This window comes from Bubalus bubalis, chromosome 8, assembly GCF_019923935.1.
Source record: "Bubalus bubalis isolate 160015118507 breed Murrah chromosome 8, NDDB_SH_1, whole genome shotgun sequence".
Lineage (NCBI taxonomy): Eukaryota > Metazoa > Chordata > Mammalia > Artiodactyla > Bovidae > Bubalus > Bubalus bubalis.
Window position 1 is genome coordinate 13,957,629 of NC_059164.1, and position 70,990 is coordinate 14,028,618.

Below are 70,990 nucleotides of genomic sequence, written 5' to 3' on the forward strand. Positions count from 1 at the left end.
GGCTAACAAACAGATGAAAAGATGCTCAACATCAGAGCATCTTTCTCTGATAATGAGAGAAATGCAAAGAGAAATGCAAATCATTTCATTATCAGAGAAATGCAAATCAAAACCACAATGAGGTACCATCTCATGCCAGTCAGAAAGGCTGCTATCCAAAAGCCTACAAAAAATAAATGCTGGAGAGGGTGTGGAGAAAACAGAACCCTCTTACACTGTTAGTGGGAATGCAAACTAGTACAGCCACTATGGAGAAGAGTGTGGAGATTCCTTAAAAAACTGGAACTAGAACTGCCATATGACCCAGCAATCCCACTGCTGGGCATACACACCAAGGAAACCAGAATTGAAAGAGACACGTGTACCCTAATGTTCATCACAGCACTGTTTACAATAGCCAGGACATGGAAGCAACCTAGATGTCCATTGGCAGATGAATGGATAAGAAAGCTGTGGTACATATACACAATGGAATATTACTCAGCTATTAAAAAGAATGCATTTGAGTCAGTTCTAATGAGGTGGATGAAACTGGAGCCTATTATAGAGTGAAGTAAGTCAGACAGAAAAACACCAATACAGTATATTAACGCATATATATGGAATTTAGAAAGATGGTAATGACAACCCTATATGCAAGACAGCAAAAGAGACACAGATATAAAGAACAGAGTTTGGGACTCTGTGGGAGAAGGCAAGGGTGGGATGATTTGAGAGAACAGCATTGAAACATGTATATTATCATATGTGAAACAGATGACCAGTCCAAGTTCAATGCATGAAACAGGGCACTCAAACCCAGTGCACTGGGACAACCCAGAGGGATGGGACGGGGAAGCAGGTGAGAAGGGCTTTCAGGACGCGGGGAAACATGTACACTCATGGCTGATTCAGACACGGGGAAACATGTACACCCATGGCTGATTCATGTCAACGTGCGGCAAAAACCACCACAATATTGTCAAGTGATTAGCCTCCAATTAAAATAAATAAATTAAAAAAAAAAAGAATGACTGGGGGTGGAGGGGAATGAAAGTGAGGAGAGGAAGTATCTTTACAAAAGGAAAGGCAAATTTTTCAAGGAAAATTTGTGTAAAAGAGTATGGAGAAATGGGGACATTATTTGGAGATGTGGCATTTAGAGGTCAAATGGAGTTTTCACCACTAAAACCACTAAAAACAAATAAAATAAAACAATTCTTTGTTTGAGGCTAGAAGGCGATGGCACCCCACTCCAGTACTCTTGCCTGGAAAATCCCATGGATGGAGGAGCCTGGTAGGCTGTAGTCCGTGGGGTCGCTAAGAGTTGGACACAACTGAGCGACTTCACTCTCACTTTTCACTTTCACGCATTGGGGCAGGAAATGGCAACCCATTTCTTACCTGGAGAATCCCAGGGACGGGGGAGCCTGGTGGGCTGCCGTCTGTGGAGTTGCACAGAGTCGGATACGACTGAAGCGACTTAGCGGCAGCAGCAGAGCTATAGCGTATCTGTATGCTAATAGGACTGACCTAGAAAGCATAGAAATTTTCTTGAAATAGGTGGTTAGATTTAAGTCAAGTTTGAAGTCTCTAAAGTAGGACTGAGGGGGGTTTTAGCTGCATGATTCTGGATTGATTTAAAGGGCGAATTGAGGAACTACCACCAGTATTACTATTGTTTCTTGGTCATGACCTTAGCTGGGCCCTGCTCAAAAGGGGGAATGTAGGAGAGCAAAGATAAAGGAACAGAAAGCTCAGTAAACTTCAGAGAAGAGGTCAAGGAAGAGATCTGAAGTCAATCTGTGGGATATAAAAAACAAAAAATGGCTGACTGGAAGGGCTATTCTGGGAAATTTTGATTGTAGGTGTGTAGAAGGTGAAAGTGAAGTCGCTCAATCGTTTCCGACTCTCTGTGACCCCGTGGACTGTAGCCTACAAGGCTTCTCCGTCTGTGGGATTCTCCAGGCAAGAATACTGGAGTGATTTACCATTTCCTTCTTCAGGGGATCTTCCCAACCCAGGGATCGAACCTGGGTCTCCCGCATTGGAGGCAGACGCTTTAACCTCTGAGCCAGGAAGGTGTGTAGAAGTCAAGTGCAATCCTTTGGTTGGGTTTATAAGTTTATACATTATTGTGAATTAGTATGTGCTCTGTGTTAAAAAAAAAAATCAGACAATATAGAAATACATTGGACAAAAAAATGAAAGCCTGCACACACACACACTCTTGTCATATTCTACTCTTTAGGGGGAAACACTGTTAACAATTTGATGCATATCCTTAGAGCTGTGTACGGGTGTAGTTATACACATACATGGATGGATGTATGATTAATTTACAAAACTAGAACCATATACTATCCATGCTATTCTGCAACTTGCTTTTTACACCTAACAATATGCCTTTTGTATTTTTCCATCTCAATAAAAAAGGCTTCTACCTCTGTCTTTATGAAACAAATATGGACATGTAATATGGCACGTGATACATTATATAAAAGGGACAACAGGGTATGTATAGAATCTCCCTCCAATCTCGCAGCAGTTTCTCCCAGAGGCAACCACTATTACTAGATCTTTAAACGTTCTTCCACAGCTGGGTATTGTATATAAACATAGATATGTTGTATTTATATAAATGGTAAATTACCGTATATCTCATTGTATATCTTGCCTTTTAAATTTTAACTATATATCTCAGAGATCATTCCACTTACAGCTGCCTCATTCTTCTAAATGGAAACATTGTATTCTATCTTTACTTAATCAAATCTTATAACTGATAATTCTACCTTTTCGCAATGGAGTGAAATCAACCATAATGAGTAAAATCTAGAATTCATTCAACAAAAGAAAAGAGAAAAACCAAAATATAGAAAGACCAAAAGAAGGCATGTTACACTATAAAGAATTGTAGATTAAAACTATGTCTGGGGCCTTGTCTATTGTGGCATTAAAATAAATTCTTGAAAAGCAATTTGAAATTCTAGGTGCTAGTATTTTTAAAAAAGGAATCAATCTTTTTAGTATGTTCAAAGATATGAAAATGAAGAGCATCTATTTGTTTTGGATGCCTGAATCCTCTTAACAACCCTGATGGAGCATTTTTCTGAGACGAGTCAGTGAAGTTCTAGAAAGTCATTTTTGTTCATAAAAATGCCTGGTTAAGAAATCATTTTCCTCCATTTGATATTTTCAATGGCTATTACAGCTGATACTCTTCAGAGAGGCTGGCCTTACAGATATTCTGAATAAATTAATGTCACTGAAATGACACATAGACTAGGAAACTCCAGGGGAGGAAAGTGGTATTTTTCCTTGTATATAAAATACACTATTAATTGAATTGTCTAGAAAGACAATGTTCTGTGGTGGCTGGAGTCTCAAAGCAGGAGTCCTCATACTGTTCTGTGACCACTAGGTGTGTGAAGTTGCATTATTCAATTCTCTTTGCTTCAGTTTCCCATTCGGAAGACAAGAGAAATAACTGTGTCTGGTGCCTCTGCCTACCCACAAGCCATGCTGAGAGAAGCAAGAATGAGAGCTGGCACAGGACGGGAAGTTTTCCAGAAAGGTACTGTTTCTGTCATCACGTTTCTGTGATTCTGACCTGGTGATGTTTCAGAGTAGGTTTAGAGGCAGAGAAATGTGTGTGCCAGAATCGACTGGGGAGATTTTTCAAGCCACTCCCTGCATTGCTCCTTCCTTCCATCACCAGTTAAGAACGACTGTAACTGAAGAAAACTTCAGTGGCTGGTTCCAGCAGGTATGGGACATAAGTATTAGACGCACACACGGTCATTAAGGTCAAGGACTGCTGTTTCAGAAAGAGCTAAGTTGAATGTTGACCCCACCCCTTCACTAACTATAGGATTTTGAACAATCTATTCCACCTTTTGAAGCCTTCACATCCTCACCTGTAAAACGCCTGCCTTTAAGGTCGGAGTGTGGCTGCCAGGTAGCTAGTTACTGCTCAGTAAATAGTTCTGCCATTGGTAACTCCAAACTTCATTGTCCACTCTGAACCATGGATTTAAGGTTTTATTTGTCATTCTCTCATAAAGGTTTAATAGAGGTAGGATCCTTATGCATCTATACACTTAAATGTAGAATTTTAAGGCTGGAAATAACTTTAAAACTATAAAAGTGACCCTCACCAAACTCAATTTGTGGATGGGGAAACTGGAGGCTCAAAAAGGCAAGTGATTTATCCAAGATTACAGAGATGTTGAAAGACAGGAAAGCCTGGTAGGCTATACAGTCCATGGGGTCGCAGAATTGGACACGACTTAGCAACTGAACAGAGATATGTAATAGAAGAGTCAGAACGAGAGCCACATCTTCTGCCCTCCCATCCAGTACTCCTCACTTCCTGCCTCTCGAATCACACATTTAACTAATATAGAAAATATTTGCTTTAAAAAGTTAGTGATGAGAATGCTGTTTCCTTTCAATGGCAGGGTCACTGACATCATCACACAGGACAAGAAAAATCCTGTGAGATGGCCCTCATCCAGGCAATAAAGTTAATAGCAGAGGAAGGTGTGTGGAAAACGACATCTTATTATTGCAGAGGTGGCATCCAAGACGGAGAGAAGGGTGAGTGACACCCTGAACTCCAGGGGCCAGACAGAGACTTGTCCTGCGAGGGGAGAGATTGTGAATGAGGAGACGAGCTTCCAGTGTTCCTTGGGGCCCGAAATCTTCTTCCCCAGACCGGTCCTGAACTTCAAGCTTCTATGTCTCCCTTGAGGATTCACAAAATTTCCAAAATCTTCATGTTTTTTTCTCTTGGCTGCTTCTTCCTAACATTCTCGACTCCTGCTCTTTGACTAATACAGACACCAGTGTATCTGCAAACACGCGCTGATACAGTTTCCCTGCCCTGGGTGAACCACACCCACTGGGAGTTCAGAAAGCAGAGCAAGGGCAGTGACTAACACCGAGAAACCTTACATTCAAGTCAGCAGATGAAGGCAACAGATCAAGTCTGTGCCTCTGAAAACAGGCCTGAAGGATCTTCTGGGCTCCCTCAACAGGGCAGGGCACCGACACAGACTGAAGAGCTGTGCTGCGAGTCTGCCTCCCCAGGACCGAGCAGAGTGGAGGGGAAGGTCACAGAACTGGAAGCACACCCAGTCCAGTTTTGGACACCTGCCTGTCTGCCCACGAATGACCACTGCGGAATCTAAGGCGAGCAGACCGCCCCCAGAACTCCGCCTGAAGCCTCTGCCTTTGAGCGCGGCCGGCCCTGTAACCACGGCAGTCTCCATTCCAGCTCTGGTCACCATCAGGAAGGCATCTGTGACCTCCTGCCCGGCCTCCCATTCTGTGGTCGCCAGAGGAACCCAACAGCCATAAATTTCAAACTCGGCTACATGTTGCCCTACTTCTAACTCTTAACTGCCTGCAACTCGCCCTTTGAGAAAACAGCTTTACTCCTGAGTGCTCTCTGCTAAATGAGTGCCACCTTGTCTCTTTCCTCCACATCATCATTATAATTAATAAGCAACAATATCATCCCTGGTGGTTATGTTCTTATTAGGTGTTAACTGGCCTTCGCATCATTATCTCATTAGGCCTTTCCACCTAAATTACTTTATCAGCTTCCCTCCAAAGGGGGTCTGGTGCTGTCTGGCTGAAAGGAATCCACTGTACAAACATGAGAAAGCGGAACGATAATCACAGGCATTTAAACCTAATCCAGATATTAATCTTCTTGAAAAATTAATGCTATTTCTACTACTGGGAATACTTTACATTGCTCTAAACCCTCTCATCCAATGTGTTTCAAGCAATATCCAGAAGCTTTTTAACTTAATCTCACTCAATGAGGAAAAAAAAAATGTTGTAGAAGAATATATTCTAAAATACTTACAACAGTTAACACCTTTCCACCCCCCGCACCCCCCGCCATCATGGCCCACATTTCTATTTGGATAAACTCTCTCCAGTTTTGTTTTTTTTTTTTTTCATAAAGAGGCTGAATTTCAAAATTTCATATGAAAGACAGTGTATAGCTTGGCTCACTGAGTCTTCACTTCAGTTGTTCTAGTGCAATCTTTTCTTCAAACTCCCCTAATAGTGTTTAGCTTTTCTTTCCTTTAATAGCACTCATTTTGTAATTCAACATTTTGTAAAAGGTAGATGAAGACAGTTCTACTCATAGATGAATGGAGAACCCAGACTAATACATTTCTCTAGAAATGCATTCTTTCCTGAAGACTAATAACACTTCCTGCTTCCTCTATTGTCTGCATGATTTCACATTAATCCTGAACTCTTTTCTTCTTTTCCTCCTTTATTTCTAGGTTAGGCATTTTCTCCAAAGGTTGGGGTTCATTCCTGCCCTTTCCACCAATTAATCACGCTCTGTTTCCATCACAATTGCCTCCTCTCTTCTTTGCCTTCCTGTGTCCCTCAATCTTCTCCCATGTAATTCATCATTCATCCTCACTTCCCATAGTAATTTCCTATTTTTAAATGCCTTATTATCTCATATTCCTCATTACCTACTTATCCTTCAAACTCTATTGTTCATTTAATTTTCTCACAGCTTGTGCAGTTATTTGGTTGGCCGCATTCATTTCCATCCCTTCTTACTCACCCATCCACCAGTCATTTCTCTCCCCTCTCCTTCCTGCATTCCAAGTTCCAAGCTCTTTTTTTCTGATGGTGTGGATCATTATTTGAAATGGTGGCAATGAATCTTAATGTCCCCAGACTCTCTTTCTATTTATTAATTATTAATATCAAACTATTCCATGGGGGAAATCTAGGTTTATAATTCTCAAGACTTCCCACAGAGTCAAATTCACTAAGTCCCTTATTTTTTTTTCTTGATTGGGGCTAATACAAATCTCAAATAAAATACTGCACAGTTAGTTGGTATTTATCTGACATGTGCTGATCATTCTTTTTCCCCTTTGCAATTGAAACCCAGTATCGTGGCCCAAAGACCCGCTAATGTCTTTTGCATCTATGTCATATAAACCTTTCCCCTTAGAGATTGAAAGTAAACCCCTTAATTCAGATCCTGCTGTCATCAAACTGTCTGTTAATGCCCAGCCTCTCCTCCAAGAAAAACATGATTTTATTTTTTAAACTTTCTGTTTGCATTTTGTTTTGTTTTTGAAACTTCACAGGCTTCTTAGCCGCCTTCCCTTTCTTCCTCCTGAAATCTCAGGATAATTAATTTCAGCAACCTCTGGAGACCTTTGTTCTTCCCTTTATTTTCTCTACTTTAGAATCCTGCCTCACCTTATCCTTTTCCAACAGATACCTTCCTATTGCACGTGTATGACAGGGACCAATTCCTGTCTTTGCACAGTCCCACCTGTATGTTCTTTCTCTCTAACGCTTTATTTTACTCCATACATGCACTCTGTTCCCATCCGTGAGTATAGTCAACAGTTTGAGTGGCTGCTGAAGTTCTCCCAGCCTGTGTCCCTGGTCAGAGGGCTGCTCTCTTGTTCCCACAGGGCCCCTCGAATGCCAGCAAAAGAAAGGCCCTGGGATCATCAACTTTATTATTGAGAACACCAAGGCAATGCGAGTAAACATACCGACCAAGGAACAGGGCATTACACCATGATTAAAGAAAGAACTGGGCCAACTTCTCAAATCCTAACTACCTCTATATTGCACTTCTCTGGAGATCAGTGTTCATTTTTCAGTGGATGCTTATTGGATTTTTAATTCCATCACAGGTATATGATGGGATAAGTTTGTAGCCACTGAAACCTAGCGTGCATTTCCATGTAATTATGACTTTCATTCTAAGCTAGTCTGGGAAGTCCCTGGTGGTCCAGTGGTTAGGACTCTGATCTTTCACTGCCGAAGGCCCAGGTTCAATCCCTGATTGGGGAACTAAGATCCCACAAGTTGGACTGCACAGTCAACACAAAGAAAAGAAAACATTCTAAGCTAGCCAGAGGTACAGATCACTTGTGCATGGGAAATCCTGCTTATTGAATTACTATATTTTTTTGAAAAGAATTCATTTTCTATGGGTTAATCATTTTTCATATGACCCAAACTATCTATTCTTTTTTCGAAAACATGACCCCTTCCCCTTCACTGTTAAATTACAATTTACACACAATTTCTCGGTAAAGCGTCTGCCTGCAATGCGGGAGACCCGGGTTCGATTCCTGAGTTGGGAAGATCCCCTGGAGAAGGAAATGGAAATCCACTCCAGCACTCTTGCCTGGAAAATCCCATGGACAGAGGAGCCTGATAGGCTACAGTCCATGGGGTCGAAAAGAGTCAGACACGACTGAGCGACTTCACTTTCACTTTCTCTTGAGGGTACAATATAATCTAATTTTCTTTATTATTCAATTTGGATCCTGTTAAGTGAGACAGACATTCCCTGATAAGAAGGAGCATTTAAATTTTGGCAAATAAGTTCATTTGTATTCTGAAAGCTCTGCACCCCTCATATTTAATAAACTTTCCATTACAGAACATCACTTCCCTGGTGGCTCAGATGGTAAAGCATCTGTCTACAATGCAGGAGACCCAGGTTTGATCCCTGTGTCGGGAAGATCCCCTGGAGAAGGAAATGGCAACCCACTCCAATACTATTGCCTGGAAAATCCCATGGAGGGAGGAGCCTAGTAGGCTACAGTCCACGGGGGTTGCAAAGAGTCAGACACAACTGAGCAACTTCACCTCTTCTTCTTTCCATTACAGAGTAAAGAAATGCTGCAAAATAGTCAAACAAATTAGCAATGGGGCCACTAAGAGCACATTCAACCCTGATTCAGAGATGTTTCAGTTTATCTGTTCTCTGTCAATCATTAAATAAGAAAGATGAGATATACAGTTATGTACAAGGAGACAGAACTCCTAATTCTTTCATCCTAGTTGAAGCGAAAGAATTATAATTGCTTGAAAAAATAAGATTTTTGTTTCCTCGCAAGGACAGAGAAAACAAATGTAAATTGCCTTAGAGTCAATGGCTTGGAGCTACAAGTCTTCAGACCAGGCAAATGAGAGGTAGTCCATCATTTGTATTTTTTCTTCACAATAGCCAATATCCAGATAATTGGAAATATGAGATGTTTGACAAAATATTCCTTTTTCTGCTACAGCTCCTCCAGCATGTAAGAAAAAAAGAAAAAAATGTTCCCTTTTCATTAGAATGTTTAGAGTCATATAGGTTTACTGATACCACTTCCACTCAGTGAGAGTAACAACTGCGCTAAAATATTTGAATATGCTGCCAATTATTCCAGGGTCGATTTTCCATTGATGTGAGTTATCATGCCCTTTGTTTCTTTCCTAAGTCCTTTTAGTCATCTGATCTTTCGTATATTTACAAGAGGGAAAGTAAGAACAAGGAGAAGAGATGAAGGATTTATCAATCCAGTTAGTAATGCAGTAGAACTGCAAAAAACTGAAAGTGATAGAGAAAATTACGCTCTTGGCCACAGAGAGGTATAAGCATTAACCAGAGGTGTCAGTACATTCCTTGACTTCAAATGGGAATAAAAATTGAATCAAGAGTAATTAATTCAAGCATTTAAGCCAGACATTGAACCCCTTAAAACTATTTCCCAGGATAAAAATCTAAAAAAAAAAGAAAAGTTTATGTCAGCAATTCTGAATGTGAAATTCCACTGATTTCTTTTTCTGTAAAATATTTTCTATATTTGGAGTTATCTTTCAAACAGAGTTGCTAATGTTGTAAGAAACAAAGATGAAGAAAAGTTACTTACATAGGATTCACAATGAGGTAAGAATCTATAACAAAATCCTTTGGTCTGATTAGTGTTTTCCCTTTCCTTTTTAAAGAGGCCACCAGTCCTAGTGAATATATGAAACACAGTATACATGAAAAATGTCTGTCTATTTAGAAGGTTGTTTTGCTTTTTTTTTAATTTTAGGAGTTAGTTAAGAGTCTCCCCACATGAGCAAAGATGTGTTGCAGAGGATGGGGTAGACAGTGACAGGACTGCATAGAGGATTATCTCAGATTTATCCCAAGAAGTAAAAAATCATCTCTTCCTTTTATCTGGACATGGGTCTTTTGATGGTAACCCTGGGACTAGAGAATTACCTGGATGTGCATCCCAAAATTGCTTGGGCAGAATGGGGACTCTGCCTGTAGCTGTTACCCACCAGCACACTCCCCTGGAACATCATCCAAAGGAAAGCCAGCAGATGAAAGGAAGGAGGATTTTGTCTCCTCTCCTGTGAAAGCTTCTGGAGTGTGGGAAGATGTCAGGTTTACCCTGTATCTTCAGACATAGCTCATACCCAGCACCAAGCATTTGGTATATGCTCCATAGAAATGTGATGAAGGAAAGGATAGGGAGGAAGGCAGCGAGAGAAGAAAGGATGAAAAGGGGGAATAAAGCCTCTATGAGCTCTACAGGATATGCTTCTAGAGCCTTCTCAATTCCAAAGGGGAGAGACAGACTCACCGTGTCCTACAAGGTTGACAAATACTCCTCCAAAAAAGTAACAAATGACAATTGCAGAGCTATTTGACCTGACAACTTAGGAACAGTTGGATTAGAAACTAGCCAGTTGTCCTGTAGTCTGGGGCTTGATGCTAACGTGTTCAGAGCTGGAAGGGATCTTGAAGTCATTCAAGACAGCTCCAGGTATATGGTAATATGTAACTTGACCACGGTTACATAGCTTGTCAGTATTGAAATAAAGACTAAAACCTGGGTCTCAAAGTTTCCAGCCCAGCATGTCTCACACTGCAGGTTTCCTATGTAAGGCAGAAGCAATAGCTGGTTTTATCCCTTCATATTTCCTGACCCAAGTCACTTAATATCTCCCCTTCCAGAAGTCCTACTAACCTTAAGCCTTTCCCTTAATACCATGGGACTTTAGCTTGCTAGGGAAACAGTTTGTATTGGTTCACAGAGCATTTATAGAATGCAGACTTAGAACTCTTATAAAAGCTTCATCACTAGGCATGATTAAGGCAACAGAAAATCCTTTATTAATTGGAACCCTGGACTTGAGAATATTTTTGTGCCCATTTGTTTTCTGTAGCCACTGCTCTTCACACTTAAGAGAAGCTAGAATGTAAGTTCCATGAGGGTAGGAATCATGCTTATCTTGGTCCTAAGTCTCCACAGTGTCCAGTAGATACTTAACTATCTTTTAAATGATTGAACATGACCACAAGTTCTATATTTCATTATTCCAAGAATATTTCTTGATGTCCTCATCTGCAGATAATTGACAATATCACCCTTCAGTGAAATGCTTTTGAAAATCTCAACTCCACTTGATCTCCATCTAATTAATTCAACACAAGATCTGATCACCCAACCCACAAGAATCCAAGCTCTATTAGTCCTGATCTGCTCTGTTAATTAACAACCCTTACTCTGAGTGAATGAAGATGCACTAAGGGGTAATATTCTAGAACTGGAAGAGAAACTCTCAATGACTGTGTCTTCATTTCCAAGCCCTAGAGTTCAGAACAGAGATGAGTAGGCTAATAAATTGGTGTCTCCTTCAAACCACTACTTGTAGGATCTTTATTAGAGGGCAGACTGAGTTCTGTGCAAGGAAGAATTGAGCAGGACCACTGCCCTCCATGGGCAAACAATCCAGCTGGGGCACCTAATTTACATAGCTCAGTAGGAAAAACAGGAGCTCTGCAATAATCCATCCCTCTGTTCCTCTATTCTGATTACTCCTGAGGAACTTAACAAGTCATTTCTTCCAGCCCCAAACAGAGTGCTCCCTAAAAGAAGTGCTGGTCTATTTTCCTGATGATGTAAGCATACAGTGAACAGTTTAGTATCCTTATAGGTTAGTCTTCCAAGCAGCCATCCGGCTGGTCTGTCCTAATCTGATCCTAATGGCAGCCATCACTTGAAATGAAGAAGGCAATCTAGTTAGAAACTGCAGTTGATGTTCCTCCTCTCTCAGTGGGGATAGGTAGCTCATCCATAAGGCCTTCTTGATGGTGGTGTCCAGGGGCCAGAGTTCAAGAAGCTCAGAAGCAGCGATGGGAAGCAATATAAGAAAAGGCCACGCTCCTCCGAAGGAGTAGGTTTTCTGTCTCAGCAGCTGTAAAATTATAAATCAAAGATTAAAAAGTTAAGCCACTGCTCAAGTGAGGATCTTGGTAAATACAAGGCTTAAACAAAACCCGATGACGGATTCATTGGCATCAAAGTGAAGTCTGTGGTTTTTCAGACAATAGGGCAGAGACTACAGGAACACACAAAGTATGGCTAAGGATTCTCTGTGCCTTTGTTTATTTTGCTATACCAAAGAAAGAGGAAAAATTATAATGCTATTAAATACAAGTAAATCTGCATGTAGAAAGAATGTAGAATGAGTGTGCTAGGGAGGGACAACCCGGGGGAAAAGGAAAGAGAGCCCGCAGAATCCAAAACCAGCCACTGTTTCTTCACAGTGTTTCACAGGGCTGACCTGAACGGAGTTTGATTTTGTGGCCTGAGTGAGAGTTGAGTAACGACTAGTATTTGGGGATAAACTTGGATTTAAGATGCCTTGAAAAGTGAGAAGTACAGTGACCCAAGCTTCACCCAGTTCCTGGGCAACCAAAATGATTGATTGCCAGTGTAATTAACAAAATAAGAGTGAAAAGAACTGCACCCAGAGGCGGTCCAGGTGAAGCATCACTACTTTAGGGTGTCTCTGCCCAAAACATCACAGGAAATGGATTGTTGCACCATTCCCGCAAGGTACTAGGCACAACAGCCAAATCAATGACTGCCTTTGACTGTCATCCCCTCCCATATTGCTCTGTACACTTGCTCAGACTCCAGGAACCCAAGCACATGTGCTAGTACCCATCCACTGACATTTTTTAATCCCACAAATACTAAAGAGGAAGTCTTCCAGTGTCTAGATTTGAGCATTTCGTAGCAGAGTGTTAACTATTGTTGGCTTTAACATTCCTATGGGATGTTTGTAATTTAAAAACAAACTATATGTACATGAAGCTCTTACTTAGTGTAATATGGGAAGAAGAGAGAGGAGGGCATGAGTGAGCAAGGAAAGGGGCAGGGCTGGCCATGCTTCTTATCTAATCTCACCACCATTCCACACAAACCCCCAGCCTCCAAAAGTGGGTTTCTTCAACTTTGCCTCCAATGACACTGAACAGTTGCTAACTCCAGACAGAGGAAGCAGGTCTGTCCTCAGAACACATGGAGGAAAGGATCCTTTAGAGCTGACATCCAAACCTACAGAGAAGCCTCCTGCAGACACCAGCGATCGTGGCTGCATTCCAGATGTCTCTCCTGGCCCAAAGCCCTTGGTTTTACAAAGAGGCAAACTGAAAGGTAAGTGGCTCATCCAGTGTGACACAGAGACCAACTAAACGGTAGGGCCAACACTAAGCCTAGATCTCCCAAATCCTACCCTACCCACCATCCTACCCTCATAAATCCCCATGAGCACAACCCATTCTTTCTACTCCAAACACAGATGGGAGGATGAGGTTCTTCAAACTCTAGAGCAGTATCTGGGTAGTGTCTGAGTAATAATTTCCCCTTCCTGGAAAACAGTCTGGTTCAGTGGGTCCCGGGGAAGCACAGGAATGTTACCAGGTGCCCTGGGACATTCCGATCTGCGAGGTATAGGAACCACCTGTGCTTCTGTTGTCATTTCTCTACCTATCAGCACCATGCAGATAGCTGGAAAGCCCCCTGGAGGGGCAGTTGTGGGGACACCCTCTGGAGCCCAGAGATCAAAGGGCTCTTGACCACTGGGGCACAAGTCAGAGCCCTGAAGACAAACACCAGCCTTGAAATCTCCAAGAAAGAATGCTCAGAATGTACCAGAACATTCTCCTCTGAGGCCTTGTCGACCTTAATGGCTTTGTGGCCAGCAGTATCCCAACTATACCCTCAAAGTTCTTGTATAACCAATCTTCTAAAATGTGCCAAGTCCCTACTTTGTGGATCACTATGCAGAGGGGCTGAGATGCACAAAGAAAAGGAGGATCAACAAGTATATGTAAGAAGAGCATCAACAATACAGGCTGTATCATTGAAGACAGAAAAAAATAAGGCAGATCAGTCTCATACAAGCATGTTCCATGTAATTCAGTAATTTCCCAACACACTACCTGGTAGAAGCTTGTGTGCTCCACCGTGGAGATTCTGACTCAGTGAGTTTGAGGAAAAGCCCAGAATCTGCATTTTTAACCAACCCCCAGGTAGATCCACAGATGGGCATTTGAGGTTTTTATATCATTTTCGAGGGCTGACTGTGAAGAATCCAAAGGAATCTAGCTTGGTTGCCTTTTATAGTCATGGTTTAAAATGCCTCAACATTCCTAGCCTACTCAAATTGACCCCTGGATACATGTTTGTTTGGCTTTGCTCTTCTTAGCTCAGTGTTGGCTTATGCTATCTTCCTTCTTCTTTCCTCCTGTTTAGAGCTTCCTTCTTCCCAGTAGGAATTTGTTTTCTGGTAAGGGGTGCAGCTTGACTCTTTAGGGAAACACATGGGCAAAAGCCGTATGTTGTATGATTCTATTTATGTGAAACATCTAGAGTAGGCAGATCTATAGAGATAGAAACCAAATTAGTGGTTGCCAAGGGCTGGGGGAAGAGGTTGGGGCAGTCTGAGGGATGACAGCTAACAGAGATACAGGGTTTCCTTGGGGGGATGATATAAACATTCTGGAATTAGATAGTTGTGATGATTGCACAGCTTTCGAATATATCAAAACCCATTGGACTGTACACTTTAAGATGGTGATTTTCATGGTATGTGAACTATAACTCAACTATTGAAAGCCTCGTGTAGGGACTTCCTTGACAGTCCAGTGGTTAAGACGCTGTGTTTCCACTGCAGGGGGCGCAGTGCAGCCAAAAAAAAAAAAAAAAAGGCAAGAAGAGCTCAATGTAGAAGGACGGGCCCCGCGTATCACACACAGGTGGATCACCCGGATGCCTGGGACCTCACAACTACCAAGTAACATCTCCGGGGAAACAAAGGCAAAATTTTGCGAGGGTAGCTGATGACAATCACAGCACCACTGACTGCACACTTGCTATGCGGCAGATACCATAATATTAATACATAATACATGGCTACCTCAGATTGCCAAAGATGCGAATGCTATCATTTTTATCATACTGTTATTGTCAACATTTTACAGATGATACAATGGAGGGACAGTGGGATTAAATAACTTGACCAGGCCCATAGCTAACAAGGGACAAAACTGAGCACCAGGAAGGTATGGTTAAATAGGCACCAAAATACTCTGCCCAAAACCGTGTCCCTCATGGATCTGATATTCACTAAGACTTGGGGAAAATAGAATCATAATAATAGTGATAAGAATGTAGTGAAGAATTCTTGAATGCATTTCATGTTCCAATCCCTCTACTAAATTCTCTACATCGATTATCTCATATAATCTTCATAAAAAACTCTGTGAGGTAGATGCTAATGTCATCCCCAATTTACAGAGGTGGAAGTCAGGCAGAGAATGCTTAAATAATCTGCCCCAAACCACATAGCTAGTAAGTGATGGAACCAGGGTCTGAACACAGATACTTAGTGCCAAGTTATTTTGTCAGAGATCCAAATTTAGATTCCTACAGGGTCTGAGGATGAAAGAATGAATTGAACAATTTGGCTTGAAATGCCAAACAGTATCTACCCATCTTTTATTTATCTATCAATAAGAAATCACTGCAGATAGTGACTGCAGCCATGAAATTAAAAGACGCTTACTCCTTGGAAGGAAAGTTATGACTAACCTAGATAGCATATTCAAAAGCAGAGACGTTACTTTGCCAACAAAGGTCCATCTAGTCAAGGCTATGGTTTTTCCTGTGGTCGTGTATGGATGTGAGAGTTGGACTGTGAAGAAGGCTGAGCGCCAAAGAATTGATGCCTTTGAACTGTAGTGTTGAAGAAGACTCTTGAGAGTCCCTTGGACTGCAAGGAGATCCAACCAGTCCATTCTGAAGGAGATCAGCCCTGGGATTTCTTTGGAAGGAATGATGCTAAAGCTGAAACTCCAGTACTTTGGCCACCTCATGAAAAGAGTTGACTCATTGGAACAGACTCTGATGTTGGGAGGGATTGGGGGCAGGAGGAAAAGACGACGACGGAGGATGAGGTGGCTGGATGGCATCACCGACTCAATGGACGTGAGTTTGGGTGAACTCTGGGAGTTGGTGATGGACAGGGAGGCCTGGCGTGCTGCGATTCATGGGGTCTCGAAGAGTCGGACACAACTGAGTGACTGAACTGAACTGAACTGAAGTCTGTAGATACAGAGACATAATACAGTTTTCTCTTAATACTGTTAATCCTTAACACTCTTATTTCTTAAACAGATCAAAGAAAAAGAGTAGTAATAATGGCAAAGGACACTTTGCTTCAATGTTGGGGACACAAAAAGGAGTGACGGCAGCAGCCAAATTGGAGGAATAACATGCTTCATCTAAAGGGGAAGCCACCCTTCAACTCTTGGTTGCCAGGTGGGTAAATGGTGCAGTAGTGCCCTATTTTCCGAGAGAAATTTAAAAAAGAGTTTTACATGAAATCTTTTGGTTTTTTAAAAATGGCAAAGAATTCTGCAGACTGTAGCTGGCCTGTAGTAGTCCACTCTCAACCTCCAAATAAAGTAAATTACCTCTGCCAGCAGCTCTATGTGATTGGAATTTAGGATTGAGGGTAACACAGTGACAGGATGAGTCTGGAAGGCTGAAGAGGGGCCATGGCATGAGAATCCTTGATGCACACGGGGGGAAGGTAAATCCCATTCTACAGGCTAGGGAAAGCAGACGCTGTGTTGTTTTGTTTTAGAAGAGAAGGGGACTGGATCAGAAAGACATTTCTGAGAACCATGAAGGACAAAATATGTGGGGAAGATAGCTGAGACCAAACTGATGACAACTCCGACTATAGGCCAAAACCACAGTGGTGCCAATGGAAGCAAGAGAATGACAAAGCAACAGAGCAAAGACTTGCCTTAATAAATGATAGACCTCCTTATATCAAAAGAGCATATACATATGCTATCATATAGCTATAGCATCACTTCATAAAGAAAAGACCATCATCAAGATGAAGGAGAAAGCCAACTTGAGAAAGAGAGCTATGGGAGAAAGAAGAGGAGTTTCAGGATACAACTTGTTTGAGGCTGGGTTTGGCATGTAAAAAGGAAAGAAAATGTTCTTGGCTAGGGGGGACACAGTCTGAAAACTGCCTAGGAAAACAAAAGCGAACAAGAAAAAAAAGAGCACATACAGGAGGAGGTTAGGTCTTTAAAAATTAAGAAGATATAGGAAACCAGCAGGGGAAAACGAATCAGGCAATGAAGATCAGGGAAGGTCCCTAAAGTCCATATTTAATGCAGATGAGAGAAATCAGGCAAGGCATTTTTAAAAGATACTGTAGTAAAGGCACCAAGGAGATTGCTTTAAGAGAGACAGAACTCAAGAATAGAGACCACAGTATAAGTATTCATAGGGAATAGAAGCGGAGAAGGCAAAGGCACCCCACTCCAGTACTCTTGTCTGGAAAATCCCATGGACGGAGGAGCCTGGAAGGCTGCAGTCCATGGGGTCTCGAAGAGTTGGACACAACTGAGCGACTTCACTTTCCCTTTTCACTTTCATGCATTGGAGAAGGAAATGGCAACCCACTCCAGTGTTCTTGCCTGGAGAATCCCAGGGATGGCGGAGCCTGGTGGGCTGCTGTCAATGGGGTTGCACAGAGTTGGACACGACTGAAGTGACTTAGCAGCAGCAGGGAATAGAAGAGAAGAAAAGGAAGGCCAAAACAAGGGAAGCATTTTAGCTACTGGAGATCAATAGGGAAAGATGAATTTTAGAGATGTCAGAAAGGAAAATATGACAGGATTTTGGAATATTCTCAGAGAGAAAATAAGGGCTATTCTGTAAAAAAAAAAGAAAAAAAAAATCCAAAGTTCTCTTTCCACAATTGCTTAAGAAGCATCCCTGAGGATGGCCAAAGATAATACCAAAGCCACATTCCAAGGGCATGAGGGGGAGAATGCAGCTACCAGAAAGTTCCAAATGGGAAGGGAATGAAAAATTTCATCTTTACCAAACTTGCATTTCATTGATTATAGCATGGCCCAGACCAGAATAAAGTGTGCTACAGAACCCGCTTCTTCAGAGGTGACTTTGTGATAGTCCAGAACATTCTGAAAGAACTGCAGCTGCCACAGAGGCAGAGTCTTTAAAAGGAGGAGCCTTCACCAGAATCACGATCCAGAGATTAAAAAGGACCACTACCAAGAAAGATCTTACTTAAAAGCATAAAGGTGTACACTAAAGGGGTAGAAATACAAGGAGAGAGGAAGGAGCAGTAAAAAGGGACTATCACTGAAGTGTGGGTCATATAATACCTGGCAGCTTATGTACAGTATTTAAATCCCACATCAGATAGGCAAGGTTACTCCATTTTGCAGGAGAAAGTATAAAATGCACTATGGAGAATAGTTATTAAAAGCCACATAGATGATAAGTGTCAGAGCCAGGTCTTACTGGATTTTCAAGCCCATGCATTCTCCACTATACCACCCTGTTTGACTATGGGCCATCTTCCACCCAGATTACTGCAAAAGCCTTCCCAACAGGCACAGCTCACCCACTCCATCCCACATCCAATATGTAGCCCAGCAAGAGCAATCATTCAAAGACACAAATTTCACTGCGGCACTGCCTTGCTCAAGCCCCAATAAATTCCCTTTGATTTTCAGTGAAGTCCAAACTACTTAGCATTCCCTCCAAGGTCCCTTGGGATCTGGCCCTGCTCACCTCCCCAGCCTCATCCCAAGCTCCTCTCATTGCAGGTGACAAGTCAATGATTCTGAATATATTTAAGCCTTTGGAATGCACCATGGATCATTCTCACCTCCAGATCTTTGCACATTGTCCCTAACGCCTGGAGCACTCTTCTCCCTGACCTCCTAACCTCTCCTTTTAGGTAGTCTAGATAACAGTATACTATTTTCTCACAAAACTTAACACATTTGATTGGAATTCTCTCTTATCTGTTCTGAGATCCCTGTACTGTATCCTCCTCTTTGAGTCCTCTCCTGTCAATTAGCTGCAGGAGGAATGATCCTCTATCTATCCTTTTCACTCCTGAATCCACAATACCCAGCTTGTGCCATCAGGTGCTTATCAGGTACTACACACGTATGTTTTCAAGTGGATAATAATTTGATAAGGCAAGGGCCATCACTCATTGCTAAGTGAAGTGACATCAGTGGAAGCCAAACCCCAAAAGCCCTACTCTTGGCATTTGCAATTTATTGTCCACTGCTGAAGATTCTTAGACATTCTGAAAACTTCACTGATATTTTTTGGAACATATGATCTATATGCTTCCTGTGCTCAGGGCTATAAATAATTCCAACGACAAGGTTCACTTCTTGCCCTAAACAAGCTTACAGTCTAGTGGAGGAGCTTTCATTTTTGCCAACATGTTGCAACACACATTCTCTCTAAATCCTTTTAAGGGCCCACTGACTTGAGATTATCAGTTTTATCAAGAATTTGGTAATTGCCATTTGACTCCTAGAGGTTCACAGCGGGCTTGAGGACTGAGGCCAAATCTTACTCATCATTATGATCCCAGTGGTTATATAGGGCCTGATATATAACAAGAGGTTTAAAAATCACCAAATGAGTGAAAGAATAAATGGACAAACGAACAATCAAATAAGTCAAGTCTTGGAATAAAGCTTTGGAAACTGGGTCAGTCTTGGTTCTCCTCCATCACTGAACAGATAAATGGCTTGGTGATAAGTCCCCTTATCAAGACCCAGCCCGTCAGACACACACAGACACTGACCAGCCTGCAGAGTCAGTGGAGCATGGGGGCAGGGAAAGAGGAGCAGGATAGAATTTTGTAAATCGTTTTGTTCCCTCAGGTTTAGAGGGGAGATGCTGTGGGCAGACAGTGCCCATGCAGAGTATAGAGATGGCTTCACCTGGCCTGCTACAACTCCAAGCCTGCTCCCTGAGGCAGGCGACAGAGGTCAAAAATAAGTATGTAGATAGATCAACACAGTGTGCATCACACACTTTCACTACCTGGAAAGAAAACGCTTTGGTGGCATACTAAAGTATATTAATAATCACCAACATGAATAAATATCCAGTTGAAACAGACGTTTGCTCGTTTCTGTACCTTTCAAAATTAGAATCAAAAATCTGAACAGTAACAGCTATCTAAACAGTATCCTTTTCACACACACACACACTCCTGAAATTTTCCTCCCTGTTGCCATCTTGTTAGTTATTTGAATAAACGTTATTTCTGCCACTCGTTTTAGCACCAAATAGTACCTTGTAGTCGATGGGGGAGCCTGGTGGGCTGCCATCTATGGGGTTGCACAGAGTCGGACACGACTGAAGTGACTTAGCAGCAGCAGCAGCAGTACCTTGTAGTCAGTTAAAAACCTTTATCAAAGGTAAAGTATGGTACTATCTTGACACCAGACAGTCCTTTGCTTTTGTGTGGAATCACTGTGTTGCCTGAACACTGTAAGATTTTGCTTTTGTGCAGACAATCAGCAGGTCATTAGCAAACCCCATACAAATCGCCCTGGACTCAGGATGGAACCCTGGGGACCTGAAGCCATAAAAGAGAGAAGATATGGTGTTGCTGACAGTTGCCTCTGATGGCTGTTTAAAAAGTACGATTGCTACCACCCAACAGCTTAATACAGTAGAGCTCTGAGCTGTTCACAGGGCAAATTCTGATTAACAGTATTGATATTCATTATGAATTTTTAAGTTTTGGTGGAGCACTCCATTGTATCCTACTATTAAAGGACAAGACCAAACAAGCTCTTTTATGAAATGACCATGTTTATCGTTACTTTACTGCCTCTGGTTTTGCCTATTGGTGAACATGATACAACCTATAGTTTATTCAAATAGAGGGTGGGCAGGAGTCCTGCTGCATATTTAGAAGTCACATGAAGACATTTTTGCATAAGAAAGTGAGGGTGAGATAAACTGAAATTCAGTGTATAAGCCAGAATTTGCCACTTTTACACATGCACATATGCATGCTGAGACTCATACACACACACAGGATAAGGTCTATTTCACTACATCCACATCTGGCAATGATGCGGGCATAGTGAAAAGATTTCATATTCCCTCAAGAAAGCCCTTAGGCTACAAGAAAAATCATCCCACATCTAATAAAACCATCCAAGATATATCTCCCATATGGTAAAGCCTTATTTTGTTTTATTCCAACAAATTGGTCCTTGGATTCCTCTCACAGCTGTTGCTGCTGTTGTTGAAGCCGTGTTGAGCCCTGCAGTGACCATGATGTTGTGAACAACAGCCAGATCCCTGTGTCACTGGACTGTGCAAGCATTAAGTGATATCACCTGTGAGGAGTACTGAGCACTCAAGATATTTACAGGCCTGATACATAAAAAGGGCTCAACAAATGGATTTCAAAAATATTTTTTGATTAGAATATTCTGAGAGTTTAGTCTCAGGAAAAAAATGCAAGTAGATTCCTAAACCAGATTACCAAAAAAATAAGAAAGCTGAAATAAGTCAACAAACAAATAACTTTCTCCTTCACTATTCTCTACCACAGTTTAGTTTGGCTTGAGGAACATTGGTGTGTACCACAGCAGACACAAAGACAAACGTGGCCACTCCCTGACTTTCTGCTAGAGGAATGACACCTGGAACTCTTTCTAAGTCCTGTCTTTTACACTGCAGCAGCATTTAGAAGGCTTATTGCACGCGTGCGTGCTCAGTCGCTGCAAAGTGTCCGACTCTGTGCGACCCCATAGACGGCAGCCCACCAGGCTCCCCCATCCCTGGGATTCTCCAGGCAAGAACACTGGAGTGGGTTGCCATTTCCTTCTCCAATGCAGGAAAGTGAAAAGTGAAAGTGAAGTCACTCAGTCGTGTCCGACTCTTCGGGACCTCATGGACTGCAGCCCACCAGGCTCCCCCATCCATGGGATTTTCCAGGCAAGAGTGCTGGAATGGGGTGCCATTGCCTTCTCCATTAAATATCTCTAAGAGATAGCAAACTTTAATTATACAACACAGTGTTATCAATTATAGTCAATATGTTACACATTAGATCCCCAGACCTTGTTACCAACCCCTCCCTATTTCCACCACCCTCATCATAACTTAGCTTTTTCCTGTTTGAGGGAGTCTCCTCCTTAATTTACAGCTTCCATAAGTGGAGGAAATATCTTTTTACTTTGCTCTGACTACCAGAATTGGTGGATGTTTCAAATATGCTCAAAATAAATGTGAACTAAATGTATGCTCAATTTAAAAAAAAAGCTAATTACAGCAAGACTATAATTATAATGTTTACCTTATATATAAAATACATTACAGCTATCACCAAAAAAAAAAAAAAATCACCAATATCAGGAGATAATTCTAATCCTTTTGGTCTACCTAGATGGATCATCTGCAGACATATGGCCAATTTCCTCAACACTTTAAATTGTTCAATATAATCACTTGTCTCGTAGGTGAGGTTTTCGCACTCTCAAATTTTCCTTTCGATTTTCATCCAATTTCAGCACATTCCTTTCTGAAGTTTAAGCGAGGCCTTGCCTGCTCTGGGTTAACTCTGGGCCACTTCTGGCAAACTTGGGACTACGGGGCAGCACGACTCCTCCTGTCCATCTTCCACGCCTTACGAGCCTTGTTGCCCTCTGTTTTACTTTCCTCTGAAGTTTTTCCCCACTTTTTGAGGATGGATTTAAAAGCTCCCCTTTTCCATGCTCTAAGACGAGCAAAAAAGAATGAAAAATAGGGCTAGAAAGGTGAACAAAGAGGGAAATCCAAGAATGTTGAGGCTCCTCCGGCTTTACTTAACCTCAGTTTCTTTTCTTGTGGGTGGCCAGAAATGGATGGACATTTTAGAAAGACTAACGGGGAAAAGCTGCTAGGAGGAGACAGAATGTTGGAGAGATGCTAGGAGAAGAGACATTGTTAAGGAAGTAACCTATCTTGACTTCTCCTCTTCCTCTAATCTCTTTCCACAAGTCACCAGCTAGTGGGACTCCTGGTGGGACTTAACCCTTCTAAAGCTCTGGGTAGATAGAAAGGATGAATGGCATGAAGCAAAAATTCCACTCTTAAAAAAAAAAAAAAATCCAATGTCCCTAGGGCCTCTAGATTCATCGTTCAAGTGCTTTCCACTGCACCCCACCCACTCTCCCAGGCCAACACACACCACCAGGCCATCCCACACCTGAACTTCTGGTTGAGCCAGAAGAGCACTGCAAGTTTCGAAGCAGGGCCAGAAACTCAGCACAGCGCTGGGCTCAGCCACCACCTCTACAGTGCTGGGAATCCACCATCCCCAAAACAACCTCCAGAAAGCTCCGGGGAGGCGCAGCCAGGAATGTCGGGAGCAATTTGGGTTGGCACCAGGGAAGCCTCACCCACTTTCCCACAGGGCTCCAGTCTTGGCTACGTCAGAGAGCGCAAGAGTGTCCTGACCCTCCTCCCAGCTTCCAGTTAAACCAGAAGCTGGACATTCAGGGGAAGGGCCAGGAATGTGAACAACCAGGTACAAGGACATCACTGCCAGTTTCCATCACTGCTCACAAGCACAGCCCAGGCCATACACGTGTGTTTGTGGAACAGAAACATTCAGAGAGTCTGGTTAAAAAGGAAATACTCTGCTACAGACTTTGAGCAATAACAGCTGTCCTTTGTTGAGCCCTTATGGTATGTGAACTAGACTCTCCATGCAGTAGGTCATTGAATCCTAACAAGCACTGTAAGTCTCTCCGTTTTACATACAAGGAAACTGGGGTTGAAAAGAGCACAGCAACTTGATTCAAGCTACTAAAGAGACAGATTCCCATGATTCCATTCCACATAGATCTGACTCCAAAGCCCATGTTTTTGATCACTGTGTGTAGAAAACCAAAATTCAACAGCTCTGAGAGTACTCTTCCTGGATAGGACTTTAGGGCATTTTGACCTTGTTTTGTTGGAGGAATAGAATTCAGTAGCCAGACAGCACGTAGTATCCTCTATCTGTCAGTGCCTAAGGCCAGAAAAAGATTCTAGTAAGTCAGATAAACAAGCATCAGAGATAACCCACTCACAGAACAAAATTTGAGGGACTGTGTGGGAGGGAGTGTGCATTCTGGGTTCAGTCTGGCTCATAGTTAATTTATCTCAAAGTTAAAGTCATTCCCTTGTCTTTCAAGGGCAGCCAATACATGGAAATAGATCTACCATGAACTTCAGTCACAGCTCTAAATAAATAGGCAGTGTATTAACATGTGACATGAGCTCTTCACTTTCCAAGTCACATTTTCATGAAAGATACTGATGAACTGACACCAAGGAGAAGTATAGCAATGCACTTAGGAAAGTTCTGGAAATTTCCTGAAGAAAACAGTAGATGCAAAAACGAAGACAAAGTGAACACTGCCTTTATGTCCAAGGGCCCCCTCGCTCCTAAAGTAAGAGCACCCTCATGATTTTACAGCAGTTTCAAGAATAAATGTAATTGATAACATAATTACAAAATAAAACATGTTGAGACACTTTTTTCACCTTGAGAATTCTCAAGATGATGCCTTTGCAGATATTAGGACTATTTATGAAAGATTCTAGTCAGCCCATACTGCTATTATTATTCCTCACTCCAAGTGCCCATGGATTCCCAGGACATTTCTGTTTGTATATGTAGTTATCAGGGGAGTGCTCCCTGCTAGTGGAGAAAGAATGACCACAGGAACCACTCAGTTAATATCCCCACCCTCTCAAGACCTCCTGACCCATTGTCACGACTGCTTTTCCTTCCGTGAACTAAGAGCTAACAACAGGTGTGCACCTTCTCACCCCTTTCTATCCTACAGGCTCCTTCCAGGAGAAAGGATGCCCTTCTAAGAACAATGCTCCTATGAAACAAGCAGAACGAAGAAAATCAACACCATGTCTACTCCATACCCAAGATCATACCACATAGGGCCAGGCCTACAAGGTAAGCTGGCTCCCAGTGTGATATAATTTAGAGGGAATCAAAAGATTCCAGGGTATATATAACAAACGACTTTCATTTATTCATTCGATCAGCCAATATTCAACAAGCACCTTCGTGGAGAGTGTGTAGATCGTAGAGATACAACAGTCATAGGGATGCCAGATTTAGTGGATAAAAATCTCATATTTTACCTGGCAACTTCAAATGGTCAGCAAGAGACAATGCCTGACCACAACGCCTTTACAATCTAGGGTCCTCTGTGACACATGTGGTGTGAAAGTTGCTCAGTTGTGTCCAACTCTTTGTGACTCCATGGACTATACAGTCCATGGAAGTCTCTAGGCCAGAATACTGCAGTGGGTAGCCTTTCGCTTCTCCAGGGGATCTTCCCAACCCAGGGATTGAACCCAGGTCTCCTGCATTGCAGGCTGATTCTTTACCAGCTGAGCAACAAGGGAAGCCCTATGCATTCCCTAAAAAATTTTAAACCCATTAACTAATGCACAAGCTGATTTTTCTGATTAGCTTCAAAGTAGAATGAAGAAATAGAATAATACAAACAGATGGAATAATACACAGAAGAGGTTTGTTTTTAAGGGAAAAGAAGAGTTAGAAAGGTTCAAGGCAAGGCACACATGAGTAGAATGTCACAGAGGAAGTAACAATGATTGACCAGAGATAATGCAATGACTCTGTGTCCCCAGTTGGGTGGCAGGGGGTCATGTGAAAGGATCCTAGTGAAGAAATTATTGCTAAGAACTCAGCTTGTTTCACCTGCATTCCAAGTTAGTGACAAGTTAGCCGAAAATGTTGTCAAGGTTGGTAAACATTTCAATTAGACCTGAGCAGAGAGCATCGAGTGGGATCCCATGCCAACTTATGGTTTGGGGTGGAAACCATACAAAATGTGGTGGTTTTATAGGGTTTGAACCTGAAAGCAAGCAAAATGTGGTGGTTTGAGCAGTGTTTTTCTTGGAGTTTTTTTAGGTACTCAGGCATAAAAATTCACAGTCAAGCTTGGGAGGTCCAATCTGAAACAATAAAAAGTTTTCACACTATCCTTTCAGTAACCACAAGAAATAGCCTTCCAAGAGAAGTTGTTGACTCTTTATTTTAATATCTTTTAAATATGGTTGGTAGAAGAACCAGTTAGGCCATATTTATGTAGCAAAAACTGGCTTCGATATTTGAAGGAAGGAAAGAGGCTGTCTTTTTCATATTATCTACATAGGAACAAGAAAGTAGGGGGTTTTATGCATGCCATTGTGTTAATCATAAAGTCAGTGAATGATTAGTTCTCTTGGCAAAAGTTTCTTGGTCAGCCTGCTGTGAGCAACTCCATCACTTGAATCTGGAGTGAAACCGGGAGGAGTAAAATATTTGTTTGTTTTATATGTCAGTTATTAAAGCCACTGCAAATTCTTCACGGAAATACGTGCAGAATTAATATATAAATAAATAAATAGGAAGTGGCACAAAAGAAGGGGCAGAAACGGGAGGATCCACATGCATGGCAAACCTTACCATTTCCCTTACTTGTTATTTAAAACTCCATGGCATCTTTAAAACTCAATATCATTTTATGTCTGATGCAAAAAACAAATTTCTGTCTCTCCATTTTCCCCTCTTTCCCTGATCTCCTTTGTCTGAGCAGGTAACTGAAATGCCTTGTGGGAATGTGTGAGTGTGGGGTGAGGGCTGCCCTGGCCTTTGAGTAGGACGGATGGCAGAGGAGTACCTTGCCAGAGTGCAAGAAAACAAGCTGCACGACCTTTCCCAAGCTTTTCTGGCAGCATCTGTGAGGCTCATTCTCTGGACCTGCAACCAAATAAAAACATTTACTCTGTTCTTCAGTTTAGAGAGCCTAATATCCCTTCATCATCATCTGTTGTTCTCACAATGGTATGGAATTTATTTTTTTATTTTTAAATTTTGCACTCCTTTATTTTATTTTTGAGGGAGCTAGAAGAAAGATTATAAACAACAGTTGCGGTTTACTTGAGCGGAACAGCAGGAATCATCATTATTATCACTTAACCCATATATTTATTGTTATTCCAGGAAAATCTAGTTAATTTGGACCTTGTGTCTTTAAAACATCTGATAATTCCAACATGGCGAATCAGCTTAACTGTTCCTTTGGTAGAAAAGAGTTTACAAATCTAATTAAATAAGCTTTGCAGGGGGTGATTAATCTTAAGAAAACAAACTGCTTTCAAACACTCCAGTAATAACTGTTTCTGACAATTAATGAAATGATTACAAAGAATTCTGACCTACTCATTGAAGCAGACCCAGTTATGAGCGCTCAGCTGCAGACTATTGGTCCCTGGCTTGTGTAAATATTTTCTATATCATAGGTTACAATATTCTGTGTTCTCATATATCATAGTTTATACTGCTCTTCCATCAGATTAGCCTTCCATAGTGAGGGTTTCCCTGGATTTCTTTTCAAGAGTTGTTGCAAAGATATCAGTAAAATAACCCTGGATGGTCTTTTGAAGATGTTTATGATCCTTCCAATCTCTATTAATGACTTTTTCTTATACATATGTCCTCTAAACTAAGGAAATAATTGGATTCATTGGGAGCCCACTTGACCAGGGCATCGTGATACTTAAAGCCTCATTGTTAACTCATACAGATAATCCATATCACTATTCAAGGAACATGTTGTATGGTCAAATGCGTAAGGATTCAACAGGTAACCCAACTTGTCCAAGAGTTCGTCAGTTAAAATGGGAAATTTATGAAGATATTTTGTCCTGAAAATGCTAACAATTCACTACAGAGTCTCAGGTAAATTCTTCATAAAGTTACTTATGGGAATAAAAGTTATGTTCCTTTGAGCACTCTCCTTGAGGGATGCTAAGTGAAAAACTAAATATAGAATTATATTTATAGTTATAACTTATTTACAAATAAGAAAAACAGGAAGAAAAGGTTGAATATTTATTCATTAAACATATATATATATATATATATGGCATATTTACTGTCCATCAGGCTCAGTTGTGAGCTCTGAGAAAGAAAGATAAATATTATATTGTGCTTGCACAGCTTATAATCTAATTAGGGAGACAGATAAAGCAGCAACGACAATAAAATCTACAAAACAGAGGCATAAAGACAGACACCTAATTTCAAACATCAGAAAAGACTCCCGGTATTATTGGTCCCCAGCTTGTGTAAATATTTTCTATACCATAGGTTACAATATTACAGTATTACAAATAATATAATAATATACAGTATTACAAATAATACCTAAGGTGGAGAGGTAAGAAGTTAGCCAGGGTGAGCTTTCTGGAATAAGGGGATGCCATATGCAGACACAGAACCTGAAAGGCCTTGTTAAGCTTTATATTGCTGTCAGTGTTAAGCATTAACTAATATTCTTCAAATACCTACTGTTCACAAAGCACCTTGTTAAGCATTTTATAGGCATTTCACCTTATTCTACCATTGCCAGATAAGTCAGTTCCATTGTTTTTCTAGTTACACAGCAAGGAGACTGAGGCTCAAGATCATCCAGCAGTTGAACTCAGAGCCCTCCGTGGTCACCCTAGGCTCTGAAGCCTCCTCAGATATGGCAGACTACAAAGTGTATCTTTCCTCTACAGGCACTGGTAATTTTAGGTGAATCTCCTAAAAGTAGGTCTAACATTTTTTTTTATAAGAAAAAGATCCCCATTCTTTGCCAAGTGTTGTGGGTTTTTTAAATCTGTTGAATCAATACCTTGATTACATCTAGCTGAATTTGATTTCTACCTTGTTTAGAAAAAGATCAGTGACTTTAAAAGGTCCTTTTGTGCATGTGAATCATAACCCCAGAATCAGGAAGTAAAAATGATGCTGTCTTCAACAAGCAGGAATGGCAACTGCCACGTGTTACTCTGACATGCCACATGGAAACCCATGTGAGTTGTCACACAGCATATACGGCAGACTCCATCATTTATACCTATTCTTGTGGGGGTAGAGCCAGATTTCTAAATCCAAACACTTTAAATCTGAATACTTCTTCTTTGCTTTTAATTGATGGTTTTTAAAGGGCAAGATTTGCTTAGAACCATGTTAAAGATAGAAGAGTAGAGCCATAGTGACCTAAAATGATCTAATTTTCTAGAAAATTACTACTTTCTACAAGCTGCATAAACTTTAATTTAAAAGACAAGGAGGTCTATTCTCTCTTTTTACACCCATGTGACATGCTAGGCTCTTAGGATTTGGGGAAAAGGAAAAGAGCAGATTGAAGAGATTAGAATTTTTAGCAAAATAAATATAATTAAGAAATAATGCTTATTTCCATCTTTAAGGACTGACAAGTAATGAACATTTGTTGATTTTCCAGAGAGAAAGTATTTTTAACTTCAAAATACGTGTAAAGTAAGCTTACAAAGTGAACCACAGAGGCAGGTTAAGTTATAAGTAAAATGCACAAATCAGCTCATATGAACATGACAATATATTTTTCAGCTAAAATCACCAAAATGAGCTTTCCTGGGATGCTTGATGCAAGCATTTTTATGTATCTGCATCCAATAAAACATCTCTAACACCTTGTCAAGAAATAGTATGGTAACTTCCACAACAAATTTTCTAGAACCTGATTTTAGTAGTTGCAGAATGGGTTTAGAGGAATGGATCAAGGAAAAGGGAGGCCACCAAGGTGAGAGCAGACAATGAGTCTGAAAATAACCTCAACAAGTCACAGTACACAATCTATGGCCACTAAAGAGGTCCCTGCTTAAATAATCACTCCTGGCGTTCTTTTTCCTTCATCTACTTTCTCTCCTTGCTCTCTTCCTTCCTGAACTCTCTCTTCCCATCTCAGTCCTCCTTTCAAGCTGTGCTCCCAAGCCAGTTGTCTAAAATCACTTTCAAAGGACACATTTGATGCAAAGCAGTCTCAAGTCCTTTGTCCTACTTATAAAAGCTTTTGGGTAGCCTCAGTGTCAGTGTGATTTGGGCTGTCATGGAGGCTGACCCATTGAGGTTAAATGAAAATCAACTATTATAGGAATGATTGAAAGGAGAAAAGGACAAATTCAGATATCTGCACATGTTCCTCCCATTCAACAAGTTCTGAAGAAAACTGGATGGCATTATAACTTCATAAGCAATCTCCTGCAAGATAATGTCGAAGATATGACAGAAAATTGAGAAATAAGAAGGATGTGTATATAGTACAAACGTTTATGATTATGTACACATCACTTGTGTTGAGTATGTAGCTCAACTCTACTAACTAACTGATTAACTCTATTTATATATATGAGAAGTGGTTTGAAAAGCACTGTAAAATTTATCTGAGTGTATATATGCAAGCAGAGTACTGTATTGTGTGTATAAATATCAGGTAGCATAAAATAAAATATCCCTGTAGATGTTTGTTTAGGGACACATTTGGATTGAGTGAGCATTATAACAAGAATTTCTTTAAAAGCCACAAAAGCATCACACCTTTTAGTTTTTAATAAAGTCTAGTTTTTGGCAGTTCTTTTATCACATCTGTCATCTCCTAAGCTTTGCTTAGCCAAAGCACTCAGACTTGAATTTTGAAATTGTCAGTATAGGCCTTCTAATCTTTAAATCTTGAATTATCTAAGCAGATTAACTGCCATTATTCTATGCCTACAGGACTCAAGGGTAAAGAAAGCAAAGGAAATACAACTTTTTTTTTTTTTTTTCCCCAGGCAATTAAGCTCCTGTGGAGGTGGCCTTGGGAGCATGTATCTGAAACATGGTCTTAGGTATTTTTGTAAATAATCAGGTAGACAAGATGAGTACATTAACTCCAGTAACAGGATCTATAAGACAAAAAATGGCTCCATCTAAGAAGTTTAATAACCCAGCTTTTAAGTAAAAAGTTATGTATAGTTCATAGTGACATTTCCCAGTTTCCCAAAATGCTTGTCCTGAAGCCGAGAGATATCTTGGAGAAACAATTGGAAAAAAAGAAAAAATAAATAAAGGAAGGGAGCTCCTTTTCACAGCAGCATCTATCTGTGTGGTGACCTGATTTCTGCTGTGATCTCCCTTCAGAGATCAAAGCAAGATTAATGTGATTCTTTACTGTTTGCATTTCACATCTCAAAGCTCTGGAGACTTAAGCAATAAATACAAATGCAGCCTCAGAACACCAGAGAAACCGAGTGTGAATGGGGAGGGTTAACAGCGGCAAAGCCTAGGTATGAAAAGTTACTTGGGGTTTGAAAGGCAATACAGAATTTAGAGTATTTTGTATTTTTACCCACATTTGCTTTCTCTCTTCTCTTTTTCTGGGGCAAGGCTTTTGGCTAGTGGACGAGGCCAGCACTGAATGCCATGTTAGTAAGTCTCCACAATGACCTTCTAGCTCATTTGGAATGTTTTGCAGCTGCTGGTACACATGAAAAGGAAGGGGACCCTGCCGCGTGTTTTCACATGAAAACACTTTCACCTTACAACCGGCACTTCCGCAGAGGATTTAAAAGAGGGGAAGATCTTTTAAAATATCAAAATGTTGAGCTTTTGTGTTTGCACCGTCCGTGTGGCATTTCTGGATGGTGGAACTTCTCAAGAGCGTTTCCACCGTTTCTGAGTGCTTGTGCTTTTTGTTGAGAAAAAAGGCAAGTCCCCTATTCCCGGAGTCTCAAAAGGTGAAAGGAAAAAATCGCTTTCGTTTTGTAACGCTTAGTGTACACATCACTTGGAGGGGGAGAAAATGCTCCCCTCCTCCAAATTTGACTGTGATTTTTAGCTGCATTACCTAGAAGAGGGCGCGCCAGAGAGTAGCTCAATGTGCAGTTTTATAGGGACTCGGGGAGAACCGGCTTGCGGAGGTGAGGGCGGGGGTTGGAGCGGAGGCTCTGTCAGCCAGGGATGTGACCCCCACGGTCTCCACTCCTGGTTCATACACTTCCACCCCAAACTCAACTTTTCCGCAACTCTGCCCGCCCTGACGCACAGACACCTACACGCAACGAGAAGTTACTTCCCCAGACAGCCCATTCACGCTGCTGAGCCCTGCGTTTGCCTTCGGGCTCCGTCGCGTTCACTCTTCCCAGATCCTCTAGGTCAGCACTCGGAGACCATTTCTGCCCTTGTACCACCTCCTCCCCCTCCCGCCCCCGGCTGGAGGCCACTCTCCAAACCGGTCCACGCTTCGTGGCCAAAGCCCAGGAAGTGGCTCTAGGCAAAGACGCCGCAGGATGGACCCGAGAGAGGTCTCGACATTACCCGACACTGGGGAACTGGAGGTCCTTCCCGCGCGCACCCCTCCCTGGCACCCACAGAGGTTCCACCTCCTTCTGCGTAACGTCCTGGCGGAGCCGCAGGGACCTGGAGCTAAGCTCTTTCCCTGGCAAGGGGTGCGGGGCGGGGAACTGGGGGGTAGGGAGTGGGGGTCCCCTCGGCTGGAGCCCAGCCGCCCCGCCCCAGCGCCCACGCCGTCGCCCGCGCGTCCTGGCGGCGCCGAACTCCCGCTGCCCGCACCGAGCTGGTACCTGGAGGGGAATCCACCGAGGAACATTGTGAATTGTCTCAACTAGAAAAGCAGCCGGCCAGTGGAGCTTTCTGTCCGGAACACAATTCCCAGGGCCAAGGATAAGGGAAAAGGAAGGTCTTTCAGTGCCTAAACACTACATTCACCTCGTTGTTTTAACCACAACAGAAGCCAATTCGACTTTCTTAGGCCGTTTCTTTGCTTTCTGTAGCGTCATCTGACGGTGTTGTTAATTGTTTTCTCATCATCGTGCTAATTTGTTAATGGGGACATATTCAGCTGGAACAAGGTTTGTTCCGGAATCCGTAACTAGGAATCAAGTATGCCTGGGGGGAGTAACTCGAAAATTCAACCGGAAAAGTTCGGAACATCAGTATCAACTCACACTCTGCCCATCTCTTTTTCTGATTTTACACTATGATTCTCTCTGCAGTCCTGGCTTGGCCAACGGTTACCTATCACTCGGAAACAATCTTGTAGTTAAAAGCAGAGTAGTTGGAGACCCACGACTCAGTTAAAAAGTGTTAAGTTTTAATATTGCCTGGTAGCGGGTTTGTTTTTTTTTTCAAGTTTAAAGTAAAAACTCATATACAATTCGTCGCTGTATTTTAAAAGCCTTTATATTACGGAGAATTTTTTAACCGCCGGTATCTGACTTTAGGGGGAAAAAATGAGAGAATTCAATAAAAAGTTATTCAATTGTTAAAACATAGTGGGAGCTCTACAAGCTTTATAGTTTCTGTCAGGGCATTGCTAATGTTTTTATATATATTCGAGTGGTTTGGACTTAAGTTTTCATTTTTTAAATGTTATGTTTTGGGGGTGATCCCTTAAGTTCCTATTAATATATGATCTTTTTAATCTAGTGAAGAATCTACATTTTAAGGAGGGGAAGCACAAGGCTTCAGTTTACCTCTGTTTCATATTCTTTAAAGAATATGTGTGCACTAACTCTTTAGACTCGTATTTGTCAACTTAGAAACAAGATTTTAAAGGTAGATTTTGGAAAATTAACTTGAAAGAAAGAGGGTGACTTTTATCTATTGGGGAGCAGGGATGGTGTTTTAATCAGGGTAATTAAATTACAGTGTCCTAAAATACATAACACAGGGAGAGGGCTTTAAAAAAACGACTCCATCTAACTACATATATATACAAACTAGTAAGAAGTCCATAACCCCTATTGCCAGCCAGCATTGCCTGTAAATTATCTTCAGTTGGAACTCTGCTAAGAGTTTATCCTCCATTGTAGTTTGGAATTGTGTGAAGGTATATATGTACGGGATCTATGTATATATAATTCTTATACTGTATATATATTTAGACATACATTCTTTTTAAATGTTTATGTGGTTAGTCACTTTAAGAGCATCAAAATAAATGGTACGTTGGCTTACACTATCTCCCAGGTATTCCCAAACACTGATGAACAAAAATCTGTATATCGGAAATGAAGAGCTACCCATTTAAAGAAAAGAATGGAAAGGGGAACTCGATTTATTCTCATTTGTTTATCGCTAGACGTTCCCCCCTCTCTGCAAATTCATTTGAATAGCTTTCAAGCCGGAAAATGGAAATGTGGCTCCTGCCCTCTATTTCAGCGGCGGCAGCAGCGTCCTGGCAACAGCGCAATTTTCTATCATCAAGGATAAATGGCATCGAACAGAACATTCTGATAAAAAAAAAAAAAAAAAAAAAGGAAAGGAAAGAAGGAAAAAAAAAAAGCCTCAGCCCAAGGAGCCCATGATTGCTGGCCTTCCTGTCTGTCATCCCTTTACAAAATCCTCTCCGCAAACCTGAGCGGCATGCTGTCAGAGCTAATAACGTCTTCTGAAGGGGTTTGGGGGGGTAGGTGGGGGGAGGACATAGTCTTCTCTGCACAATGTTCCCATTTATTAAATCGAGTGCTTATTTTTAAATTGCAAATATCTTTGTTTGGTTCACTGAAAATTAAAGCCAAGATGTAGGAAGTTACATGATGCAACAATTATTCGTGTCATATCAGAGAATCAAACCCCTATCTCCCCTTCTATGGTTAAGGTCGGATGAGGAGGAAGGGGGAACCTGGGGGAATCCAGGGCAGGAGGTTTTTTGGTGGAAAAATACAAATCCCGTTGGCCCTGCAGGTAAGCTGAGAGTAATTGAAAGCCAGAGGAGCGATACCTGTTTCTACCAGGGAGAGTGAGCTGACTGCGACACCGAGAGCGCGTGTGGGCGCGGTCCTCGCCGCGACGCCGCACGCGGGTCTACCCCAGCTCCCAGCAGAGCCACGAAACTGTCCCGCGGGAGGCTTTGAACTTAATGGTGGCTATTTCTCGCTTACTGCAATGTCTTTCCAGAAAAGGGCATTCTGCTCTAAGGAGATAGATCCCTGGGCTCCCTGTCCTGGAGAGGTCCAGAGGACACCCTGGGGGAGTTCCCCGAGTCATGCACTTCGTCAGCAAGGTGGAGGCTTAGAGCCGAAGAGCAGCACCCCCACACATCCAGGCGGGCTTGCAGATGCTGCCCTTGGTTCTTCTTAGCGGCCTGATGCCTGGGAGTGACTGTCGGGCTTGACTGGTTACCGGCTCTAGCGCCTGCCCAGTTCCAGGGCCATCCACACTTCTGCGCTTCGGGCTGAAACCCCCACGGCTCAGGAGCGGGAGCGTGGGGTGGGGACGGGGGGTCCAAAGGAATGGGGAGTAGCGGTGTTGACCCTCTCTTCCTCTTAGAGCAATCGCTAGAGAATTTTTTAAAATCTCATTGGGGGGTAGAGATGAGGGAACGGATCTAAGATGAAGAGAGAATCCATTTAATATCCTTTAGAGCAAGGCAAAAGAAAAAAAGAATGGAGAGGTATGTAAAGGTGTGAAGGATCCTAAAATGCGGAGATCCTAAGAAGCAGACCTAAGTTAGGATTAGCAGGTAGGAGATGGGTGCTGGGGGAGACGGGGGCGGGGCGGCGGGGGCGGGGGACGACGGGTAATCAGCTTGGTTTGTAAAGAGCTCTGCGGCTGAGAACGGTGGGAGGAGGGGAATGATGGGGAAACCTTTGTTTAATGAGGAAACCTAATTATTGCGCATCTGGAAGTCTTGGTCCCAACTACAAGCTGTAGGCGGGTACCCCCCCCCACCCCGCCCCACCCAGGGAAGCAGGGCGCATGCCCCAGTAGTTGGATTTGCATGATAAGGTGCACACGTGAGCCAACTATGGCGGAGCCCCCGCCAGCGGCCAATAGGATCCTGTTCTTACTGCGTGTCCGGGTCACACTGACATCGCGGTCCCCCCACAATAGGCCTTTAAAACCCACTTTAAAAATAAAAGGAGTGTTTTAGTATTGATTCTCGTCGTGGGACGCTAGATTTCTGTGGAAAATAGACATTTTTATAACTGCACATACATTTACTACAAGCAAGGGTTAAAGTATTCAGAATTTAAGGGGGAAAAAAAAGGAGAGAGAGAGAGAGAGGAGTCTGTTCAAACAGCACTAGCGGGAAGTCAAGAATCCTGGGGACTGCTGCCTTCAGAGCCCTGAGATTTGTGTCAGTATTTTATCTGCCCGGCCTGATCTGTCGCTTTAAAATCACTCCTAGCTCATTGATCAAATGAGCCTCTGAAGCAGAAATATTACATGTACAAGCCTGGTTTGAGAAAACAACCCCCAACTGGCCTCTTTCTCCACCCCCATCCTTAGACCCCATTGTCCCTGGGCCTCTAGAACACCTGTGACTCCAAGCCTCTCCCTTTCTCAGACTTTTCTCAGAAGTGGTCTGTGTTGCGAAATCCGTGGGTAAGCATGTCCACATCTGTGAAATGGGGCTAATTAGGGCAGAAGGAACTAGAAAGGTAGAAACAACATGAATCTCCAGCCTGTTTGGGCCTCTCCCACCTCCACCCAAGCTCTGAGGCTGGAAGGGATGAGGTTGATTCTCTGGGGCTGCAGAAGGGGTGGGCCAGCTGGGAAATATTACCTAGCAGTGCCCGGTCAGTGCACCCAGCACTGCTGCCTGCCCTCGCTGCTGCACTGTCCTGACAGTTACCAACCACCCTGTCCTCTTCCCACCATACAGCCTTGCCAGAATTACTGCCCACAAATGGGCCTTCAACATCCCAAGAGTGCTTCTGTCCATGACAGGAAAACTGCTTGTTCATATCATTGAAATAAAACAGGTGGGGATTATTATTTGCAGTTCCTCTCCCCTTTTGTGTAATTCACAAGTCTCCAGTGTAGGATTAAGCTTCAAATGCATTTGGTCAGGTACATACTTTTTAGTGCTTGTTTCAGACAATCACATGCTTAAAACCATCCCAGCAGTGCCTCTGTTTGTCTCTTCTTCCACCTTTCTCACCCTCTAGGCCCTTCCACTATAATGTAGACTCTTTTTTGTTCTGGAGGGTGTGAACCAGAGTTCCATCCCAGCCCTCCGAGGTGCAAGCCACTAAAGAGTGACTACAAGGTCTTATCTGCTCATCTAAGATCAGTAGTATCTAATCAATAAGCATTAAGTTGACATACAGTTAAGCATTTAGCTGCCAACATCCATGTCTATTTGTGAAGGAGATAGATACCCACTGAACCTTCAGAAGTGCTGGTTGATACCCTCTGAAAAGAGCAAAAAAATGTTATCACAATTGTGCTTTGCAGAAATTAAGCTTTCTCCTAAACTGGCCCAATAGAAAGAGGCTTCAAGATGAGATAGCCATGTTGTGTAAAATGCTTTTGAACACTAGATTTGAGGGTTTCTCTTAAGCTGACTTAACTTTGTGCTTTAGGAAAATAATGGTGTATTTGAAAGAAAATATAAACCTGGGGGGGAAAAGTCCATTATCCAGTCAATAATTCTCACTGCCCACAGTTGAAGCAAAATCCCTGTCTTGGGAGTGGCTGTGAAAAGTGAAAGAGGTTTTGGATAAAACTGAACCAATATAATTCTCAGTCATGTCCCAGAACTTTGATGAGAACTCACTGTTATCTTTGGGAGACCAGCAGACTGGGAGTCAGATGGGAAATACTGAGGTGCAGACAGGACAGTGACCTAAACCCAGCCTCTGCCATAGCCTCAGCCTCTGGAGCTGCTGTTTACCGGGACCCCCTCAGCTTTAACCCAGACTGTCCCTCGGTCTCTTTGTCTCCCATGTATGCTGACCTTAGGGTACTTTCTGGCTCCTGCCCATCCCAGTAGGTGTCAGCAGGCTTGTTGGTAAAGCAGCTGAGCTGGGAGCATGTCCTTTCCCATGTGGAGTTGTTTCCCTCTTAAGTGAGGACTTGTCAAGATATAGGGAAATAGCAAAAGGCAGAGGCAGGTAAAAGGGAAGATACTGAGGACAACTGCAAAAATGCACGAAGGCTTCTGGAAACCAATGCTACCTCCTCCTTTCGGAGGAGCGCTATGCCCACAAGTGAGCTGGGGCAGAGAAACCTTCTCCTTCCTGTTTTGGGTCTCCTCTGGTTAGAGGGATGGGGGAGATTCCTTTTTGTCTAGTGCAGGTCAGCCAGGGAGCAGGGCAGGGACTCCCAGTCCTGCTGCAAGTTTTCCAGGAACCCTGTCTCAACGTTTGTCTCTATCTGCTCTCCCGATTTAACTCTGGTGCCTGGGACCCTCTGACCATGCCTTAGGTGTTACTCTAAGGACATTAAAGATGCTGCAGGAAGCTTTCCTCTGTCTTCCAAAGACTAGGCAGCTAACCCAAGCCAGTCTGCAGAACAGGGCAAGCATGCCTATCCAGGGCTGGCATTTTCAAACAACCTGGATTACAGGCTGCGTCTTGAATATGAATTAGCCTTCTGCGCTGGTGTGACTCCGTTTTGAAACGCAACTTGTCAAAGTGTGGTTTTAATTAAACATCTTCCGGTCCTGAAAGATTATATGTTTTGTAAAATATATCCTAGCATGAAATTTACTTCCACGATCTGAAATTAGGTACCTTGTAAATGTTTTCATAAAAAAGAAATGGGAAGGGTGTGTGTGAGAGAATGGAACAGTTCATACTCGCTGCGTTTCTTTAAAGCGTCCTGCCAGCCGGCCCAGGCGCCGGACAGGTCCCAGGCCGCCCCGCCAGTGGGCCGGGACAGAGGAGAGACCGCGCGCCCAGGACACGCGAGTAACCCGAACCCGCCCCGGCAGGCGCGGCCCAGCAGCTTTGGCAGTTGGAGACAATTCAGCAGTCAGACAAGTTAATCCTGCACTGATTTGTTTCGAATCCATCTGCAGGACGCCGGATGCCGCCTTCAGCTGCTGCTGCAGACACCTGCCTCCCTCTCCACTCGGGGCCGCTGCGCCCGTCCGGTGAAGTTGAACAGAAGAGACGGGAGGGTGCAGAAGGGCCCCAAAGCTGCACTGCAGACAGCACTTCATCTCGAACGTCCAAGTCCTCCTTTAAGAAGTCCTAATATTAGAACAGCAGCAATCTCGATCGACAGCCGTCTTAAAGAACTGTCCCCATAACTGTTCCAAAGCAATCTCAAAGCTTTCTTGGACGGAGAAGGACCCCCCCCCCCCGCCCCCCCTCCCCCGCCCAAGGCTCTCTACCACCTACCTGGCGGCGCTTAACATCCAGGTAGTCCTCAGAGAAAAAGGACCCTGTTTTCCCGCCTGGGGGGTGGGGGGAAGGAGCTTGCGCACGTTGCGTCTTTCTATTCCGCACGGAATTAGGAGCTGGGCCCTTGAGGGATTCCCTTTTCTTAACTACTCTCTGAGGATACGGCCAATTCTGGCGGGATTTGCTGGGCTCGAGTAGAACTTGGCGCCCACGGGGTGGGGTGTGATGGGAGGAAAAGGCGGTGGTGGTGGGTGGAGGGGGACGCATCTCCTTTCTTTCATATAATTGGGGCCGGCGAAACCAGAGGGGGTAGCGCGGTAGGGAGTGTTATTTACCGCCCTCCACCTGAAATAAGCAAGACCAATAACGCGCCACGGTTTTCGCCCTGTTTACTCCATCCCCATTCAGTGATTGGCAAAACAGGCCCTGAAGGCAAAGGCAATAATTGCTCCCCGCTCTCCTTACTAAGGAAAAGTGTGTAGGCATTTGAAGTGTACTAAAAATAAACGAAGGAGCGAGAAAATGAAAAGGGGACAGAGTGACAATTGGCGGCAATTAAAGCGTCTGCGCATGTTGCTGGACGAGCAGGGACCCACAGCGGTTTTTGTTTTCCCAGGCCTGATGATGTGACTAACTGAGGGAATTTTTGTCCCTGGCTGTGTGTGTGTGTGTGGGGGGGGGGGGGGGGGGGGGCGGTGTGGGTGTGTGGGTTTGTGTGTGCGCGCGCGCGTGCGCGTTTTCAGCAGCCAAGGAGGCCACTGCAAGGGCCGGGTCCGTGGGTAGGGGGCGGGCAGCCTGGGACCGTTTCTGGGCCCTGAAAACCCGTTTGGCCTTGGGGAAGAGCCAGGTCCAGCTCCCCCTGCCTTGCCAGCCGGTCTCAAGCGAGAGCCTCTGTCTAGCATTCGGCCGCCACCTCTTCCAGGAACTTTGGGACAAGCTTTCAGCTCTAAGGTGTCTAAACTTAACCGGTAAAAACATAATAAGACTAACGCGTGTTTCACCACCACCAGAGATGCAAAGGGTAGGAGGCGAGGAGGGAGGGTAAGGGGGGCGGTTAGCCAAATCAAAGCTTGGGAGACATTTTGACAGAGCGCTTGAAACATTACTCTTAATTTTTGGAAGGCTTTCAAGAAGAGAAAGAGGGTGGGGTGGAGAGAACCACAGCTTTCTCCTGTCTGTCACTGGAGCGTCCAAACAGAGAGGGCTCCAACCTCCCCACACGAACACACAGTGGGAAATTGCTTCAAGATACTTACAGTTAGGGCTTTCTTTCCCCAAACTCTATCTGAGCCGTGAACTTTGGGAGGGAAGGGGGAGTCCTGGGTGTCAAAAATCTTCATTGCCTCGAACCCGGGGAGATCAGAAGGGTAATAATCGCAGGCCCTGCGCTCTGTCTGGGCCTGGCTCTGGCCGCCCAGCCTCGCGCCCAAACGGGGGCCCCAGGTGGATTCGCGTCCCCATCCCTACCTCCGCCTCCTTCCCCCACTCTTGTCTAGGGCCACGGAAGGGGGTGGGGGCGACACTGTGCAGCCACCGTCGAGTCCAACTCGGGCTGGCTTCAATGAAAGCTGGCAAATCCGGCGAGTCTCGCAGAAATTTTCTTCGACCCTAATTCAATTTTAAAGCGGATTTTTACTATTAAAAACGCTGCCGAGCAACACATTGAATTAATCTGACTGTACGGTTTTAATTACAGTGAGGCTTTCTCTACAAATCTGTACAAGACAGTGGCTGGCTCGGGGAGGATCTCTGCCTCCTGAATTCCATTATCCGTCCCCACGCCCCACGTTCCCCGCAGACAGCGGCGCGTGGGAGCCAGCTGCGGGCGCAAGCGGTCCTGTCGCCCTCTGCTTCTGCCCGCCCTCGGGCTCCTGTCCTCCCCCGGCCCTTCTTTCATCCCAGCCTAAAGGCGAGCCCTGGACGCCCGCCTGTCTGTTGGCTGCACTGATATCCCGAAAGGCTAGACTGGCTTTTAAACTCTTGGGCCCAAGACCTTTGAGTCTCCAGAGCCTCCTTCTTAAAATGACTCGTTGTTCCAGGGAGGGTAACCGCTTCTGTAACTTTTGAAAGTGTCCTCCAGCTTCAGCTTGGCAACGTGATGCCCTAGGTGTTTGAAGGAAAAGCAGGCTAAGGGGCAGGGGGCAGAGGGGAGAAAGAGGTAGAGAAAAGGAGTAGGTGGGCCAGCGGGTTTGCTGTCCTGGCGTCCCCCTAACCCTCCCCAAACGGGGCTGCTTTGATCCGCCTTAGTTTTATTTGCTGAACAACTAACATTGTGGGACAGTGATCCCCAATGAACAGGATGGGGAAGAAGACCTGATGAGAGGTACTCTCAAAATGAAGCAGACTCACACTCATTCTCCTGCTCTTGTGTTCCTTCTCTAACTCCCTTCTTTCTATAGCTTCTGCGTTTCTACTCTCTCTGCTTCCCCCCTCCACAAAGCCTATGGGAAGAAAGATGATGAACCCAAATATGAACCCAAACGTGCGTCCAAAGCAGCAAAGGCATTGAGCTCCGAGGGAAGGGGCTCACTTGACTCAGACGGAGGGAGCATTTTTGCTCTCTGTACAAAATCAGTGAAAACTACTGAAAAATACTATTTCATTTCCCTGGATGGGATGAGGGGGAGGCTTTCTTTTTCTGAGATTTATGTAAAAAGGATTTTATTTTGAACAAAACAGAAAAGGCAGAGTTAGGGGAGTGAATTTAATAACCCTTACTTCTAAGGGCTCTCAAACTAGTTGTACTCTAAGGAAAGTTTTGCTAAAAATCTAAGAAGTTACCTTTCCTTTTTTGGGGGATGTTAGAAAATAAAGGGAATATGTATTGGCATGAGCATGAAACTCACCAGAGCATTGACAACTGAAGGGTAGTCAGGTACAGAACAACTCTCTAATGAAAATGGTTTTTCTTTTTCTGTTGTAAGTAGAGAATCATCTAAGAACTCACATGATAGCAAGAAGTTCCCATCCCAGGTTTTCTGAGAAGTTGTCCCAAGCCTGGTTCTCCCTTAATGTTAAGGCATCTACTGTGACTTTGTTATTGTTACTGCTGATGAAGGGATGCAGGAATTAAAACAGAGGGTGCTTCAAGGCATTTAGGAAGACGCTTGGTCAGCTATATTAACTCCTTATTATGCCTAAAAATAGTCTGCCATTTCCTGTTGATGCTTGTTCCCTGCCACTCACTCAGGGCGGCATTTATCCTCCAATGGTCAGGGGTCCTGGTTTCCAAAGACTGCCTTGAATGAAGCTGACTTCTAACATCTCTGCCTTCCCACTTCCTCAGCTGCAATTCTCAGCAAGGCAAATATGAGGGGCTCTGCTTTGGTTTATCAACAGATTACAAACAGCACCTTACAGCACAAACAGCATCTAATTCTATCTATTAATAAGTGCTTAAACATTGTTGAGTTCTTTTTTTCTTGGACTGAGAGAAAGAAGAGTATTTGTGTATGAGAGATATGGGGTTCTAGGCTTGATAAAAGAGAGGAAGAAGGGGAAGGAGGAGGGAGAAAAACCGCATACAATCTTCAAATTGAGGAAGAAAGAAGTAAGTATTGTTTTTCCCCCCTGGATCCATACTAGGCCCAGTATATTGACTCTCTCTGTTAAGAAAACTTTGGATGATCACAGAGCCTGGAAATGTGGTCAGGGAGAGGTAGAAGGTGTCAAATTTGAAAACCTGGAGTCGGATTTGAAACCTGGAGTTGAATTTGAAAACCAGGTTCAAAAAGATCTGAAAGAGGAGCTTCCAAGTTAAGACATCCTTAGTTGATAGTCTCCAAACTGGACAGTCTAGAAAAAGTCTGTGAAGCCCCCAGTAGGTGTCACCGGTCCTTGCCATCCGTGCTGTGGTCTTCTAGCTAACTGTTCTCAGGCCCAGGACTGGATAGATGAGAGAGATGTTGTCTCCAGACTTCAGTGAGCCTCTTTCTGCGGAAGGGGTAAACAGGGACCACTTTCTAGTTGCTTTTGGGGGAAGCCTGGGAGCTAAGATGGCATTATAGTTTTATCCCTAGAGAAAACAATGCCGCAATAATCAGTGCTTTCTTGACTAGTCTGATACTTTTGACTCCTCCTGAAGATACCATCACTGGCCTGGGCCAAGAAGTTTGGAAAAGGGCAGCTCTCATGTTCCCCCCTCAAGCTTTCCCAGGTGTATGTGTTGGGAGAGGGGGGAAAACGTGCCTGGGTTTGCAGGATATGAAGCACTCTTTTCCTACACATGTACACAAACAGAATTTTACATTGAATGGGAAAAGACTAGCAAGAATCTTTTTTTTTTCCCCTACTAATGTCTCCTGTTGAGAAGGGGGTTCTTAGCATGGCCATGTAAATTAATACCGAGTTATTTCTTTGAATTCAAAGGCTATTTATCCAGGTCTAATTTCTTTAGAATTAACGTGATAACTGAGCCCAACTTAGCAACCAAAACCAGTCAGGCCCTGCCTGGCTTGAATGTACTTCTACAGCCTGAGGAGGCTGCAAACCCCCCACTGGCCCCAATCTACTCCTTGACCCATGTACTGCTGCAAACACTTGTCCATCTATAAAACAGAAGGGGACTTTCCCACCCAAAAAGCACCCTCCTTGCACGGTGGCCTTGGGCACGCTGACCCCCACACAGGGTCCTGTGCTGGCAATCAGTTGGTATTTCTCTCTAAATAACACTGACAGCCGGAATACAAGCCCCAACACCTCGATGTCTTAAAAAGCAAAAGGCAGCTTAGGCCTTCAACCCTGCCGCTTTAAACTTTTTAGTGAATGTGACCCTCACCTCCTATAGGCCCTAAAAGAGCCTAAGGTCTCCAGATCGCTGGATTTACTTCTATTTTGAATGATAAAGACTTCTTAGGCCTCACCTGCGCTCCTCCTCCCACCACTCCCCCAGGGCTGGCTCGGTTCCCCCGCCGGCAAGACAAAGAGGTCAGAGCCAGGACCCGGCTGGTGGCCAGCGGGGCGCAGGAGCCTGGAGCCCCTGAAGTGGGCGCCTTTGCTTGGAAGCCCTGAGGAATCTGGGAGTTCTTGACTCTCGAGGATGGGCTGGAGGTGCCGGCTGGATGGGAACAAACCAGGGGTGACAAGCCTTAGCTCACTACTGCCGCTCAAGACCCTGGGCGAAGGACTTAGCCTGCTTTATTTGGAGAGAAGAGAAGAGAAGGCGGGCAGCCTGCAGCCAGCCACTGAGCCCTGAACTCCTCGCACCGAGACCGATGGCAGAGACCACAACGTGTGGTCCCCTCCGCGGGGGCCACCTTGGCACGCTGTGTGGGGCCACGCTAGCTCTTCCCAGGACTCGCTGGAAAGCCCAGTGCTCAAGTCTGCAGTTCGGATTCTACCCTGCAAGCGCGCTTAGAGACCTCAGTGATGCCGGGTTGGTCCCCTCATAGTTGGTTCCGCTCCCCAGCCCGTGGCTGTCTCAGCCCACTCTGGGTCGCTCAGTAGGTCTTTATGCAAAAACTGCCACCTCGGTGCAGTTGCACAGTTGCTTCTCTGGGACACAGGGTTGAGATTTTATCCTCTAATGGGGGAGGGATAAGAGCCCTGTAGCTACTACTCAAACATTTCCAGCCCTCCGTGCTTTCTCGGGTATTAAGAAAACAGGGGAAAAAAAGAAAAAGAAGAAATCCTTTGCTAATAAAGGCTGCTATGCTCTGGATCTGGTGCCCAGTGAGGGGGCCTTGACGGGCAGCCACAACCCGCCCGGCTCCGGGTGCCGCCAGAGTCGGGGGGAAGCCGGCGAGGAAGGCAGAGCACCTGCGAACAGAAAGAAACGCACATGCACGGGGGCGGGGGCCTGTGGGGGGGGGGGGCCCTTCACCGTGTTAACAGCAAGCTGCAGGGTATAAAGCAATAAAACTGCCACGTCTACCTGCTGGCTTTGAGGACCTTACAAACAAGCTCGGCGCGCAGCCCGGGTGCACCGTGCACACACCAGGGGAGGGAGGAGAAGACCTTCTCTTTCTCTGCCTTTCCCTTCTCCACCGCAGTCCCCCACAGATGCACACCCTACACACGTCTCCCCCTCACCCAGCCCACCTTTCATTTTCCTTGGAGCTTTTTTGTTGTTGTTTTAATTCATTGCCGATTTGTAAACGCGTGGATCGGGTTACGGGTTCGCGTGTTAAAGCGAACCTCTTGTTAAAAGGAGGGGAACAAGGCACGCCACTTAAAAATGAATTCAGAGTTACTGAACCGGCTCCCAGGACTCCAAAAGTTAAGCGCAGCAGGCTAGGAAAGGGAGGGGGAGAGGCGACTAAACGCTGCTGCCCTGAGAACCTTGAAAAACTCTAGGGCAGCCAATTTCAGGTCATCTGATAAGATGGAGGAAGGAAGGAAGGAAAGAAAGAAAGAAAAAGAAAAAGACAAACTAGTCTAGCCCTGCCTTGAGACCCGGGGCTGGGAGCTGGGAAAATCAATTAGCATAAGCCGCTATCGGTCCGCGCAATGAGTTCGAACTGCGGGTCTGCAGTCATCTTTTCTGAAGTTACCGGACGAACGGCACCACTAAATTCTCCATTTCTCAGGTCCCTTGGGTCACCCATCCTATGGAGTTCAAGCGAGGAGGGTGCAAAGAAGGCTCCCGTAGTTTTCCCAAGGCAGACCTACAATAGTCCCCACAACCTCTAGACACGTTGGCCCGGAGTTGTTAGATTGTATGTTTCTTGGTGTGGCCAAAGGCTTGGGGCTGGGATCTATTCGCAGACTAAAAATTGGCGCCGAGCCCATAGGGGTATGCATGCCTTGCCCACCCAGTCCCAGTCCACTGGCACTGTCGACTCCCGGAGTCTCCCAGAGGTCCCAGGACCCTGACCCAGGCACCACCCAGCCTGCCCTCCTCGGCGCCCGATCCCCAGTCCAGCTCTCCTACCTGGTGGCCGGGCCTGAGAGGCATGCTCGGGCTCTTCTGACTCTGCTCAGTCTGGAGACCAGAGGGAGAGAGGCTAGATCCGCAGCCCTGGGCTGCTCCGAACTTAATGTCTTTCCCCAGTCCATCTTTGAAAGAGAAGTGGTTCTACCACCTGGATGTGCGGATATAAATCCCCTTGCAAATAATAAATGGATTAATAATAACAAGGTATGAAGTTCTTTTTATAGAAAAAAAAGGAGAGAATTGAAACTAAATGCGGCAGTTAGACAACCATTTTGATAAGAGGATAATTGAGGCGACACTGGTGTATAATTAGAGGATAATTTATGCTATATCCACTTTTATTCCACCTCCCAAAATAAACCCAGTCCATAATCATTACAGGCAAATTGTTCTGAATTTTATAGCAGCAATTTGAACAAAGTACTGCAGTTAATCATGGGAGATTTTTGTGTATTCCTGATTAGAACTCTAATTGCCTCCTTCCAGAAAGTAAAAATAACTGTAAAACGACTCTATTTTTATCATTAACAATGTTGACAATAAAATAAAATCAATTGGAATTGTAATCGAGAGACAAATTTAGGACGAAGGCACTTTTACTTGGGTAGTTTATATTGTAATCAAGATTTGCCAAACCACTAACCGCATGTATCATTTGCATATATTTGAAAGCATTACAGTAGCTTCTGTTTTCAATAGGAAAAAATGCATTACTGTCAGTCCTCCAACGACGTGCTTTCAGAAGAAGCTGCTGCGTTCTGAGGGGAAAAAAAAGATTTCTCCCTCTTTTTTGTTCACTATATAAGAAATACAGCCTGAAACAGCAAGAACCTCGCCAGAACAAGTGTTTAATTTTTCTTCTTCTTTACCCCCTCACCCCACCCCACCTATGGGGGTCGGTACCAGGTGTGGGGCTTTTCTTCCCTTTGTGGTTTCAATAAAATACGTCTAGAAAAATCCACGGTGACAGGGCGCTCCCGCGGGACTGCAGGGGGACTGGGGGCGGGGTGGGGGTAGGTCAAGGGAGGGACCCCTGCTTTAAAGGCAGAGGGCACTGCTTCGGAACACAGGCAGCCTGCTAGGGTGCGAAGGGACTGCGAGAGAGCAGCCCTCTGCCAGGCAGTTCCAAGGCTGCGGTATTGGGAACTGAGGCTCCGGGTTTGGGGGTGCGAGCTGCGGCGGGAGGCGTCGGCGACCGGCCGGGCGGAGGCAACTCCCTCCTCGGAGGCAACTCCCTCCTCGGAGGCCCCGTGCACGGAGCCGCGCGGCCCCCGGCTGCAGCTCGGGGCAGGGATTGGAGTTGCAAAAGGTAGGCGAAGAACTCGGCGAGCGGCGCACACACCAGTGGAAGCCGTGCGCCTGTGACGTCAGGGGGCGACTGACCAATGGGAAGGCGCTGCCCTTTGGAGACAAACCATTCGACTCGTGGCGTCTGCATCAAGTCTGAAAGCAGACGCGCAACTTTCGCAGAATCCACCTTAAAATCTCTGCCTTAAACTGCACCAGCCCCCAAAAAATCCAAGGGGGGAAAAGAAGGGGGGGAGAGCAGAGTCCCCCCTCCCCCCTCTCCTCTCCCATCCCTCCCCCTTCCTCCTCCCTTTGAGTTAACAAGGCCCCGCTCACTATATCTCTTTATATTAAAAATATATATATTAGAGAAGAGCGAGGGAGAGGGAGAACCACCTCCGCCCCCTCTCTTTTTAAAAAAAAATTTTTTTTAATTTTTTTTTTTTTTTTGCAAGGATCCCAAGAGCTAAGGTGGCTGCAGAGGGGAGAGCGGCGCGAGCCAAGTGGGGGAGGGTGGAGGAAACCCGGGAGAAGGCTTTCTCCAGCCCCCAAAGTTTTGATGATGACCATGACTACGATGGCTGACGGCTTGGAAGGCCAGGACTCGTCCAAATCCGCCTTCATGGAGTTCGGGCAACAACAGCAGCAGCAGCAACAGCAGCAGCAGCAGCAGCAACAGCAACCGCCGCCGCCGCCGCCGCCGCCGCACTCTCAGCAGAGCTCCCCGGCCATGGCAGGCGCGCACTACCCTCTGCACTGCCTGCACTCGGCGGCGGCGGCGGCGGCGGCGGCCGGCTCGCACCACCACCACCACCAGCACCACCACCACGGCTCGCCCTACGCGTCGGGCGGCGGCAACTCCTACAACCACCGCTCGCTCGCCGCCTACCCCTACATGAGCCACTCGCAGCACAGCCCTTACCTCCAGTCCTACCACAACAGCAGCGCGGCCGCCCAGACGCGAGGGGACGACACAGGTGAGAGGCCGCTGGGGCAGCTCGCTTCTCCCGCCTCCCGGCTGCCCCCCACCCCGCCCGCCCCGCTCACTTCCTCAATGCCCGGGCCTCCGCCGGCCCCCTCCCCCAGGCGGCCCGGCGCGCCCCCGGCCAGGCCTGGTGCGCGCCCGCTTGCCTGGCGCCTGCCTGCCGGCCTCGCAGGGCCGGGCCCCTTCGCGCCGTCCCGGACCCTAGGCTTCCCTGCGGCTCGACCCGCCTCGCTGCCTCGTCTCCGGCGCGTCGCTCGGGCCGCGCCTCCGACTCGGCGCAGGCTTCGCTCGACCAACTGGCCCGCACTGCGCTCTCCAGCCCGCAGGGTCTGTGCGCCCTTTTGCCTCTCTCCTCCCTTCCGGGTTTTGACCCACGTTTGGCAGGACTGGGGACATTTCTGGGCTAGAATTGGGGAGCGTGTTTTGCTCTCCCACTTAGTCCGGGCAGCCGGTGGCCTACTTTGCGTGGGGCGCCGGTGCGCTTCGGTGACCCGGGGGGAAGCTGGCATGGCCTCCGGCTCTGGTTAAGCTGGTGACAATTGGGCTCTCTCCCGCGGACTTTGAGATGTCTTCCACCCCCACCCCTTACGGGCCCCCCTCCCTTGGGTTTGTGATAGCTGCTGGCTACTCCTTTGTTCGTGGAAGTGAAGCTCAGGGCTCAGCACTCGTGGGGGACAAAGTTGCCGCGTGAGGCTCAACCCGCTCCGGTGCTGATCTGAGCCTCTGGTAGTGTTTTGTTTGGGTTTTGGTCCCTCTCGGCAGACTCATTTTCGAACACACCGAGGTATCTTGATGCACCCAGCTTCGAGCTGGTGACATCAAGCCAACTGGCCGCAAAATCACTAGGGTGGCTCAAGCACACCTGAAGGCACTCTCTGTAAAGCCAGACCGAGGGGGCCCTGCTCCTCGGCGGAGAGAGCAGCCGCCCCGCGGCGCCGCGCACCCCAGAGAGCGGCCGGCGCCGCCTCCGCTGCGGCGGAGCTAGGCTGTTTGCCCCTCGGCCCAGGGCGCTCCCTTCACCCAACCACCGCACGTTATTTTAGAGCCAGAGTCAGGGTCTGAAAGTAGCTTTTGCAGCCGCCGGGATTACCCGGGCACTGGGAACCCAGAGAGGTCAGGATGGCTTGGGGACGCTTCGAGGAAACTGTTCATGGCTTTGAAGAGTCTCGGCACAGGCCAGGCCAAGCTCGGGGAGACTGCAGCAGTAGCCTCACGAGTGATCACTCCTCTGAATCCTTTGCTTGCAGATCAACAAAAAACCACAGTGATTGAAAACGGGGAAATCAGGTTCAATGGCAAAGGGAAAAAGATTCGGAAGCCTCGGACCATTTACTCCAGCCTGCAGCTCCAGGCTTTAAACCATCGCTTTCAGCAGACTCAGTACCTGGCCCTTCCCGAGAGAGCTGAACTGGCAGCTTCCTTAGGACTGACACAAACACAGGTAATTCCAGAGAAGCCTTGAAATGCTGACCCTCACTTGCAGATCGGGCAGGGAGCTCATCAGGAGGAATTCTTGGCCTAGTCAACCAAAGATGGAAGGAGCTTAATGACAAATGCCTTTGCTCCAGTTATGCACTTTTCTGGTACAACACAGTTTGGAATAAATGACCTGGTATTGAATACTGGATTGGATTTGCACATCCTCCCCCCGACCCTCAGTGACCCCACCCCAGCCTAGTGTCCTTTGGTGGTCAAACTCGTTATTTAATCAAGTCCTATTCCAGTAGAGCAACACAAAAGAGAGCAAACAAGTAGGAGAAAGAGAAAAAGATATTCAGACCAGGCGGGCAGTATAAGACCCATGTTTCTTAAGGATCCTTTTGTGGGCCCTGGGACTTAAAGAGGATTTTAACTCATTGACATTGAAAGAATTATGAAGTGGAAAGGATGGGTTAGCCAGACATGCACAGGTTCCAATAGGATTTGGTAAAGTGACCAAGGTGAAAACTGTTCATCCTAGGATGGGTGAGGTGAGTCTTTCTGAAAATTGTCCTCAGTCCAGTTGGTTAAATCATCCTGGTTGACTGGCTGGTGCAGGCTAAGGAATCTGGATCACAGAATTTGGGCATAATGGCAGAGCCGGAGATCAAAGAGGAATGTGCCCAAATTATAGCAGATGAAGCCTCGGTTAAGGACAGTTGCTGAAGTTCTCCAGTCTTACTAATTTGAAAGACATATGGGGTATTTTAGACTTCACAGGAAGAGGTTTTAGGTAGGTATATTAGGACCCTTGTCATAGAGCCAGGCTGCAGACACCTGAGGTTTTTGTCCCTGTCAATTAACTTGGCTGCATGGGGTGGTAGGCCTCATCTGAAATGGATGCTCTTCATCAAGGGGACATCAGGTTTCTGAGACCCTGGCTGGGGACTGATTGTGTGCTGAGACTGAGACTGACTGTCTCAGCACAGATGCTCCTTAAGCTCTTTCTTTTCAATTCAGCCTGCTTTCTCTCACCATGATGCCACTGGAAATATTTGGGGTTTGAGATGAAGGGATTCCTGCTATTCAGTAACTTGTACTCCTTTTGGAAAAGCAGATTCCTAAGGCTAAGTAATTTTAAAGGTAAATGAAGCTGTACCATAGAAGGTCCTTCTTCACATAAAGTAAATCTGGGATGTTAGCTTGGATACGCTCCCATCCTAGACTCCTGGTTTGCATTTAATATTCAGGAGCCCTTTGACTTTTAGTGCCTGCCCTAACAATCGTGACGACAATTTGACTAAACAACATACCAAGTAGGGAATGAATGAGGCACAGTCCCTCATCGCTGCAGGATTATGTCAGAAGAAAGGTGTTCCATGTACAGTTGATGGCATATGCAGTGTATGCCTATGTATATATATTCAACGCGTTTGGGTTTTAAACTGCTCTTAGTCGTTTGCTCAGGGCACATCCAGACTGTTAGAGGAAGTGCATCCAGTTAGCTTTAATCTGAAAAATTCACCGTGTAAAAATCCCCCTTTAGAGTTTGAACCTGGCTTTTATTCTCCTTGGCCTTTATTCTAGTTTTATTCTTATGCTGTTGTTTCAAACCTAGGCTTCCATCTAACTGAGGAGTTACAATGACTTTAGGTATCCGGACAAGATACCAAGTAAACGGCGGGGGGTAGGGTGGGGTGGGGTGAAGTGGCGGGGAGAGGGGAGCGGCTAGAAAGAAGTGGAGGAAGGCGGGGTCTTGAGGGCTTCGCGTTGGCGGGTTGTCTTTTTTCTTTTTTCGCTATAGGCACCGGTTCGATGTTTTTCGGGCCTAATGATCGCTGCTGCGTTTCTTTCTAGGTGAAGATATGGTTTCAGAACAAACGCTCTAAGTTTAAGAAACTGCTGAAGCAGGGCAGTAACCCGCACGAGAGCGACCCTCTCCCGGGCTCCGCGGCCCTGTCGCCGCGCTCGCCGGCGCTCCCTCCGGTGTGGGACGTTTCCGCCTCGGCCAAGGGCGTCAGTATGCCCCCCAACAGCTACATGCCCGGCTACTCGCATTGGTACTCCTCTCCACACCAGGACACGATGCAGAGACCACAGATGATGTGAGTTATCCAAGGGCAAAAGATACCCTAGGGCGACGTCTGAACAAGGCAAGGAGGATCCGGGACCTGCTTGCATCTGCCAAACCGAGCCGAAGGAGCAGGCTCGGGAGAACTCTTACGTGTGGCCAGACTGGGCGTTGTTCCCTTCTCTCTCCTCTCCCATCCCCTCGGTCTCTCTCTCTCACACTCTGCCTTTTTCCTTTTTTTTGCCTCCCTCCTTCCCGCTTTTCTTTTTAAAATTCCTTTCTCCACCTGCCTTTTCCCTTGAGCAGCCTCAGTAATTGATTTTGAATCTTAGAGAGAAGGAGAAACAGAGAGAGAGAGACTGGTTTCTAAGCCAGTGCTCCTGAAGCCTCTCACTGTAAGGATATTTTCCCTCACCCCTTGGGATCCAGGCTCTGAGCCTCTTTTTCTCTTTGGGAGTATCCATCAAAACGACTTTTTAAAGCAGACATTTTCCCCCACCAGAAGAATCTGTGCAAACATGGCAGCGTTTTTACTTGTTTAATGAGCTTAAGACATTACATGATGAAAAAGAAGCAGTTTGGACTCCTGCATTTTTATTTACAATCCCATACTGACAAAAAAAAAGAAAAAGAACAGAAAAGAAAAAGAAACCCTAACAGCCCTTCTCTAAAGAAAAAGGAAAAATCGGCTGTAAGATTAGAACATTGCCACGAAAGGAATGCTGCATGTTTTATCAAAATGCAATGAGCAAGAATGATGATTTAAACAAAACAAAACCACTTTCCCTCCACCCCTACCCCCAAACCCTGAACTGGAATCCGGAAAGACAGAGGAAACAACCAAAATCACCATTCTATTGCTTTGATATGAATTGGTGGCATTCACTAAGCTAATAGGGACATTTATATCAAGAAACATTTCTGTATATATTGTTGAATTTTAGTTGTACATATACTTTGTATGTTTTTGTCTTCTTTCATATATGGAGTAAAAGCCAAAATGCTGAGAGTGTCCGGTCTATTTCTCTTTGTGTGTCTCTGTCTTACCACCCCCTCTCCCTCCCCCCAGTATATTTTCTATCACTCTTAAAAGAATTCCTATTTCCTAATATGGGAAACCCTATGTATAAACATCAAGTGCCTGCAAAGATATCGGTTTGCAGCACTAACCTTTGTCTTAAGTACTTTAACATTAACCATAGATGTTTTCTCAACTTCCTTTATATATTCTATTTTATTGTAATTTCTACACATTTATCTATTTTTAAGAATCATTAGAATGATCTAACCCCAGGTTAACCTCTAGACAGCCAGTAGTTTCCAGTGCTGAAACTGAGTATTCTCCTTTCCCTTTCCTCAGCCAAAATAATACAGCTGTATTTGTCTTTGTTTGGAAGCAGCTTTTTTTTTTTTTAAACAAACAAAAAAAAAGGAAAGAATCAGAGGGGAAAAAACAGAAACTAAATGCACAATTATGACTATTTCACGTTTACAACCCTTTGCAAGCTAACTAGATAGGAAAACACACAATCCTGGATGAAATACATCCTTCTTTCTGATCTTGTAGAAAGCACAGAAATAATGAAAATGAAAAGTCCTTTCGTCATGCAAGCAGGAAGCCCCATACTGCGAGAATTAATGGCTACAGACCTGGGCATCCTTCAAATTATGAACCTTGAAACCACTGAGCCATTTATCAGAAGTCAATAGAGATACTCAGAGTGCTCCATATAATGACAGCGACATACAGTCGTGCAAAAGGACAGTCACTATAATTAGACACAAAGCAAAGACTACTTACCAATATACCCGTTCCTTTTTTTGTTGAGCAACTTCCACGCTCAGTCAGTCTTCAGAATGGTTTAAAACCGATCAGTCTTGTCATTTTCTAGCATTCGTATTGTTACATTAGGAAAAATGTTTTCTTTTCTTTTTTCCCCCTTCCTACTGTGAAACTTTGGGTTCGTAGCTCCCCAGGATCAATTCTGAACAAAGCCTCCAGCTGCAGTGCCATCCAATTTGAAGCAGACATTGGGGACAATTTAAGGTTTTTATCCACAAGAAGGTTTTTTTCCATTCTCTTAAATGCAGCCATAATTAGAGTAATTTTTCATGTAGCCCGCTGATTACAGCGTTTTTACCGTCAAAGATAATTACCTGTAATTTTCTTCCACTTTTAATACTAAAAAGCCATCTTTATTTAGATTCAGGAACAGGAAAGGCGAAACAAAAGAGGGAAATTATTCTGTTATTCATACACAAATTGCAGAGACGTAGGACCTAAAATTGAAAATTAACCAAAATTATAATGCTGAAAAGAATGGAAGAGGCTGCAGAAGTACAGCTGGTAGTGGGGCTTTGCTGAATTATTCAAATTACGTTAGAGAGAAAGCTACCATACATCGAAACCAACACTGATTTTTCTTAAAAAAATCACCAGACACATGCCAAACCACTGAGAGTGCATGTAATTCTGAAACCCAGAAAATGCATCAACACATTGGAGATGTTACCATGATGCTCCAGTGTGGATCTTTCTATCTCTTAATACAAGTTTAATTAAACAGGACGTTCTATCAAGGGGTCCTCCCATGAACTGGCATTGGAAATGGGCTTCCTCTGGGTCCTCTGAACAGCAAGGGTTAATAATTTTAGCTCTTTAGAAGGTATTGACCCCCATAGTAAACTGATCCCCCGGAGAGGGATTGGTAGGAGGGGCGTGGGTGAAGTCTCAGCGCCTACTACGCCTCCCCACGTTGGAACTTCCCAGAGTTCGAGTTCTAGAGCCTCGTTCTGACAATATTTTTCAAGTTAAAAAAAAGGAACAATAGTGGCGAAGAGTGAGAGTGAAGGGGAAAAATTTCTTCTCGGTGCCAATAAGCATCTCATTTATTTTTTTGACATATTTAGCACAAGCGTTCCTCCGGAGAAAGGCCTTTCTGTTTCTGTGCTGAGGTGAGAGAAACAAAAATTTCTCAGGCTCCCACCCGTAAACTCTCTAGCTGCTTCCAGCCTCTACAGGGTCAGGAAACAGCGTCATCTATAGATAGAACTGCACCGCTTCTGCAAGAGTCTTCCTTGGCATGTCCCTAAATCAAACGGGTTCCCTGGCTCCACAGCTCGACTCTGCATCTCAGCCAATCGGGCTTCCAATCCCAAGGTCTCGGCATTGGGGCCTCTCAGGCCACAGCTCTACGGTCAGCATCCCACGCCTTCCCCCCTCCCCCGCCCCCAGCTTGAGGCAAAGACACTGTAAAGCAGCCCTAAAGTGGTTTTGGAGGCCAGTTATTCCGGAAACTTTCTCCCCAATATAGGAAGGCGTCAAAGGGACTATAAAGTCGGAAAGATTCAGACTACACCTGCCCGTTGCTAATGTCCGCATACTGTGATGCTAAAGGGGCATTTGTCCCTAGCGAGCTCCGTTTGCAGACTCAACGCCCCCAATCTTAAAACCATCACCACGTGTAAGACCTCCATGGATTTGTCTAGGACTAGTTTTGAGTAACAATGTTTCAAAGTATATTTCAGCCTGGAATCTCCAGCAGACTTCCCTTCATACCTTACAGAAACCTCGTGTATGTCACAAGCTGCACCAAATATCAACAGCACAGAAAGCAAAAAAGACAGATCGACTTCTTAAGGATCCCATTCTCACCCAAATCATTGTAACTCACCAGAACCACAACCCTTTTACTGTTAAAGTAGAATAAAAGGTCAGAAATGAAAACCATCTCTAGAGCAAAGTTGCAGTCCATAACAAATTACAACAGCAATACATACAGCTTTGTGTGAGAATAGAAATATGAGCTGTGTCTTGTAGTATGCAAGAAATAAAAACTTACCCCCAGTGAATCTCTCTTAAGCAATGATCAGGGTCTAGAAATCTATACTGAACAGAAGCAGAGGAGAATATTTTTCTGAGTCTCAGGGCAGAAGCTCTTTCTCTATATTCTTGGTTGAGTGAGCACATCCAGGTGTGAAATTGTTTGCACACCCCAGCACCTCTTATATTGCCAGCAAAATTAGCTGTTATTACTGTCACTGTTTAGTGATGGTTAGCGTGATACAAAAAAAAAAAAAACTGCTGTAATCAAGACCTGGCGCATCTTTGCAAATTACAGATAATTGTAAACGTCCAGATTATGATAATAGCATCCTAATCCAGCCTGCAATATAATTATTACAGAGTGTTACATCTGAAACTGTCCAGTAGGGCTAATTCAGCCATTATTTAGACCCTATTTTTGTACTGCAAATGGGTTGCTGAGTTGAAAATGTACGATTGTAATTTCACAGGGCACTCAATGAGTAATGGTATAGGAAGAGGAAAATACAAAAGTGAAATGTGAACAGTAGCGATCAAATCAAACCCTGAAGGACAAAAGACTGTTTGATTCATATGGAAAAAGAAGAGCGGGAATTAAGAAAATAGCAAATCAGTAGTCTGAAGCATTACGTGTCCAAATCTTCAATATGTGGAGGGCTGATGTGTTTGCAAGGGCTTCTACATCTGCTGCTGCCTGGTGTCTGAAATAATTTTTTTCTTTCTTTTTTTTTAAACCTGTCTTCCCCCCCATCCCTTCTCTCTCCTAAAGCATTATCATCCTTTAAAAAAAAAGTGCCCCTCTCCCAAGCAAAGAACATTTGTCAGTTTCATCATTGTTTCCACCAAGGCAGCCTCAGAAAGTGCCTGTCACTTGTTTATGAACATTTTCTTAAATGAATTTTCAATCTTTCCTGTCATCAGAGCAAAATGCCCTGGGTGTTTGTAAGTGTTCCTGAGCTTCATCTCCATTCTCTTTCACTGAGAACAAGTCATTGAGAGTCCTAAAGGATATTAGCAGAAAATGTATTAATTGCTGCTAATTAAATAAAGCCGGATGGGAAGCCCTCTTCTCTACTCACCTTGGCTGGCTATTGGCTTTAATCCTATCATTAACTTTTATTAATTAACCCACCCCTTCTCATGTCAACCAGTCCAGCTGCTTCTTTTGCTACCAGTCACTGAAGTATTTCTTTTCGTATTCCAGAAAGTCTGTTGTTTTTGATAAAGAACTGGCCCTGCCCCCAGATATGCTTGTTAAAGAGCAAGGTCAGTCTCCTTAAACTAGAGGGACAGAGGAGACAGGGAGTTAGAGAATTATAGCAAGAGAGTCTGGAGAGACACTGGAGCACTGTGCTGGTTCCATAGTGAAAGCAGACTCTGGGTTCCAGCTGCTGCCTTCTGGAAGGTAAACCCTGCCCAGGCTGAAATTTCTGGTTCCTGGTGGGGATGTCCTGGTCAGGGAGACCTAAATCTGGTACACTCCCAGTAGCTCATTTTTCCCACCATGAGAACTGAAAATTTCCTGGGCATCTTTTCCAGCCTCTAGGACAATGTGTGATGATTCTCCTCCCACCACCTAGCAAACCCTGGAGCTACCCAGCCAGGGCCACCCTGCGGGGTGGCAAGCAGGCTTCCTTAGCTCCTGTGAATTTAAGGGCAATAATGAAATGTCCCCTGTTTAGTGACCCCTGCTTACAGATGAAAGTTGAGTCCATATCCTGCCTCTTGCCCCGCCCTCTTCTCCCACCTTGCAAATGGCAAATGGCAGAAATAGTCCTTGAATAACAACGAGCTTCCAGGGGCAGATTTCTGTCTTCTCGCCTTTGCAAGAAACAAAACAAAACAAAACAAAACAACCTTTAAAATAAATCATAGCTTGGACTGTTTACCGCCTTTCACCTTCACCTACTTCATATATATATATATATATACACACACACACATACACACACACACACACACATACATATACACTCTAGACTGTGCCTGGTGGAGGTTTGACAGAGACTCCTTACTGAAACTTAGAGGGTGTGTGTGTGTGTGTGTGTGTGTGTGTAGAATGATGTTATGAAGCCACTTTTTTCCCCTTCCTGTGGCGAAAGGTCGTAATGTGTGGTATTTCACCATTTTATATAAATCTTGGTTTAGGATGTGGAACAGACTCAATAATACGTGCGCTTTTGGCAGAGACTCCTTCGGGTCCCCGTAAAGCAGAACTAAATACGAAGTCCCAGCGACCGAAAGAGCAAAGACACTTAATTGCTGCAAAATCAGGACTCTCTTCTCTTTTAAAGAGAGACTCATGTAAATTCCCTCGGTTCCTATCTTTACGGTTAGAGCTCGACCTATAAAACAGGTTATTACATTACAGCCGACAACCCTGGATGATTGAAAGGGAAGTCTCCCCCCGCCCCTCCGCGGTCGACATTACGTGTACTTTCTGCCCTGTACCACCGGGGAACCTAAAGCTTGTCAGATGCAAAAGAAAACGGATGGGGCGGGGGTGGGAGACCGGACTGCGTAGAAAAATATTTAGCCAATCCCACATGTGCTACCGCTATTGGGGCTGTTTTCGAGGCCCAGAGTTCGCTGTGACTCTGAAAAAACCACGTACAGTGTGCAACACTCGCAGGCAACCTGGGAGAGCGCGGAGGGCGGGAGCAAGCCGCAGCGCCCCCTCCCCAACCTCCCCGGAGGCTGAAGCCTCCGCCCAGCTGCTGTGGGAGGGGGTGCTTCTGGGCGGAGGAGAGGGGTGACCGCAGGCGGATCCGCCGGCGTGGCGCGCTTCCCAGAGGTGCCGGAGGGCGTCTGCCCTCAGGGCGTGCCTCAGGGGAGGGCTGGAGCGCTCCGGGTTGGAGAGATCCCAGTGGCCAGGGGGAGGCGCGCCATCCCGGGGTTGCGGGATGGGGCGGGGAGGGGGTGGTGGTTGGGTAGCCCTAAAGGTCCCTCTCTTCGAATAAAAGAAGCGCTGGGGAGGGGGCAAGAGAGGGGCAAGGGGCAGGGTTCCAGGAGACGTCCCTCGCGCTTCGGGCTGGAGAGCTCCGGAGACCGAATGGTGTCAAGGCCAGAGGAAGCTGCAGGGCGCGCTGCGAGGAGACGAGCGCCACCCGGCCTTGGCGCGCTGTGGGCGACTCCCAGGACGGCGCGGCCAGGACGCCGCGAGCCGTGGGGCGTCCGGTGGGATCAAAGAAGCCAAAGGAGGCCAGCCGGCGCGTCTGGGATTGTGGGATAAGGGGCGGGAGAGAGAGGATTGGCATGGGCGGGGAGAGCCTAGCCTGGCCTGGCCTGGCCTGCGTGTCGTCGGAAGGGGGTGTGTGCATGTGTTGGTGTGCAGGTCAACACGCTCCTGCCCGAGGCCGAGACCTGGGTGGATCCGAGTGTGGGTGGACGGGTTCTCGGGTGGGTGCCCCACCGGGAGCGAGAGCGAGCGAGCGAGATCAAGGGCAACGAGGTCTGCGGGTTCCTGTGTGTGTGTGTCTCAGGCCCTGTGGCTCAGCACTGGAGCCGCCTGGCACCCACAGGAATGCGGCTTCTCTCAGCTCCCCCGGCCGCCCCCTGTTCCACAAGGAGGTGGCCGCCAGGAAAAAGGGGGGGAAAGGGGCAGAAATCCGCCTAGCCCAACACGAGCCTCAAACAAAGGCCAATTTATCTCACCTTTTACAGGAGGGCCTGGGAGGAGGACAGGGCACCGAAGAGTCATAGGGGCGTGCCAGCAGCATGCCCTCGGCCTCCTGGGCTTTGTGAGGAGGTCTGCGGATGGAGACAGGGGCTTGGGAGTACAGGGGCGCGGTGAAGAAGCCCACGGGAAAGAGAATGAAATCTGGGGGTGAGCTTGACATCTCGGGAGCAGTAGACTGACAGCTAGGCAAGTGGAGATCGGAAGGGGCAGGCAGAGGTCAGGAGAGAGGGGTCGGGCATTCGGGGACCATGCCGGCGGGGAGTGGTACACGTTTACATTAGATATAGGAATAAACAATGGAGGGAAGGAGGGAGGGTGGGAGGAAGGCGAACATCACACGGATATTTTTAGTCTTTGCTGAGGATCTGTTATTTTTATATCCTTGGGCGCAGGACTGCAGGGAGTTAAATTCCCCAGGGAGAATCCCCGCGGTGCCAGGGAAAACCCGCTGCAGACTGGTTTGCCAGAATATTTTTGTCCACGACTCCTAGACCAAGTTTAAAAAAAAAAAAAAACCGCGCGAGAGAAGAGGCCATTGCGAGTGGAAGAAGTGAGGTTAGCACAAGGGAAGGAATCCTGAAACCAAGTCTGTCCGCGCTGCGCTCCGCCCGCCCGCATCGCAACGAGGCTCCGATGTCCTTAACGACAAGCAGTGTCAGGGCTGGGGGTGGCGGGGTGGTCAGGAAAGAAGAGCTTCCCTCTTCTTTCCGGGAAGAGTCCGAACTCGCCCTTGCCTCTGCTTGACCACGACGGACGAGGGGGGTGTGGTAGTGAAGGAATCCCCTTTTCAAAGCCAGGAAAGGAGAAGGGGAGATGATGGGGACGCCTGGAAAAACATCTGCCCTCTCCGCGTGTAGAAAAGTAAAGAGTGTGCTCCAGGCACATTCTTGCCCCCCTCAGGCCACCAGCGGGTCCGCCCCCTCCAACCTTCCCGAGCACGCACATTGGGGCGGCGAGGGGCGCCCGCGCTGGGGGAAGTTGGCACTCGGCAACCGCGGGCGCGGGATTTCTCCCAGCCGGATCCACCAGATATAAAACGCTGGCTTTTCGGTGTAATGGAAACTCCGGAAAGTCTTAAAAGCCAAGAATGAAAAGCAGGAAACGGAGCCCTCTACCTTTCCCCCTCATCCTCCTATTCTCTGCCAGTGCAGAAAACAAAGAAACAAAGTGGGCTCCGCACGGCTTTCCCCCAGGCGCGTCACCACCCGGACCTTCTTCCGAGAAAGACGAGCTGGAGGGTATCAAAGGCGGAGGCAACTTCGAAAAGGGAACCGCTTTGGGTGTGGGCGAGGGGGGGGGGGGGTGGTCCACAGCCCTGGCCACGGTCCACGAGCCGCCTTGGAGCCAGGCAGGGTGTCCCTACAAGACACGCAAACCTTCGAACCCCCCTCTAGGCCTTTCCAAACTGGCAGGTTAGAAAGGCAAGGGGAAGAGAAGGAAGGAGACGAGCAGAGGAAAGAGAGAGAAAGAGGCGAAAGAACACACAGGTAAATTTCCCTCAGGGCACACAGCGTGCCTTTTCAGGTCTAGTCTCCCAGCCCTGGAAAAACCTTCTCAGAAATCCTCAGATGACAGGATGTAATTTTTTACGTTCTAATCTCCACTCCCCAGCCCCAAGAAGACTCTTTTGTCAAATTTATTACTGCTGACTTCCTAGCTGTAAAATATAACTCCTGCATCTTGTAATTTCCAACAAATGATTTCCCTTAGTGTCCCAGGGAAACAGAATCAGGCGGACTAAGGGACAGTCAGAAAGACACCTAGAGTTCTGGCCTGAGAGCGAAACTCTAGACCCGAGCCATAGCTCTCTGTGGTCACACTGCTGACGTCCATGTGCAGAGGTGCGGGGAGAAGGACGGGACAGAGGCCAGGGTTGCTGCAAGTCCATCCTCTCCGCCCCGGAGAAGACTTCCAAAAGAGAAATCCCTGCAAACAGGTTCAACTTCCCACCGATTGGAACCTGCTTTGCCACTGTTTTATGTAAAAGCAAAGCAGGGAGAGCTCCTTCCTGAAAAAACCAGAGTGGTAAAGAGGATGAAGGAAATAAACTTATGTTTGGAGTATTATCTCACACGAAGTGAAATCAACATGGGACCACAATGCTTTCCTTCCTTTCCTCCACCTCACAATTCACTTTCTTGGCCGAAAGAAGCTCCCTCCTCCCCAACACCGCCCGCCCCCCCACCCCATCACCGCCTCCCCGCCCCCGCCACATGCCCTGCTTGGCCTACTGATTTAGATCCATCATCGTTTTCAAGTCCTGTGATTCTTTCCTCTTGTGAAAGAACTCAGATAAATTTATAATCATACATTAGGGAGTCCAAGGCACTACCATTTGCCACACTGCAAAGATTTCAGATTAAAAAAAAAAAAGTAATAGGAGGGGAATTTTCGTTTTCTTTTTTTCATTTTCTCATCTCTGGAAGCTCCCTTTGAAGGGAGTGTAATTTGTCTAATTGCTCTGGCAATACACTGAGGCTGATGGGGGGGTGGGGTAGGCTCCACCATAATTGCTTTGAGCTTAGAATTCAGAGTGGTTATTGAGGGATTTCTGCTTCTTTCTTACTCACACACAGAGAGGGAGGGCTGTATTTAGATTTCAGCATTACTTTCTACCTGAAACAATTTGGGGTTAAACTTAAAATTATCTAAACGTTTTTGTGGTTAGGCAAAAAATCACCTAAATATATATTATATGGCAGTACTCTAAACAGGCCACATATGTATATAGACATAAAAAGTACAGCATCCAACATACGCACATCTACAGTACTGTATGCATGCATCCCCATGTTCTGTTTTCCTTTTTGCCTTGTTGTATCTCTATAGTTTGACTTCCTTTAATAGCCTGCACAAAATGTCACTAGCCCATTGTAAGGGGGGCAAATGGAGTATCTTTTAGAAACATTTTGCTTTCATGGTCGAAATAATTTTATTTATCCAGAATATACAGCTTAATTCTTCTATCTACACTTATTTACATGGTTAAAATAACATTGCAAAAAGTCTTTTGAAAAGTTGAGGTCATAGATTTCAAGGCACCATTGATAGTGTCCACAGTTGCGCAAAAATGTTCGTCTGTAAAAAAAGGGGGGACGGGGTCCTTTGAAATGCAATAACTTACATGCAAAAAAAAAAAAAAGCTTTACACATGAATTTTTTTTTGTTTGTTTCTGTTTTTCCAAACTTTCCCATATGAATGCCTTTTTTTTTTCTTTTTTAAAAAAGGTTGATTTTCTAAAACAGCAAAAACACAGTAGTCCCAAAAAAGAGAGCAAGAGAAAGCGGCAGGTCTAATAGAGTGTCCCGGAGGCCAGCGCCAGCGGGTGCTGTAAGGAGCCGGGCGGCGGCAGGTGGGAATTGATTGAGCTGGCTGCGCTCGGATACCAGGAAGCCGAGTTCTCCAGGTAGCTGGACGCGGGGGACTGGTTGGAGGTCGGAGGGTGGGCATGAGGGTGGTGGCTGAGCGAGCGGGACGAGCCCTGGGGCTCCCACACCGCTGGAGACTGCGGCGAGTTACACGCCATAGGGTCGCTGGAGCTGGGGCTATGCTCCGGGGGCATCTCCCCGTTTTTCATGATCTTCTTGATCTTGGATCTTTTGTTCTGAAACCAGATTTTCACCTGGGTGGGGGGGGGAACAAAGGCACACGTTACCGGGACGCTCAGGTGCTTGCCCGCGCGCCTCCCCCAGGGCGGCGACCTGAGGCTTAATTCGGCCCCCAGGAGGCCGGACACTGGCGTCCCCCCGCAGCTGGCGGCCTATGGTGAAGGGGCTGGACCCGGGGGCACAGCCTAGATCATGGGCCCCAGAGGGGCCGCCGCTGGGGCAGGACCCCCAGGCTTCGGTCTTTGGTTGGGGCCGGGGGCGGGGGCGCGAGTGTCCGCGCCGGCGAGCGCGCACGTGTAACACAGCGCGGGAAGCACGCAACACGGCGCCACGAACGTCTCCAAAACAACCGCCTGAGCGCAGTGCGCCAGGGGCGCGTTCGCGCGAGGTGGGAGGGGGACCAAGGAGTGGTCTCCCCGCTGTTCGACCGCCTCCTTTAACTCTCACTCCTGCTCGGCTTCGAGGACATTCTTTATTTTTCCGTAGGCCCCCGTAGGGTTGCGGTGGGAGTGAAGGGGACCATGCAGGGCAGACTTCCCCGAGCCACAGCGCCCCCCACCTCGGACCGGCCGCAGGCGCAGGGCGTGACCCTCTGCTTCCGGCCGCCAGCGCGCGGCCTGAGACCCCCGCTGCTCTGCATTGTGCGGAGCACTAGACAGTGTCTTAAGGCTGCGAGGGTGTCCTCGAGACAACCCTCCCCTTGCTTCCAATCTAGGGAAGTGGCCCCTCAGCCCCTGTAGAGTCGAAGGGCAGGGGGCTGCTTCTGGGGATGAACGACGTCTCGCTGCCGTCCCCACCACTCCCGGCGACGGCACCCGGCCTGACTTCTAGAGGGGAGGGCGCGGGGTCAGTGTCTGTCTGTGAGTTTCTCGCGGGCCCTGATGAGTCGGCTCCAGCCCGCCGGGACCGAACCGCGCGGTCCAGCCAGGCTTGCAGCCCACCGGGGCTCTGGCCCAGGCCGCGGCCGGATTTACCTGTGTTTGCGTCAGTCCCAGCGAGGCGGCCAGCTCGGCGCGTTCGGGCAGGGCGAGGTACTGAGTCTTCTGAAACCTTCTCTGTAACGCGGCCAGCTGAAAGCTGGAATAAATAGTCCTGGGTTTACGAACCTTCTTTGGTTTGCCGTTCACCATCCTCACCTCGGGCTCAGCCACTTCTTTCTCTAAATAATCAAAACAGACCCGGTTAGAACTCGTTGGCAGACAATGGCCCTTTTGCAGAACTTGCGAGTACAGTCCTTGAAATTCTTACCACGCAGCCTTCACTCTCTTTTCCCCATATCACCACCTTTACTTAACGGGACACCCCCACCCCCCGGCCCCTCATCATGGAAAAGGCCAGGTAGCCTGATTAATTTCCTTCTGTTTATTCAGGTTCTCCTGGGTTTTTGCAGAGCGTCTGGCACAGCAGAACTCCCTTCTCGGCGTCCGGGATTTAGCCCTTGCAGCGGTTCTTGCTTCACCCGGATTCGTTTTCAGTCCCACCTTGTGTTCACCGACGGCTCTGGGGTGAGTTCTGGACCCGTCTCTCCCGGGGATTCAAGCGAGGAAGCCCGGGCTGTGGTCCCCCTTATGTCAGTGTCTGTTCGGGCGGCCGCAGAGGCCAGACGCATGGGCAGGGAAGACGCTAACCGAGGTCTCCAAAGTTCAAAGACCCACAAGCAAACTGCTCCTTCCATTCAGAGGCAAGCGGTCCGAGCCGCCGCAGACAGAGGGTCGATTATGCAGCCCCCATAATCTCCCTGCAGATCTGCGAGGGCACAGATGTGTCTGGTTTCTTTTACAAATAGACTTAATAAGTTCTTGGCCAAAAGGAAAAAAAAAATCTTTCATGTATGCACGAAGCACAGAGCCACTGAAAGGAACGAGGACACCCCACTTCTCCTCCCCCCGCCCCCATCCACTCACCCAGCCACCCCGGCAATCTTGTAAAGTTTATCAAGAGTTACAATTTGAAAAAGAATCTGCGGTGGGGTGTTTTCGTAGGAAAGGGGCGGCAGATCAGGACGAATTTAGCAGACTTGGTAGTATAGACTGGGGGGTGGGGGGCGGGGAGCGGACACTTTCCGAACGCGTGTTTTCCAAACGTGCCCTGGGGCCACAAGTCCCCTTTCACAAAAGTACCTTCTTATCAAAAGTGCCCATCTCTGAAAGGGGCGGAGACCCTCTCCTTGCAGTGTGCGTGTGTGTGTGTGTGCGCGCGCGCGCGCGCCGAGCTCCAGGGAGAGGAAGGGTGGAGGATGAGGACTGTGGTCTCCATTCTGCCAGAGCAGGGGATGCTAATATTAGCAGGATTATTAATGTGCTGGTGGGAAGAGATCAAACCTGACCAGCAAAACCTCTCCAAGGAGACCTCATACCTCTCTTACCGCCCAAACTCACTAACCCTCAAACTCTCCAACTAAGTTTCAAGGCAGATGAAAAAGGAGACGCCTTGAAAAAGGAGATGGGAAGGAGAAACAAATTTTAGGCACCCAATGGAGAAAAAAAAATATTGCTCCAATAACGTGACCCTTCAGCAAACCTCCTCCACCTTTAAATGGCTTTTTGTTTTTGGAAATGCCTTGGATAAACCGCAAGGCTCTCGGCGCGCTCTTCCTCTGGCGGGCTAGGGCTCGCGGGCCCCCACCCTGCCCCGTGTGCTCCGGGCACCCACACCACGCTGGCTCGCAGCTGCTTCCATACTGTTCCCCACGGAGTCTTTGAGGCAGCCGTGCATCCCGATTCCCACCGACCGAGCTCGCCTACCCCCCCCCCCCCCCCCCCCCCCGCCCAAATCCAACAAATAGCCTTCTTCCTACTCCCTTTCCAGCTTAGCTGGCTTCCTGACCGGGCAAACTGAGAATCCAGCGACTGAGCGGTCGCCTGAAGGGACCGAAGAGAAGAGACGCTGGTCCGAACACCCCCCGCAGGCTGCTTCTGCTAAGAATCTCTAAAATGCTGGCCCGGGAATCTCTCTCGTTTGTAAACCCGGCCCCCACTCCCTTCCGCCGAGTGCTCCCCCATTGCAGTGGATGGCGCGGCTCCCCCATGTCCTACCGCATCTCCCTCTCCCCGAATCCTGACTCCCACCCCCACTCCCGGTACCTGGCTGGCTGGTGGCGCTCGGAACGCGGTTGTAGGCGCCGCCGTACTGGTGGTAGGGGCTGGCGTAGCTGTAGTCGGCGTAAGCTTTGGCGGGGTAGCTGCCGGCGGAACCGTTCACGCCGTGGTACTGGTACTGGTAAGGGTTGAGCGCCTTGCCATAGGAAGCCGAGGTAGGAGAGCAGTAGCCGTGCGGGGCTCCCCCCGGGGCGCTGTAGTAGTCGGAATCGGTAGCCGACGACTCGGGCAAAGTTGGCGATTCCTGAGACGGGTGGTGCATAGCTGCGGCCGTCTGGAACGGGGCTTGGAAGTCGCCGGATCGGATGCTGGGGACCCTTCTGTCAAACACTCCTGTCATCGCTCGCTGGCGGCGGCGGCCCGAATTGGCTGTGGGGCTGCTCTGGTCTAAGCTGACATGGCTGTAGGAGCGAGGGAGGAGGAGGAAGAGGAGGAGGAGGAGAGGCGGCGGCGGCGGCGGCGGCGGCGGCGAGGAGGAGGCTGGGAGTCGCGGAGGCTCTGTCTCCGTCAGGCTGACTGCTGGCTGAAGCGCAGCACAGCCTTGGTTAAATCCTTAATTGCGCGCTTACGCACAGCGGGGTGGATCGGGTTCCATTGGCCAGGGCCTCCGGAGCAGCAGCAACACCCTAACTCGTCCAACTAGTTTTAGCACAACAAAGCATTGCTTAAAAAAAAAAAAAAAGGGAGAGAAAAAAAATGAAGGGGTGGGGGGAAGACAGAGAGAGAGAGAGAGAGACAGAGTTGTTGCTTGTTGGGGGAAGGAGGGGTGTCTCCGGCAATCTGTTTTCAGTGAATTCTAGAGACGACGCAGAAGCCCCAGCACCCAGCTCTGTACTGTCTGGAGACAATGTGTTCCAATGAACAGCCTCAGAAAGTGCACATGTTTTGGGATGAGGTCGACCACTGTCTCTCCTTGCTTCTTCAGCTGCACCAGGGGCGAATGTGGAATTGAACACTGAAGAGTGAAGTGGGGGGAGTGGGGATGTGGGACAAAGGCAAAAAGAAACTGATGAGAACAATATTTTTAGTGGGGTACTGGGAGCTAAGCTGTAACTTACATGTGTTGAAAATTTGCGATTTGGGGAAAGACAGACAAATCTGGAGCAAGCACTTCCTTTGCTGGAGATGAATTTTATTTCTGAGAGGGTGAGATAAGGGTACTCGAGAATGCACAATAAATGGCAGAAAGAGTTCCTGCAATCCCCGGTGCCCACAGTGACTTTAAAAATCACTGCCTTAAGCACAAATACCTTAATGACTTGCAGATTGCTGGTCCCCAAAAGGTCCAGGCAGCCCCACATTTTGTTCAGTATTCTAGTCTATTTGGATGCTATTTAAATAGAGGATCTATAATTCTGTGTTCAGTGGCCAAAGACTCCTGCAAAAGTGAACGGTCTACTTATGACCTGTCCTCAGGGACTTAATGGGAACCCCTAGAACACTGGGAAGTAGAGATAAAAGCTCTTTAGGGAAGTTGGGTGAAGCTCATGGATTTCCCTCTCCCGGCTCCATGGAGGTAGAACCAAGGGCCTGCCTTTTCCTTCCCCAGGTCTGGGTTCCTGTACCCTCAGTTCCTTTATTTCCTGCCTCAAAAACATCTTAGCTCATATGCAAAGAGAGAAGAGGCTAAGAAATCAGACCCTTGGTGTTTGGGATGCAGAGTTTGCTTTTCATAACATGTCATTCTTGCTCTAGCAGTGATCTAGCTGGGAGATTAGAAATTTAATATTAGTTAGTTTACCGCTCCCCACTACTGCTCCCCTCGAATAGGCCACTACAGGAGATGGATGCTGATTTGGGCCCTCCCAGCATCTTCCTTCAGGGGTCGGGAGACTGGGAGCATGGGATCTTCACACCACTTCCAGGGTGGATGGCCTCTTATTAGTGCTTCCTGCCTGCCCCCCACCCCCAATTGAAGAAGAAAACACCTCCATTAATTGTGTCTAGTCCTAGTTTATCTGGGGAACTATTTTGGCTCAAAACATGCTGGCAGGAGAGCCGAGTGGTGGGGGCGGGTGTGGAACTCGGTGCCCGGGTGCGAGCCAGGTGCCAGCCGGGTGCCAGCCTGGCTCTGAAACTCCAAAGCTGAGGAGCAACCACGCGTGCACCAACTCCCTGCCTCTGCCGTCTGGGCATCGTGAAACCAAAGCTGTGGTCGCTGGGCTCTTTGGGGGCAACTTCAGCTGGTGGTGGGGGGACAAGGAAGGCAAGGTGTGTGTCACCTGGTCCACAATGCCCTGCACCCTGGACTTCTCTGAGACAGATGCCCTGTGAAGAGGCAAGGCTGGCCACCCATCCTCACCCCATGCTGTGGGTGTCAGCCTGGCTGTCCACCCCCTGGCTTTAGGCTGAGGAGGACCCAGGGCTTTGGAGGAATACTTGCAACAGCAGCAGGCTTGCAGTCCTGGCCTGTGCTTCGGAGAAGTTGTCGGTGCCCATTGAGTCACCTTACACACATCCTGCCATTTAATTACATGAGTCGCTTCCCCAAAGCAATGCCAGGGACGGTTCAAAGCGCCTCCTGGCAAAGGTGAGTGACTTGGGGAGCAGGCGTCCTTCCACAGCAACCCCCTCCCCTCTACCGCTGCAGCCCTGCCCTGGTACTTTTTATTTATTACAGATTTAAAAGTTACTATGTGGAGGGAAATAAGGGCAATAGGGTTATGCTAAATCAAGTGTTCCTAGCAGTGTCCTTAGACCTTGCTGAGAAGGCAGATTCCCGCTTGGATGGATTGGAAGCTGCAGAATTTGGGCAAAATTTAGAAGTTCAAAATCCAATTGACAACACAATGTTACAATATCAAGTTACCCTAAACCTTGCTAAAAATTTCACCTCAGATTAAAAAAAAAAAAAAAAAAGGACATTCTCTCCCACAGTTTTTACACAAGACAAAAACGAGTGGGGCGGAAGGGAAGGATTTAATTCTTTGTTTCAATTCCTAAAGTGTTGGCCTTCATGCCAGACAGGAAGACACTTTTGCAAAGGCCTCTGCCGACCTCCAAATCTGGCTTGTGTCTCTGAGAGTCCAGAGCATCGACTTGCTTGCTTTGTTCTGTTCTTTTCTAGGTTGACCCCACTCCCCAATACCCTTCTTTTCCTTAAAGAAAGCAGAAGGGAGAGGGAGCGCTAAGTTAAAAGGGGCCACGATATGGTCCCATTTCATGTCCCGTATTGTCTTTGTGACTCTGCCCACCGCTGTCCGCCGTCCCGCCACCACCACCCCCACCCCGTACCCCCCGCCCCGAGCCTGGTTGCCGCTTCAGACCCACCCTCCCTCGGGGCACACTGGCTTTGGGTATCCTGGCTGACGGGGTAGCAACTTTTGCTGGTACTATGGTGCTTCTGACACAATGGCCCAGAGTTTGGAGACCAGCGGGCTGGACGCTGTCACCTCTTTCTAAACCCACTGACCGGCCCAGCAGTGGAGAAACAGCCCCGCGGCTTCCAACTTCTCCAGAAATGCTCTCCCCGCGGTGGCACTTAGGAAGAATGTGAGTAATTTCATCTCCTAGTAGCTGAAATTTGCAAAGGGCGGGAGGGGGTGGAGGGGAATCGGACCCTAAGAGAAGAGCAAGTCTTTACCACGAGCGCCACCCAGTGTCCGCGAGGAACAGAGTGCAAATGGCAAACGTTTCCCAGACTCAGCGTCCCTGCAGACAACGCTGGTTTCTCCTGGGGTTCCAATCGGCTACCACGTGGCTTTCCTTCGATTTATTTCAGCAGATCTTTTCTCTCCGTTCGTTCGGCCCTTCGTTCCTTTCCTGTTACTCCTTATACATTCAAACTCTTCCTCTTCCCCTCACCCCCAACCAGACCACTTTTTCCCTGGGTTTCAGCACGAAACCCAGCAGTTTGGGGGAGTACCATTCCAGAAAAATATCTATTTCTGCTTTATTGACTATGCCAAAGCCTTTGACTGTGTGGATCACAAGAAACTGTGAAAAATTCTGAAAGAGATGGGAATACCAGACCACCTGACCTGCCTCCTGAGAAACCTATATGCAGGTCAGGAAGCAACAGTTAGAACTGGACATGGAACAACAGACTGGTTCCAAATAGGAAAAGGAGTACGTCAAGGCTGTATATTGTCACCCTGCTTATTTAACTTATATGTAGAGTACATCATGAGAAACGCTGGGCTAGAAGAAGCACAAGCTGGAATCAGGATTGCCGGGAGAAATATCAATAACCTCAGATATGCAGATGACACCACCCTTATGGCAGAAAGTGAAGAGGAACTCAAAAGCCTCTTGATGAAAGTGAAAGAGGAGAGTGAAAAAGTTGGCTTAAAGCTCAACATTCAGAAAACGAAAATCATGGCATCTGGTCCCATCACTTCATGGGAAATAGATGGGGAAACAGTGGAAACAGTGGCTGACTTTATTTTTCTGGTCTCCAAAATCACAGCAGATGGTGACTGCAGCCATGAAATTAAAAGACGCTTACTCCTGGGAAGGAAAGTTATGACCAACCTAGACAGCATATTCAAAAGCAGAGACATTACTTTGCCAACAAAGGTCCGTCTAGTCAAGGCCATGGTTTTTCCAGTGGTCATGTATGGATGTGAGAGTTGGACTGTGAAGAAAACTGAGCGCCGAAGAATTGATGCTTTTGAACTGTGGTGTTGAAGAAGACTCTTGAGAGTCCCTTGGACTGCAAGGAGATCCAACCAGTCCATTCTAAAGGAGATCGGTCCTGGGTGTTCTTTGGAAGGAATGATGCTAAAGCTGAAACTCCAGTACTTTGGCCACCTCATTCGAAGAAGAGTTGACTCATTGGAAGAGACTCTGATGCTGGGAGGGATTGGGGGCAGGAGGAGAAGGGGATGACAGAATATGAGATGGCTGGATGGCATCACCAACTCAATGGACGTGAGTCTGAGTGAACTCTGGGAGTTGGTGATGGACAGGGAGGCCTGGCTAGCTGCGATTCATGGGGTTGCAAAGAGTCAGACATGACTGAGCGACTGAACTGAACTGATGGCTTTCCTGGTGGCGCAGCTCTAAAGAATCCACCTGCAGTGCGGAAGACACGCGTTCGATCCCTTGGATGGGAAGATTCCCTGGCGAAGGGAATGGCAGTCCTCTCCACTGTTCTGGTCTGGGAAATCCTATGGATAGAGGAGCCTGACGGAGGACAGTCTTTGGTGTCTTAGTCGGACAT

The 70,990-nt window shown here is 46.4% G+C and overlaps 2 protein-coding genes and 1 long non-coding RNA gene across 3 annotated transcripts; 1 reads left to right on the forward strand and 2 right to left on the reverse strand.

The window, feature by feature from the left end:
• Positions 1-11,481: 11,481 nt before the first annotated feature.
• On the reverse strand, positions 11,482-47,123 carry LOC123334653. The gene is made up of 2 exons (XR_006552652.2): positions 45,850-47,123; positions 11,482-12,033 (listed from the first exon to the last, which is right to left on the reverse strand). It is a non-coding gene; the product is annotated as an uncharacterized LOC123334653 (long non-coding RNA).
• A 427-nt stretch (positions 47,124-47,550) lies between these two features.
• On the forward strand, positions 47,551-52,626 carry DLX6 (distal-less homeobox 6). The gene is made up of 3 exons (XM_025290877.2): positions 47,551-48,116; positions 49,372-49,565; positions 51,401-52,626. Exons 1-3 carry the CDS (start codon positions 47,699-47,701, stop codon positions 51,650-51,652), a joined length of 864 nt encoding a protein of 287 aa, XP_025146662.1. The 5' UTR covers positions 47,551-47,698; the 3' UTR covers positions 51,653-52,626.
• An 8,878-nt stretch (positions 52,627-61,504) lies between these two features.
• DLX5 (distal-less homeobox 5) lies at positions 61,505-66,495 on the reverse strand. The gene is made up of 3 exons (XM_006061078.4): positions 65,812-66,495; positions 63,703-63,887; positions 61,505-62,742 (listed from the first exon to the last, which is right to left on the reverse strand). Exons 1-3 carry the CDS (start codon positions 66,164-66,166, stop codon positions 62,413-62,415), a joined length of 870 nt encoding a protein of 289 aa, XP_006061140.1. The 5' UTR covers positions 66,167-66,495; the 3' UTR covers positions 61,505-62,412.
• Positions 66,496-70,990: the final 4,495 nt, after the last annotated feature.

Bases quoted from the DNA above. Each gene is read 5' to 3' on its own strand.
- DLX5 (XM_006061078.4), bottom strand. From the start codon at position 66,166: ATGACAGGAGTGTTTGACAGAAGGGTCCCCAGCATCCGATCCGGCGAC. The intron at 63,888-65,811 runs GTACCGGGAGTG...TTGATTATTTAG, and splicing joins GAGCGCCACCAGCCAGCCAG to AGAAAGAAGTGGCTGAGCCC. The intron at 62,743-63,702 runs GTAAATCCGGCC...CCCCCCACCCAG, and splicing joins TGGGACTGACGCAAACACAG to GTGAAAATCTGGTTTCAGAA.
- DLX6 (XM_025290877.2), top strand. From the start codon at position 47,699: ATGATGACCATGACTACGATGGCTGACGGCTTGGAAGGCCAGGACTCG. The intron at 48,117-49,371 runs GTGAGAGGCCGC...CTTTGCTTGCAG, and splicing joins GACGCGAGGGGACGACACAG to ATCAACAAAAAACCACAGTG. The intron at 49,566-51,400 runs GTAATTCCAGAG...GTTTCTTTCTAG, and splicing joins TAGGACTGACACAAACACAG to GTGAAGATATGGTTTCAGAA.